This window comes from Salvelinus namaycush, chromosome 32 (genome assembly GCF_016432855.1).
Source record: "Salvelinus namaycush isolate Seneca chromosome 32, SaNama_1.0, whole genome shotgun sequence".
NCBI classification, from domain to species: domain Eukaryota; kingdom Metazoa; phylum Chordata; class Actinopteri; order Salmoniformes; family Salmonidae; genus Salvelinus; species Salvelinus namaycush.
In genome coordinates this window covers 1,164,225-1,219,015 of record NC_052338.1, presented here as the reverse complement: position 1 = coordinate 1,219,015, position 54,791 = coordinate 1,164,225, and the positions used below count along the sequence as shown (strand labels likewise).

At 42.0% G+C, this 54,791-nt stretch overlaps 1 protein-coding gene across 2 annotated transcripts; it reads right to left on the bottom strand.

The window, feature by feature from the left end:
• Positions 1-19,943: 19,943 nt before the first annotated feature.
• On the bottom strand, positions 19,944-38,079 carry lipea (lipase, hormone-sensitive a). 2 transcript variants are annotated; one of them, XM_038972195.1, is made up of 11 exons: positions 38,042-38,079; positions 28,630-28,879; positions 28,107-28,391; positions 27,767-27,857; positions 26,880-27,025; positions 26,493-26,678; positions 26,208-26,363; positions 25,857-26,001; positions 25,516-25,743; positions 24,946-25,334; positions 19,944-20,910 (listed from the first exon to the last, which is right to left on the bottom strand). In XM_038972195.1, the coding sequence occupies exons 2-11, from the start codon at positions 28,867-28,869 to the stop codon at positions 20,650-20,652; spliced, it is 2,127 nt and encodes a 708-aa protein (XP_038828123.1). In that variant the 5' UTR covers positions 28,870-28,879; positions 38,042-38,079; the 3' UTR covers positions 19,944-20,649. The 2 variants fall into 2 exon arrangements, with proteins under 2 accessions (XP_038828123.1, XP_038828122.1); XM_038972194.1 differs by lacking the exon at positions 38,042-38,079 and adding an exon at positions 29,285-29,325.
• Positions 38,080-54,791: the final 16,712 nt, after the last annotated feature.

The window sequence follows — 54,791 nt, the reverse complement described above, 5'->3', positions numbered from 1 at the left end:
CGACGCCAAACATGCCGATGCTGTAACTGACCAAAACTTTCAATTTTGGTCTTATCTGACCAGAGCACCTTCTCCCAGTCATAATTTATATGACGTTTGGCAAACTCCAAACGCTTGCGTCTATGTCTTGTGGTCAGAAAGGGCTTTCTTCTGGCAACCCTTCCAAAAAGCCTGTGGTTGTGGAGGTGGCGTCCGATGGTGCTTTTTGAAACCTGGTGACCCCAAGACGCCACCAAGGCCTGCAATTCTTTCACAGTGATTCTTGGGGATTTTGTTGCTTCTCTCACCATCCTCCCTATCCTGGGGGGCAAAATGCATTTGCGTCCTCTACCCGTGAGGTTTTCAAATGTTCCATATCTTTTGCATTTTTTAATAATTGCCCTGACAGTGCTCAGTGGTATATTCAATCGTTTGTGAATCTTCTTGTAGCCATTACCAGATTTATGAAGGTCTATGACCATCTGTCTCTTTTGAACTGCCAGTTCTTTTGTTTTCTTCATGGTGTTGGATGACAGTGGGACATTGCATGTGTGTTACCTCATTTTTTATACCCTAGTGAAACAGGAAGTGATGTAATGGCTCAATATAGTTCCTTAAGACTTAGATAAACTTAAATAAGTGGAATTTAATTTGTGGTTTAATTTTGGTAGATGTTATTTACAATAATCTTTAAGGGTGCCATTAATTGTGAAACCTTGATTTGGAGGACATTGATTTTTAATTAAATCAATAAATTATTTTGGTTGGTTCCATTGAAACATTAATAAAGTATTGTATTTCTCACATGTTGGTATTTTGAGTTCCTCTATATTTATATTGTTTATATTGTTTAAGCATTATTTATGCATTGCCAGTCAGGGGTGCCAGTAATTTTGGAGCCCACTGTATATATACCTTTTTAAAATATATTTCCTTTATTATTTCCCGCAAACCCTACCACCCCTCCCCTAATTGGAGTAAACTAATAAACAATAACACTTAGGCTTCTACTTCCAGCTTATACATAATATCTACATTTTTACGGACACAATATATTTTACATCCGGTGATTTTGCAGAAATACTCATTATAAACATTGATAAAAGATACAAGTGTTAGTCACAGAATTAAAGATAGACTTCTCCTTAATGCAACCGCTGTGTCAGATTTCAAAAAAACTTTACGGAAAAAGCATAATCTGATAGCGGCGCTCAGAGCCCAATCCAGCCAGAGAAATATCCGCCATTTTGGAGTCAACAGAAGTTAGAAATTACACTATAAATATTCACTTACCTTTGATGATCTTCATCAGAAGGCACTCCCAGGAATCCCAGTTCGACAATAAATGACTGATTTGTTCCATAAAGTTCCATAAAGTCCATCATTTATGTCCAAATAGCCACTTGTTGTTAGCGTGTTCAGCCCAGTAATCCATCTTCATGAGGCGCGAGCACTTCGTCTACTTGCACATCATCATCTGCACATCTATCACTCCAGTATTAATGCTAAATTGTAATTATTTTCACCTTTATGGCCTATTTATTGCCTACCTCCCTACACTTCTACATTTGCACACACTGTACATAGATTTTTCTATTTTTCTTTTCTATTGTGTTATTGACTGTACGTTTGTTTATGTGTAACTCTGTGTTGTTGTTTTTGTCACACTGCTTTGCTTTATCTTGGCCAAGTCGCAGTTGTAAATGAGAACTTGTTCTCAACTGGCCTACCTGGTTAAATATAGGTGAAATAAAAATAAAAACATATTTTTTTTTAAATTGCGGTCCGAGGGGAAGGAGGAGGGCTGCAGCTCCATGATGAGAGAACAATGCACGAGAAACGCCCGACAGGTTCCCGAATCTTCAGCGAAGCTTTTTAGGGGAGGTAAGCGGGGCTCTCAGGAAACCGGGATGGCCGGGGAGGCCGCCCTGCTAACAGACGGATTACTGAGGGGCTGGGAGGTTACCGTCGTGGTAGGCTGCCTGACAGACATTGCTCCAAAAAAGTGTTCAACACGTGGTCATGGCTTTCGGCCAACATCTGGAACCCTTCCATTAGACCATGAAGCAACTCTTCGTGCCGTCCAATGGTGGCTCCTTGGGAGGAGATGGCATTGCGGAGCTGGTCCGAGTCTGCTGGGTCCGCCATGGCCAGTTCGTACTGTCAAGGCTCAGGAGAAGACCCAGATGCAGACAGTTTCGAAGTAACAAACGTTTTTACAAAAACAGGGGGGCAGGCAAATGACAGGTCAAGGGCAGGCAGAGGTCAGTAATCCAGGGTGGTGTGACAAGGTACAGAACGGCAGGCAGGCTCAGGGTCTGGGCCAGGGCAGGCAGAATGGTCAAAAACAAAACTAACAGGCAACAGACAAACAGAGAACACAGGTATAAATACACTGGGGATAATGAGTAAGATGGGCGACACCTGGAGGGAGGTGGAGACAAGCACAAAGACAGGTGAAACAGATCAGGGTGTGACAGGGAGAAAGACATTTGCTGAAGGGAAATAAGCATCAACTTTTGATTTCCCTAAGGACACACACATGTTCACAAGATCTACATTATTTGCCAACATATTGCTAAGGTGTGTGCAATTAATGTTAAACATAGTGGATCCAGGCATGCGGTAGCATTGAGCAGCAGACAACACCCAACAATCATTGATCAGGGTCCCTCTAAAGTAGTGCCAGACATTGTTGAGAGACACCTGCCAGGTTACGGAGTGAGCCTTACACTCGTATCCTCCAACAATCTAATCATTACCCAGAGCCACTGCATAAAGGAGAGGAGAGGCAGAGAGGGGATATGGGGAAAGTGGGAGATGGAGCTAAAAAAGGAAAGAGAAGGTGTGGAGGTTGAAGGAATGAAAATGACGAAACATTTAGAAAAGAGCAGAGCAAAGAGCAGGGCACGCATATTGATCACATCTTTACTAATGTTGCAGAAATCTGCTCTAAAGCAGTATCCACACCCATAGTGTGGATCACTAAAGAAGTAGTGATCATAATATAATAGCTATATCTATAAAAAACAAAGTTCCAAAGACTGGACCTAAAATTGTGTATAACGATCATACAAGTGATTTTACAGTGATTCCTATGTCAAAGATGTGAAAAAAATGTGTTGGTCTGATGTGTGTAGTGAGGAACATCCGGATGCTGCCCTTGAAGCCTTTTTAAAAAACTGCTTCTCCCAGTTATTGTTAGGCATGCGCCCATCAAGAAACTGACTGTTAGAACTGCCAAATCCCCATGGATAGATGAAGAACAAAGGAGATGATTGTGGACTTCAGGAAACAGCAGAGGGAGCACCCCCCTATCCACATCGACGGGACAGTAGTGGAGAAGGTGGAAAGTTTTAAGTTCCTCGGTGTACACATCACGGACAAACTGAATTGGTCCACCCACACAGACAGCGTTGTGAAGAAGGCGCAGCAGCGCCTCTTCAACCTCAGGAGGCTGAAGAAATTCGGCTTGTCACCAAAAGCACTCACAAACTTCTACAGATGCACAATCGAGAGCATCCTGTCGGGCTGCATCACCGCCTGGTACGGCAACTGCTCCGCCCACAACCGTAAGGCTCTCCAGAGGGTAGTGAGGTCTGCACAACGCATCACCGGGGGCAAACTACCTGCCCTCCAGGACACCTAAACCACCCGATGTCACAGGAAGGCCATAAAGATAATCAAGGACAACAACCACCCGAGCCACTGCCTGTTCACCCCGCTATCATCCAGAAGGCGAGGTCAGTACAGGTGCATCAAAGCAGGGACCGAGAGACTGAAAAACAGCTTCTATCTCAAGGCCATCAGACTGTTAAACAGCCACCACTAACATTTAGTGGCCGCTGCCAACATACTGACTCAACTCTAGCCACTTTAATAATGGGAATTGATGGGAATTATGTAAAAATGTACCACTAGCCACTTTAAACATGCCACTTAATATAATGTTTACATACCCTACATTACTCATCTCATATGTATATGTATATACTGTACTATATATCATCTACTGCATCTTGCCATCTTTATATAATACATGTATCACTAGCCACTTTAAACTATGCCACTTTATGTTTACATACCCTACATTACCCATCTCATATGTATATACTGTACTCTATACCATCTACTGCATCTTGCCTATGCCGTTCTGTACCATCACTCATTCATATATCTTTATGTACATATTCTTTATCCCTTTACACTTGTGTGTATAAGGTAGTAGTTGTGGAATTGTTAGGTTAGATTACTTGTTGGTTATTACTGCATTGTCGGAACTAGAAGCACAAGCATTTCGCTACACTCGCATTAACATCTGCTAACCATGTGTATGTGACAAATAAAATTTGATTTGATTTAGAATTTAAAAACTGTATGGCTGAGAGGGATTAGGCAAAGGGAATAGCAAATAAGTCACAGCAGACTGGCAAACATACAGTGAATTGAGAAATCAACTAAACTAAACAAAAAGAAATAGAAACTATACCATGGAACAAATATAAATTATATAAAAAATTATAGCTATTGAGTACTTTAAATGAAATTCTACGCAAAAAAGCAAACTTGGCTCCATCCTTCAAGGCAGATGCCTTGTTCATAACAAAACCATTATATTTTCTCTTGACAAGATTAGCTAACTTAGGTATGACATGCAACCAACAAACGCTGTGCCTTCATCTTCATGCATAATGGACCAAATAATGAAAGACAAGCACTGTAGTTTTGAGTTCCACAAAGTGGGTGTGGAAGAGCTGAAGAAATTGGAGGGAGGCGGAGGTCATTACCCAAGAAGGCCGCTACCCAAGAATAGCAGAACACCCTTTAATGGTTAAAACAACTGGCCAATCAGACTGTTACAAGGTTGAGCAAACTTTGGGAAAAAATAGTGTTTGATCAAATACAAAGTTATTTTACAGAAAACAAATTAACAACAGACTTTCAGCATGCTTATAGGGAAGGTCACTCAATGCTCGGCACTAACACAAATGACTGGGCTGAAAGAAATTGATAGTAAGAAGATTGTGGGAGCTGTTTTGTTAGACTTCAAATAAAATTGTATTAGTCACATGTGCTGAATACAACAGCTGTAGACCTTACAGTGAAATGCTAACTTATGCTAACCAGCAATGCAGTAAAATTTAAAAAAAATACTGATAAGAATAAGAAATAAAAGTAACAAGTACAGTTGAAGTCGGAAGTTTACATACACCTTAGCCAAATACATTTAAACTCAATTTTGAACAATTCCTGACATTTAATCCAAATAAAAATTCCCTGTCGTAGGTCAGTTAGGAGCATCACTTTATTTTAAGAACGTGAAATGTCAGAATAATAGTAGAGAGAATGATTTACTTCAGCTTTTATTTCTTTCATCACATTCCCAGTGGGTCAGAAGTTTACATACACTCAAGTTGGGTGAATTGTGGCTCATTCCTCCTGACTGAGCTGGTGTAACTGAGTCAGGTTTGTAAGCCTCCTTGCTCACACACGCTTTTTCAGTTCTGCCCACAAATTTTCCATGGGATTGAGGTCAGGACTTTGTGATGGCCACTCCAATACCTTGACTTTGTTGTCCTTAAGCCATTTTGCCACAACTTTGGAAATATGCTTGAGGTCATTGTTCATTTGGAAGACCCATTTGCGACCAAGCTTTAACTTCCTGACTGATGTCTTGAGATGTTGCTTCAATATATCCATATAATTTTCTCTAATCATGATGCCATCTATTTTGTGAAGTGCACCAGTCCCTCCTGCAGCAAAGCCCCCCACAACATGATGCTGCCACCCCCGTGCTTCACGGTTGGGATGGTGTTCTTCGGCTTGCAAGCCTCCCCCTTTTTCCTCCAAACATAACGATGGTCATTGTGGCCAAAGAGTTATATTTTGGTTTCGTCAGACCAGAGGAAATTTCTCCAAAAAGTATGATCTTTGTCCCCATGTGCAGTTGCAAACCGTAGTCTGGCATGTTTATGGCGATTTTGGAGCAGTGGCTTCTTCCTTGCTGAGCGGCCTTTCAGGTTATGTCTATATAGGACTCGTTTTACTGTGGATATAGATACTTTTGTACCCGTTTCCTCCAACATCTACACAAGGTCCTTTGCTGTTGTCCTAGGATTTATTTTCACTTTTTGCACCAAAGTACGTTCATCTCCAGGAGACAGAACGCATCTCCTTCCTGAGCGGTATGATGGCTGATTTGTCCTATGGTGTTTATACTTGCGTACTATTGTTTGTACAGATGAACGTGGTACCTTCAGGCATTTGGAAATTGCTCCTAAGGGTGAACCAGACTTGTGGAGGTCTACAAACATTTTTTCTGAGGTCTTGGCTGATATATTTTTATTTTCCCATGATGTCAAGCAAAGAGGCACTGAGCTTGAAGGTAGGCCTTGAAATACATCCACAGGTACACCTCCAATTGACTCAAATTATGTCAATTAGCCTATCCGAAGCTTCTAAAGCCATGACATAATTTTCTGGAATTTTCCAAGCTGTTTAAAGGCACAGTCAACTTAATGTATGTAAACTTCTGACCCACTGGAATTGTGACACAGTGAATTATAAGTGAAGTAATCTGTCTGTAAACAATTGTTGGAAAAATGACTTGTGTCATGCACAAAGTAGATGTCCTAACCGACTTTCCAAAACTGTAGTTTGTTAACAAGAAATTTGTGGAGTGGTTAAAAAACAGGTTTTAATGACTCCAACCCAAGTGTATGTAAACTTCCGACTTCAACTGTAATTAAAGAGCAGCAGTAAAATAACAATAGCAAGACTATATACAGGGGGGTACCGCTACAGAGTCAATCTGCGAGGGCACCGGTTAGTTGAGGTACTATGTACATGTGGGTAGAGTTATTAAAGTAACCATGCATAGATGATAACAACAGAGAGTATCAGCGGTGTAAAATGCAAATAGTCTGGGTAGCCATTTGATTAGGTGTTCAGGAGTCTTATGGCTTGGAGGTAGAAGCTGTTAAGAAACCTCTTGGACCTAGACATGGCGCTCCAGTACCGCTTGCCATGCGGTAGCAGAGAGAACAGTCTATGACTAGGGTGGCTGGAATCTTTGACATTTTTTAGGGCCTTCCTCTGACACCGCCTGGTATAGAGGTCCTGGATGGCAGGGAGCTTGGCACCAGTGATGTACTGGGCCATTTGCACTACCCTCTGAGGCTGAGCAGTTGCCATACCAGGCAGTGATGCAACCAGTCAGGATGCTTTCGATTGTGCAGCTGTAGAACCTTTTGAGGATCTCAGGACCCATGCCAAATATTTTCATTTTTTTCCTAAAGTCCACAATCATCTCCTTTGTCTTGATCACGTTCAGGCCACTGTTGTGTCATTGGCAAACTTAATGATGGTGTTGGAGTCGTGCCTGGCCATGCAATCATGAGTGAACAGGGAGTATGGGAGGGGGCTGAGCACGCACCCCTGAGGGGCCCTGTGTTGAGGATCAGCATGGCGGATGTGTTGTTACCTACCCTTACCACCTGGGGGCGGCCCGTCAGGAAGTCCAGGTTCCAGTTGCAGAGGGAGGTGTTTAGTCCCAGTATCCTTAGCTTAGTAATGAGCTTTGTGGGCACTATGGTGTTGAACGCCGAGCTGTAGTCAATGAATAGCATTCTCACATAGGTGTTCCTTTTGTCCAGGTGGGAAAGGGCAGTGTGGAGTGCAATAGAGATTGCATCATCTGTGGATCTGTTTGGGCGGTATGCAAATTGGAGTGGGTCTAGGGCAGGGCTGCCCAACCCTCTTCCTGGAGATCTACTGTCCTGTAGGTTTTCAGTCCAACCCTAATTTAGCATATCTGATTCAGCTAGTTAATGTCTTGTTGAGCTGCTAATTAGTAGAATCAGGTGTGTTAAATTAGGGTTGGACTGAAAATGCACAGGACGGTAGATTACATTTTTTATTTATTTTAATTCACCTTTATTTAACCAGGTAGGCCAGTTGAGAACACGTTCTCATTTACAACTGCGACTTGGCCAAGATAAAGCAAAGCAGTGCGACAAAAACAACAACACAGAGTTACACAAACAAACGTACAGTCAATAACACAATATAAAAGAAAAATCGAAAAATCTATATACAGTGTGTGCAAATGTAGAAGAGTATGGAGGTAGACAATAAATAGGTCATAAAGGTGAAAATAATTACAATTTAGCATTAATACTGGAGTGATAGATGTGCAGATGATGATGTGCAAGTAGAGATACTGGGGTGCAAAAGAGCAAGAGGGTAAGTAATAATATGGGGATGAGGTAGTTGGGTGTGCTATTTACAGATTAGCTGTGTACAGGTACAGTGATCGGTAAGCTGCTCTGACAGCTGATGATTAAAGTTAGAGAGGGAGATAAGACTCCAGCTTCAGAGAATTTTGCAATTCGTTCCAGTCATTGCCAGCAGAGAACTAGAAGGAAAGGCTGCCAAAGCAAGTGGCTTTGGGGATGACCAGTGAAATATACCTGCTGGAGCGCATGCTACGGGTGGGTGTTATGGTGACCAGTGAGCTGAGATAAGGCGGGGCTTTATCTAGCAAAGACTTATAGATTACCTAGAACCAGTGGGTTTGGCGACGGATATGTAGTGAGGGCCAGCCCACGAGAGCATACAGGTCGCATTGGTGGGTAGTATATGGGGCTTTGGTGATAAAACTGATGGCACTGTGATAGACTACATCCAGTTTGCTGAGTAGAGTGTTGGGGGCTATTTTGTAAATGACATCGCTGAAGTCAAGGATCGGTAGGATAGTCATTTTTATGAGGGTATGTTTGGCGGAATGTGTGGAGGCTTTGTTGTGAAATTGGAAAACGATTCTAGATTTAATTTTAGATTGGAGATGCTTAATGTGAGTCTGGAGAGTTTACAGTCTAACCAGACACCTAGGTATTTGTAGTTGTCCACATATTCTAAGTCAGAACCGTCCAGAGTAGTGATTGATGCTAGTCGGGCGGGGGGGGGGTGCGGGCAGCAATCGGTTGAAGAGCATGCATTTAGTTTTACTAGCATTTAAAAGCAGTTGGAGGCCACGGAAGGAGTGTTGTACGGCATTGAAGCTCGTTTGGAGGTTTGTTAGCACAGTGTCCAAAGAAGGGCCAGATGTATACTGAATGGTGTTGTCTGCGTAGAGGTGGATCAGAGAATCACCAGCAGCAAGAGCAACATCATTGATATATACAGAGAAAAGAGTCGGCCCGAGAATTGAACCCTGTGGCACCCCCATAGAGACTCTATCTGAGAAGTAGTTGGTGAACCAGGTAAGGCAGGTAAGGCAGTCATTTGAGAAGCCAAGGCTATTGAGTCTGCCGATAAGAATGCGCTGTTTGACAGAGTTGAAAGTCTTGGCCAGGTCGATGAAGACGGCTGCACACTACTGCCTTTTATTGATGGCGGTTATGATATCGTTTAGGACCTTGAGGGTGGCTGAGGTGACCAGCTCGGAAACCAGATCTCCAGGAAGAGGTTTGGGCAGCCCTGGTCTAGGGTTTCTGGGATAGTGGTGTTGATGTGAGCCATAACCAGCTTTTCAAAGCACTTCATGGCTACAGAAGTGAGTGCTACCCGTTGGTAGTCATTTAGGCAGGTTAACTTAGTGTTCTTGGGCACAGGCATTATGGTGGTCTGCTTAAAACATTTTGGTATTGCAGACTCGGACAAGGAGAGGTTGAAAATGTCAGTGAAGACACTTGCCAGTTGGACAGCGCATGCTCGCAGTACACGTCCTGGTAATCCGTTTTGCCCTGCGACCTTGTGAATGTTGACCTGTTTAAAGCTCTTACTCACATCAGCTGCGGAGAACGTGATCACACAGTCTTCCGGAACAGCTGGTGTGCTCATGCAGGTTTCAGTGCTATTTGCCTTGAAGCGAGCATAGAAGTAGTTTAGCTCATCTGGTAGGCTCGTGTCACTGGGCAGCTCTCGGCTGTGCTTCCCTTTGTAGTCTGTAATGGTTTGCAAGCCCTGCCACATCCGACGAGTGTCAGAGCCGTTGTAGTACGATTCGATCTTAGTCCTGTATTGACACTTTGCCTGTTTGATGGTTCGTCAGAGGTTATAGCTAGATTTCTTATAAGCTTTTGATTTAGAGTCCCACTCCTTGAAAGCGGAAGCTCTGGCCTTTAGCGCAGTGTGTCTGTTGCCTGTAATCCATGGCTTCTGTTTGTGGTATGGGGACGATGTCATCGATGCACTTATTGATGAAGCCAATGACTGATGAGGTGTACTCCTCAATGCCATCGGAGGAATCCCGGAACATATTCCAGTCTGTCCTGTAGCTTAGCATCTGCTTCATCTGACCACTTTTTTATTGATCTAATTACTGGTGCTTCCTGCTTTAATTTTCACTTGTAAGCAGGAATCAGGAGGATAGAATTATGGTCAGTGCAGCTTTTGATATCATTGATCATAACCTATTGCTGAAAAAACGTAGGTGTTATGGATTTGCATCCTCTGCCTTTTAATGGATTGAGAGTTACCTATCTAAAATAACACAGAGGGTTTTCATTAATGGATTCCTCTTTCAATGTAATTCAGTTGAGTGTGGTGTACCGCAGGGCATCCGACTAGGGCCATTATTGTTTTCTGTTTTTACAAATGATCTTCCACTGACCTTGAATAAACCTTGTGTGTCTATGTACATTGGCAACTCAACAGTATACATGTCGGCTGCAACAGTAAAATAAATAATTGAGAAACTTAACATAGAGCTCCAGTCAGTTTTAGAATGCGTAACTAGCAATAGGCTGGTGATAAATATCTCAAAATCTAAAAGCGTAATTTGGGGGACAAATCACTCGCTCAACACTAAACCTCATTTAGATCTATTATTGAATAATGTTGCGATTTAGCAAGTGGAGGAGACTAAGCTGCTGGGTGTAACCCCATATAGCAAGCTGACATGGTCAAAAATATAGACTCAATGGTTGCTAAAATGGGAAGAGGTCTGTCCATGATAGGGCGTTGCTCTGCCTTCTTGACATCTCAGTCGACCAGACAAGTCCTACAGGCCCTAGTTTTGTTGCACCTGGACTACTGCCCAGAAGTGTGGTCATGTGTGGCAAAGAAGGACATACAGTAGGTAAATTGTAGTCGGTCCAGAACAAAGCAACTCGTATCGCACTTAGATGTACACAGAGGGAAAGTGTCAGTAACATGCATATCAGTCTCTCCTGGCTCAAAGTTGAGGAGCGATTGACTGCATCACTATTGGTCTTTGTGCGAGGTATTGATTTGTTGAAGGTACCGAACTGTCTATTCAAGCAGTTGGCACACAGTTCAGACACTCATCGGTACAACACAAGACATGCAACCAGAGGTCTCTTCACAGTTCCCAGGTCCAGAACAGAGGCTGGGAAACGCACAGTATTAAATAGAGCCATGACTACATGAAACTCTCTGCCACCCCAGGTGTCTCAAGCTAGCAATAAAATCAGTTTAATAAAACAGATAAAAGAACACCTTATTGGACAAAGGGAACTGTGAAGAGACACAGCCATTTTTATAATATAATATATTGTATTTTAAATTGCACTGTTCTATGTATTAGACTTATTGTGATATTGTGTGTATGTACTGATATGTAGGCTATGTGGGATGTTTGAAATGTATGTATTTCAGTCTAATAATGTTCTGTACTATGTATTATGTCATGTTTCATGTGGACCCCAGGAAAAGTAGTTGATGCTTTTGCAGCAGCTAATGGGGATCTTAATAAATACCAAAAGGCGATGAAACAATGAAGAGGACAAGAAGAGAGACTAATAAAGAATTGGTTCAGCTAAAACTCAACGCTAGTCCCCAACAGTAACAGAAAAACAGGAAGCCTCATGGTTTCTTTGGGCCGAACTTCTGCTTAATGGGAGGCTGGACCACACTTTTTAATGTGGGGACGAAAACCCTATCCAGAAATCCACCCGTGGCCTTTACCCTCTATGCACATGGGAAGATCTGAGTGGACTGAATAGGTCCTCTCATAGGCTAGGTGGAATATTTTGCTTAATTATTTACACCTATTCAATTCTTTCCGATCTTCACAAATGCATAGGCGGTAGGGGCTACAGATACATGTTGGGTTGAGTTTAACTCTCCTTATATGTCTATCACACCTACTTGACATTGGGTGAACCAATTGCAGCCACTGAGAGCAGTGTAAATATGCCAGGAAAGTGTCAAATTTGCCAGATAACAAGTGAGAAGTGAAGCAAGTGATATCAAGTGAAAAAATCTTTGGAGGGAGTTGAAAGTCCGTGTTGCCCAGCAACAGCCCCAAAACATCACTGCTCTAGAGGAGATCTGCATGGAGGAATGGGCCAAAATACCAGCAACAGTGTGTGAAAACCTTGTGAAGACTTACAGAAAACGTTTGACCTCTGTCATTGCCAACAAAGGGTATATAACAAAGTATTGAGATAAGTATTTGGTCAATAACAAAAGTTTATTTTCCACCATAATTTCCAAATAAATTCATAAAAAAATCCTACAATGTGATTTTCTGGATTTTCTTCCCTCATTTTGTCTGTCATAGTTGAAGTGTACCTATGATGAAAATTACAGGCCTCTCTCATCTTTTTAAGTGGGAGAACTTGCGCAATTGGTGGCTGACTAAATACTTTTTTGCCCCACTGTACATATGAGATGAGTAATGTAGGGTATGTAAACATTATATTAAGTAGCATTGTTTAAAGTGGCAAGTGATACATTTTTACATATATTTCCATCAATTCCCATTATTAAAGTGGCTGGAGTTGAGTCAGTATGTTGGCAGCGGCCACTAAATGTTAGTGGTGGCTGTTTAACAGTCTGATGGCCTTGAGATAGAAGCTGTTTTTCAGTCTCTCGGTCCCTGCTTTGATGCACCTGTACTGACCTCGCCTTCTGGATGATAGCGGGGTGAACAGGCAGTGGCTCGGGTGGTTGTTGTCCTTGATGATCTTTATGGCCTTCCTGTGACATCAGGTGGTGTAGGTGTCCTGGAGGGCAGGTAGTTTGCCCCCGGTGATGCGTTGTGCAGACCTCACTACCCTCTGGAGAGCCTTACGGTTGTGGGCGGAGCAGTTACCGTACCAGGCGGTGATACAGCCCGACAGGATGCTCTCGATTGTGCATCTGTAGAAGTTTGTGAGTGCTTTTGGTGACAAGCCGAATTTCTTCAGCCTCCTGAGGTTGAAGAGGCGCTGCTGCGCCTTCTTCACAACGCTGTCTGTGTGGGTGGACCAATTCAGTTTGTCCGTGATGTGTACACCGAGGAACTTAAAACTTACTACCCTCTCCACTACTGTCCCGTCAATGTGGATAGGGGGGTGCTCCCTCTGCTGTTTCCTGAAGTCCACAATCATCTCCTTTGTTTTGTTGACGTTGAGTGTGAGGTTATTTTCCTGACACCACACTCCGAGGGCCCTCACCTCCACCCTGTAGGCTGTCTCGTCGTTGTTGGTAATCAAGCCTACCACTGTAGTGTCGTCCGCAAACTTGATGATTGAGTTGGAGGCGTGCATGGCCACGCAGTCGTGGGTGAACAGGGAGTACAGGAGAGGGCTCAGAACGCACCCTTGTTGGGCCCTAGTGTTGAGGATCAGCGGGGTGGAGATGTTGTTACCTACCCTCACCACCTGGGGGCGGCCCGTCAGGAAGTCCAGTACCCAGTTGCACAGGGCGGGGTCGAGACCCAGGGTCTCGAGCTTGATGACGAGTTTGGAGGGTACTATGGTGTTAAATGCTGAGCTGTAGTCGATGAACAGCCTTCTCACATAGGTATTCCTCTTGTCCAGATGGGTTAGGGCAGTGTGCAGTGTGGTTGCGATTGCGTCGTCTCTGGACCTATTGGGTCGGTAAGCAAATTGGAGTGGGTCTAGGGTGTCAGGTAGGGTGGAGATGATATGGTCCTTGACAAGTCTCTCAAAGCACTTCATGATGACGGAAGTGAGTGCTACGGGGCGGTAGTCATTTAGCTCAGTTACCTTAACTTTCTTGGGAACAGGAACAATGGTGGCCCTCTTGAAGCATGTGGGAACAGCAGACTGGGATAAGGTTTGATTGAATATGTCCGTAAACACACCAGCCAGCTGGTCTGCGCATGCTCTGAGGACGCGGCTGGGAATGCCGTCTAGGCCTGCAGCCTAGCGAGCCTTGCGAGCCTTGCGAGGGTTAACACGTTTAAATGTTTTACTCACCTCGGCCTGCAGGAAGCCCGCAGGTTTTGGTAGCGGGCCGTGTCAGTGGCACTGTATTGTCCTCAAAGCAAAAAAGTTATTTAGTCTGTCTGGGAGCAAGACATCTCAGCTAAGAACATTAACAGAGCTCTGGTGTCGACGTCGCATGCTTTTAGAGTTTCAGAACACAGTAAGAGGTCGTCTACATACTGAATTAACTTACTTCCTTTGGGGGGTATTGAACCCTGTACATTTTGCACCAAAGCGGCTGGAAATACAGCCAGAGAATCAGAATAACCTTGAGGCATCACAGACCAAAACCATTTCCGATTTAAAAACGTAAAAGCAAACCAGTACTGTGACCCGCCATACACGTGGTCTGCGGTTGTGAGGACGGTTGGACGTACTGCCAAATTCTCTAAAACAATGTTGGAGGCAGCTTATGGTAGAGAAATTAAAATAAAATTATCCGGCAACAGCTTTGGTGAACATTCCTGTTGTCAGTATGCCAATTGCACACTCCCTCAAAACTTGATATATCTGCACATTTTAGAGTGGCCATTTATTGTCCCCTGTGTAATTCTAATGCTGTTTATTCATCTTCTTGATATGCCACACCTGTCAGGTGGATTGATTATCTTGGCAAAGGAGAAATGCTCACTAAGATGGATGTAAACAAATTTGTGCACAAAATTTGAGAGCAATATGCTTTTTTGTGCATATGGAACATTTCAGGGATCTTTCATTTGAGCTCATGAAACATGGGACCAACACTTTACATGTTGCGTTTATATTTTTGTTCAGTGTATATTTGCCCCAAAATATATTGGAGATTGGAAAGGATGCAGATAATGACATTGATGGAAGCCACAATCTATCTGCAATAGTGAAGCTGATCTACACCCTAAAAAATAAATAATGGCAACACTGCCATGTTGATCTGAGCCCTGCTGTTGGAAAATCTCATTAGTGTCCGACTTTCGGCTGTCACAGTTGCACCTCCCCTGACTTCACTCCTAGACTGTCGTCTATTCGGTTGCTTTAGCCTTACCATTCAAACGCGCCCTCTCTCTCTCTGCTGTGTCCACTGAGCCGATGGGCCCGCCCTGCAACCTCATTGGATCTCATTGGATAACGCTGGGCATCACAGGATGCTGCCGAATGGAGGACAGCTCATAATAATGGCTGGAATGGAGTGAATGGAATGGTCTCATACACATGGAAAACGTGTTTGCGTTCAATACAATTCCATTCCAGCCATTCCTGTGAGCCCGTCCTCCCCAATTAAGGTGACACCAGCCACCTATGCTGGGCAGGACACTAGCTGTCACTCAAATGCGAGGGGCTGAAGCTCATTGGTTAGAACTCAAATGACTAGGGAGCTCACCCCCGTTGGGGGAAATGTAGGGAACATGGCATGGCACAGCTTCAAGAAAACAGTCACTTTCAAACTAGGGATTTTGTGGCTAATTGAGGTAAAACAGTAATTCTGCTCATAGATTATGCATGTGTGAACTACACATTGACACTTCCAGCACAAAGCTGGAGGTTTAATAAATACTTTCTTAGTCACCAAAGTAACAGAGCATGTCTTTAAATGAATTATTATTACAATCCAGATCAAAATTCATAACATTCATTAAATGGTTAGCTGTGTCAATGTTGACAGTAGCTAGGTTTCCTTCCATCCACAAAGAAAATATACATTTTCCCACCAGTGGTGCATTTCCAACAAACAGACCTGTTGCGGATAACAATCAGTGCATGGTGATATAGTGCACACAAAATGTACTTTTTTGCTCAAGTTTTCATGTACCAAATAAAAATCTAAAGTTCAATGTGTTTCCATCGCATTTAACTCTACCGATAGTTGTCACTTGTCACAAACACTGTTGCGTTAAATAGCAAATGTGCCCACTCTGGTCTTGGCACGTGTACTCTAGCCAACAGCTGGCAGATACTGTAGGCTAGTCTACATGATGAGATTATTATTATGGATAAGAGTGATAATATTTGTATTTGTCAAACGGCAGTCAAGCACTGATCATCATGTCACCAGAATAAGACCCTCGATATTTATTGGAAAGGAGCATCAAGATCACTGTGCATTTTCACCACTCTGTGAAGTTCATCATTTATTTAATCTTTAGCCTAATAAACTGTATGGTTTCCCGAGTCGCAGTGGGAGCACCACACACCATATCATCGCGTGATTCAGTTTACTTCGATATGGTTATTATATACATTTTTGCGCATAAAAAAAAAGTGTTTTCACTGCCATTTCTCTCATAATTCATTTCACAGACAAAAATAACCCATTTTGAACGAACCAATTATCTGTCGGCATTTTATAAAACCTCCAGAAATGGGTCTAAAAACATTTTGGTTAAAAAAAAAGTTGAAAATAAATTTTAACATTGGACCATGCATATAGCCTATGCACAGTCTATATTATCAGATGTGCTATCGGCAATAAGAATTATCACCTGTAGACCAACTGATGAAGCATAGTGGCTATAAAATGTACATAGGCCGAAGCATGGGGTTTGTCCATCTGCATTTACCCCATTGGACACTACTATGAACCTGGTAGCAATGTAAAACTGGGATCCCCTCTTTCTTTTAACAAAGGCCAAAACAGCTTTCAAAAGTTTTCCTGCGATTGCATTAAACATTGTTGTGCATTTGACTTCTTGTCAGAATACATCTGTCCCTCCTATGGCTCTAGCAATTTCAATGAGCCTCGAGAATGAACACACAACAAGCTAAGTAAATCGGTCAACTATTCTACTATGGGTTTGTTTGATTTTGTTTCATTAATAACATTACAAAAATAGTAGCACTTAAAAGTTACATCCAGAGTGATAAAATATAGGCTTTGAATACATTTTTCCAGCAGCTACAGATTTGAGCACTGATGTGGTGTGCATGATAGACTACTTCATTCCCTTTATCTGAACTTCGGAGTGTCATCAATAATCATGCATGTCAGTTCAGTGCACACAGAGTCACAGAGAAAATAAAATATTTGAGAATACATTTATTTGAGAATATATTTCGTAGAACAGACATGCTTCTGTCCGTATTAGGCATTTCCAAGTCAAAAAAGATGACTGGTGTTCCAAAGTTTGTCAGTCATGAAAGGTAATAGATACTACTTACAGAACACAAAAATTATTAAGTACATTTGACATCTAGCCTTAAATACAACATGATATTTTTCCAAAACAGTAACCCAAACAAAAACATGTCCATGTTCAATCAAGTAATTTCCACACTCATACGCTGCTGGTCAACATCACCTTGTCAATACAGTACTGTAGTTCTATCTTGTAAATACATAACAAACAAGCTTACATAATTCACCACACACACACACTTGAAGTACCTACAGTGCCTTCGGAAAGTATTCAGACCCATTGAACCTTTACACATTTTGTTACATTACAACTTTATTCTAGAATGGATTAAATAAAACAAGTTCCTCAGCAATCTACACAATACCCCATAATGACAAAATGAAAACCGATTTTTCGAAATCTTTCAAATGTATACATATATATATATATATTTTTTTTTTACATAAATACCTTATTTACATAAGTATTCAGACCCTTTGCTACGAGACTTGAAATTGAGCTCAGGTGCATCCTGTTTCCATTGATCATTCTTGAGATTGTTAGGTACTAAATAATGACTGGTAACAGGTGTAGGAACTGTGCCTACCTTATTTCTGGTGCAGGCTCCTGTTTCACTGATTCGGACTCTGTAGTTCGCAGCGCCAACTGTTAGGTTCTAAATAAAGAGTAAAAACTCACGAACGATTAGTAAAGCTCAAACCAAGTTTTTTCACCCACTGGGTCACACAACTGCATAAGACCAAGACATATTCACACAAGCACTGGTATTTAACCCTTCCTTCTATGTTGAGTCTCCTCCTTACATCTATGAACAGCCAATACACCTCTGTTGCTTTATTCCCCCCTTTTCCTCCCCAATTTCGTGGTATCAAATTGGTAGTTACAGTCCTGTCCCATCGCTGCAACTCCTGTATGGACTTGGGAGAGGCGAAGGTCGAGAGCCGTGCATCCTCCGAAACACAACCCAGCCAAGCCGCACTGCTTCTTGACACAACGCCCGCTTAACCCGGAAGCCAGCCGCACTATATGAAAATAGTGTCGGAGGAAACACGTACACCTGGCGACTGTCTCAGCGTTCATTGCGCCCGGCCCGCCACAGGAGTCGCTAGTGCGTGATGGGACAGGAACATCTCTGCCGGCCAAAACCTCCCCAAATCCGGACGGCGCTGGGACAATTGTGCGCCGCCCCATGGGTCTCCCAGTCTCGGCCGGCTGCGACAGAGCCTGGACTCGAACTAGGATCTGTAGTGCCACAGTTAGAGATCCTGTCTTAGACCACTGCGCCACTCGGGAGGCCCTTGCAAGACAGAATTTTAGTGATATCTGTTCTTCCTCACTTCATCTGACCTCTGCCCAAATTTCTCACTCCTCCCCAACTCACAGCTGTCCTGTTGACTTGTACCAGACTGTGCAGACTGTGGCCCTTCTCCTTCCATAGGATCCCTGATGTCTAACAACATATTCTGACAGAATGTAAACGTTCTACATTCCCCTCTCCCTCAGTGACATTAATAAGGATATTTCATATTTTCATGTTTAGAAGTCAGAACCCATCAATATGTTTCTACAACTTGATTGGAGTCCACTCGGGGTAAATACAATTGAAATCGACATGATTTGGAAAGGCACACACCTGTATACATAAGGTCACACAGATGACAGTGCATGTCAGAGCAAAAACCAAGCCATGAGGTTGAAGGAATGGTACGTGGAGCTCCGAGACATGATTGTGTCCAGGCACAGATCTGGGGAAGGGTACCAAAACATTTCTGCAGCATTGAAGGTCCCCAAGAACACAGTCGCCTCCATTATTCTTAAATGGAAGAAGTTTGGAACCACCAAGATTCTTCCTAGAGCTGGCCGCCCAGAAAAACTGAGCAAACGGGGAAGAATGCCCCCGAACCATCTCTGCAGCACTCCACCAAATCAGGCCTTTATGGTACAGTGGCCAAACAGAAGCCACTCCTTAATAAAAGGCACATGACAGCCTGCTTGGAGTTTGCCAAAAGGCACCTAAAGACTCTCAGACCATGAGAAACAAGATTCTCCGGTCTGATGAAACCAAGATTGAACTCTTTGGCCTGAATGCCAAGCATCACGTTCTTGAGGAAACCTGGCACCATCCCTACGGTAAAGCATGGTGGTGGCAGCTTCATGCTGTGGGGATGTTTTCCCAGTGGCAGGGACTGGGAGACTAGTCACGATCGAGCAAATTACAGAGATCCTTGATGAAAACCTGCTCCAGAGCACTCAGAACCTCAGACTGGGGCGAAGGTTCACCTTCCAACAGGACAACGACCCTAAGCACACAGCCAAGGCAACGCACAAGTGGCTTTGGGACAAGACTCTGAATGTCCTTGAGTGGCCCAGCCAGAGCCCGGACTTGAATCCTATCGAACATCTCTGGAGAGACCTGAAAATAGCTGTGCAGCAATGCTCCCCATCCAACCTGACAGAGCTTGAGAGGACCTGCAGAGAACAATGGGAGAAATTCCCCAAATACAGGTGTGCCAAGCTTGTAGCGTAATTCCCCAAAAGACTCAAGGCTGTAATTGCTGCTAAATGTGCTTCAACAAAGTACTGAGTAAAAGGTCTGAATACTTATGGAAATTTGCTATGTTTTTATTTTTAATAAATTAGCAAACATTTCTAAAAACCTGTTTTTCTTTGTCATTATGGAGCATTGTCTGTAGATTGATGGGGGGAAAAACTATTTAATACATTTTAGAATAATGCTGTAACCTAATAAAATGTTGAAAACGTCAAGGGGTCGTAATAATTTCGGAAGGCACCGTATGTATGCATTAGGTCCTATTAGTTGTTCAACCCGATGATACACCAAGGTAAAATAAAGGGATTTGTTTGTACAGTACAGTTTGAGGTAAAGGCACTACTTCTGATTACACAAATCTGTCTATTCAGAGATTATTACTTATTATTATTACTTATTCTAAGCAGCCGGTTGCCATTTTGTTTCTGCTTTAGCCAAATCAATGACAAAGGGGTTGGTTAAAGCATAAAAACAGAGTAGCAACCAGGCAAGGCATTTCTTTCAATGCAGGTTAAATTAGTTTTATTAACATACCCTGTGTTATGTTTCTGCAATGTTAAAAAGGACACTGCATTTCATACTTCCCCCCCAGTGTGCTTTGAATGATCGTATTGTGCTGTCAGTCAACTAGAGGACTGCCTTTCCCCCCCAGACTACCATTGAGCAAATAATCTGGAAAGCCCCTCCTCCCTTTTTCTTCCATCCTTAGTGTATCCCCCCCTTCACCATTTTATAAATTGTACATGCATGACTCCTCAGTTCCATACAAGCTCTAATCTAACAACTACACTTTCCCCTCCATTTTATTAGGCAGCTGGTCAGCCACTCAATTTGATGGGCCATGATTGGTCCTTTCCAACTTTGGTTGCTTGTCAGTACAGGGAGGCGGGGTTTGCTGCTGGAAGACCTCTCTGATTCGCTCTACGCAGATGTCTGAGGCCACCTGTATCTCCTTAGCGAGCCCCGATAGGCTGAGGAAGCCATGTGGGAGGTCCTCCACCACCCTCAGGGTCACTGGTTGGCCCATATCCCGCAGTTTCTTGGCGAACATCACAGAGTCATCCAACAAGGCATCCAGTGCAGAGGCCTGTGGGGACAGACAGGGGGAGTAAGAATTACAGGGCCAATCTGGAGATTCTTCCTCCATTTTTGGACTGTTTAATTAATGATATGTAGGCCCCTTTTCAGTACACGACACACTGACGTCAGGCACGGAATGCACATGATTTTTGAAGGCAGAATGACCCCCATCGCCATCTGCGCAACATAGTTGCATTTCTGTTGTTATTACGTCTAAACAAAAACACTTTTTGGGGTACGCTTACAATGTTGTTTTGATCATTGCTTGAACAGTCGCTAAGATTATATTTGGTTGTGATCTTTGCAAAATACTTATTTTGGATGTAGCAGTTGATAGCTAGAATGCCAACGCTCATTGACGTAAGAGCTCTAGCCAAAAGTGTTTAGGTATAATGCAGTGAGTTGATTTGCAATGACGACACAACTAGTATATTAAGCAGGACATTCATACATCCTTAAAATCCAAATGATAATCCAAAAGTAGTGTGAAATGCACTCATAAGCAACATGTAAACGGAGGCTTGTTTTGCTGGTGGCTAATGAGAACTCCCCCGTGTTCTGCAACCAATATGGCATGCATTGTCCTCCTGCAGCAATGTTTGCAAACACAGAAAGGGGTGTATAGAATCCTGCCGCGGCGGTGTCATAATACTCATAAAACCTAGCGGTCAAACAGGGAAATGGTTCCAATCATTTTCCCACCATTCATTTTTCCCATAGGGGATTTTAGAATCACTTAAAAATAACGTCTGTTTCATATAGACTTACCCTGGCGTGACGTTTTGATAACCATGTAAATCTCTCTCGGACAAGGTGACTTTTATATAAATGCCTCTATTTAATCTTAGATTCCAAAATTGTAATTAGCATCAAAGTAGACATCATGCAAAACTACAAATCCCTGCACGTCATCTCTAGCTGACACCTTTGCTAACATGTTTTGTGTCAATTTAAAACTTGCACAAGACAGTTCACAGAATTGTCCATTTAAAGAAATGTAGCCAACTTATTGTACTACATTTAGCGTCCAGATCATCATCTGGGGCTCCCGAGTGGAGCAGCGGTCTAAGGCACTGCATCTCAGTGCTAGAGGCGTCACTACAGACCCTGGTTCGATTCCAGGCTGTATCACAACCGGCTGTGATTGGGAATCCCATAGGGCGGCGCACAATTGGCCCAGCGTTGTCCAGGTTAGGCTGTCATTGTAAATAAGAATTTGTTCTTAACCGACTTGCCTACTTAAATTAAGGTTAAAAATGTAAAAGGTCAATATATATATTTTTAAATAGTAGTTCTTTATGCTAGCCACATTAGCATTTCATTTTGGTGGGGGGGGGTTATCAAAACGTCACGCCAGAGTAACCCTACATGAAACACAGCCTTTATTTTAAGTGTTTCTAAAATGGGAAAAATTATTGGAACCATTTCACTATTTGATCACTAGGTTTTATGGGCATTATGACTCATACTGTGGTACTTTATAGCCCTTAAAGTGGAAAGACCATCAATTGTGGAGTGTTAGAGAGACCAGTGAACAAGGTCAAAATAGACCCACTGCAGATTTTTACGAGTACTACTTCAGTGCGGCGGCAGAAGCGGCACCCACGACAGCACACGTGCGACACCTACACTGCTCAAATCATAGACAAATTCTAATTTTGCAGCCTAATAATGCTGTTGGCAGAAGACTGCCTCAGTAGTAATGGTAGGCTATAGACTGTTGTGGGCACTTGGTAATTGGCTGCTCTTCAGAAGCTAACTAAAAATACGTTTAAACGTACAATCAGGGATGTAATCATTAGTCCAAACAATTCAAATGAGAGTTTCTATTGGATAAATTCAGGTAAGTCCCTCCCCATTTTGTTCCGTTTAAGAAACGTTTTGCAACAGATCGGCAGAATAAACACACCCCAGGGCCAATGTTCCCTCATTGTTTTCATCACTGAGCAAATTTCAGGTCTGCTGAGTGAAAACTTGAACGTTGTGAAAAATCTGTGCAACTTCCAGCACACGTTAAGTGTGCACACTGTTTACCGTGAACACCAGCTTTAAGTTATAGTTTTAACAATGGCCTACCATTAAAAAAAAAATAAAAAAAAATCCAATAACATTTTAACATGGAAATAGCTAATAAAATAGCTATACTATAATACCGCCTTCAATAGCAGCCAATGCGTGGTGTTCAATGCAGACAAAGAAGTGACTGACAATGCAGTTGTATTGTGTTGTTTGATACAAAAATTATTATTATCATCCCCATACCATTATTATTACAGAGAATCAGTCAGAAATGTATGCTACCCTCTGCCTATTGGCTTCTTAGCTTAATCAAACCTGTCCCAAAATACAACATTGCCCCTTCAAAAAGATCTAATGTAGGACAACACGTTTTGTGCTCTTGTAGGAAGCAATCACTGCCCAATTGTTGACCAGACATTTGCTATAATTGGGCTGATAACTCACTAACTAGCAAAGAATATGAACAAATGTGCACACACGCATCTACTCTTGACCACTCGTGCCCGTCATTGCAATGGAGTCGTCCTCCGATGCGCTCTGCCTAAAACAAAATCAGACTACTGGTAAATCTGGCATAGTTAGATTTGTTTCGGTATGTTACATTGAAAGGGACTAATATTATGCTGATTTGATCATAATTCCCACAGTAGAGGGAAACGTTGATAGTGTAAACTAACGGGGAAAAGTTTATTGTGCGCAGCTTAGAGGGAACATTGCCCAGGGCTCTCCCTAGGATTTTCTGATAAAGTGGTGTTGATTGTAGGTGGCATTTTGCTTCTTTTTTTTTTTTAACCTGTAACTGCCATTTCCTGAAACCTAGAGTCTTAAATTATATCAAACAATGTAGCCAAGTAAGCCAACACAGAAGTCTTGTGTTTGATCCTAAATAAAAATGTAGATTGTCTCAATGATACTAATCATTTAGGGGTAATGATTATTCTAATAAATAGGTGTCTTGATGTGAATAGTCTCGTGAAAATGTAAACTGGCTTTTCAATTTTGTTTGGGGAGAAAATTCTGAATAATTCAATTACTGGATCCAATGTAGTAGTCTATATTTGGAATATGAAACAACTGAACTAGGCCTATAGGAACTTGTTTCAGATCTCCATCTCTGACCTAATCCATCAAGTTAGGTCTGACTACTAGGCTAGCATTCATTCAACGTGCCTTGTTGTCATTGGTGAACTGACTATTATTATCATTAGCAGCCTAGTGTTTGTTGACATATCAAGAAGTAGGATCAAGAACTGATGAATTACCGTAGGCCTACTAATCTATAACAGTCTTTCTGTGAAGGAGGGTATTAGCGGAACAGCTCTCTCTGCCATGTCTGTTTACATTCACGCAGTGATGCGCACTGTACTGCAACACCGCACGTTTCCTTGCACGTCGACGTGCTCGCGCCTACTACCATTGCGGAGATCTAAGCATGTGTGGGCAAGAAAGTGTTCTCGCTTAATTCTAGTTCACTAAACGCAGTAGCTAACTACATTCGTCAAGGAGCTAACTACGAAATGCGTGGTTGTGTGCTTAACTAACGCATAACATTTTGGAAAATGTATTTGACAAACAGTTTGTTCTCCATTTTCCTTATCCTTTTTCCCCTCACACATCAGTGTCATCAAAGGATGAAGTGGAGAGCTGCCATCCAGCTCGAGGGAAGAAGACAGTACTACGACTACAGGGGGGGTAGGCTGGAGAGAAGAGCTAAAGATTCTCCCTCATCGCCCAAGTTCTCTGATTGGCTCAGCTCCAACTTCAGACGGTTGAAACCACAATGTTCCAACTAGAAGCCTATTTCTGCGTATTTTCGGCTAGTTTTTCATACCAGCGTACTTTGACCTCAAATTGCGTGCATGGTACACAAAATGTGTACAGGTTGGCAGGTCTGCTACTCTTTTGCTTTCTTGGCTTTTCCATCCTCTACACCAATTTTTCCAAATGCATTGATGCCACCACAACCACCCCTTCACACACACACCTTTTCCCATCCATTCCCTCACTCATCCCCCCCTCTCACCACTAAGTGTACAGGCGGTAGTCCTCTCAGTAGGTAATCAGGGGCTAGAAGCGGTGACACAAACGGGTTCTTGACGATGGGACAGCTAGTCGCCTGGATCACAGCGAGGCGCTCAGAGCGCAGGGGCTCAAAACCTTCTGGGTAATCCCTAGGACCTGAGGAGGAGTTGGATGAGAAGGAACGGGGTGACGTTGATCTGTAGTGGGCCTCGTTGTCGAGGGACTTCCGGTGTGACGATGACAGTGACCCTAGGACCTCTGCAGGAAGGAAGGACTGGATCCAATTGGATGCCCCGTGTGTGAGGTCACTGATCAGCAAGGCTGTGTCTCTACCTAGAGCACTCAATGTGCTGGTCCCCTCTGTGGGCTGTACCGCCTGAGAGTCTACACCTGGAGAGAGTGGAAAAGAGGAAGATGAGGTAATTGGGGAAAAAAAGGCAAAACAATGGAGTTATTTAAGACCTACACACAAAAGCATCACTCTTAATGCTGAGACACTCTTTGCCCCTCTAACTAATTTCCATAAGCTTTGACTAATACCCTCATCCATTTCACACCCTTCCTTCCTTACCTGCGTAGGCGTTGAGGCACTTGGAGAGCACTCCTAATGGCAGTAGTGGGTCAATGAGGGTGAGCAGACGGGAGGGCGAGGCGTCAATGGTGAGCAGGGTAGCTGGGTAGGCAGCCATAATACCATCTGGGACACGCACACCGCAGGCTATGGCCCTCATAGACACTGTGATGCAGAGGTTCCCCCCAGCACTGTCCCCAGCCAGACACACGCGCTCAGCCGTGGAGCCTGGGGCAGAGAGACAGAGCAATCAGTACCAGCTGGTCTAATACAGGAGGTTATTATAATTCTGAAATCATTTCTTTGGTTCTAAACTCTAACACATTAGTAACAACACAGACCCAGAAGATGGCAGTTCTTGAGGGCCCAACAGTAGGCATAGAAGCACTCCTCAAGGGCTCTGGGAAATGGGGCCTCAGGGGCAAGGGAGTAGTCCACAGACAGGATGGGGACATTTAGATCCTTGGACCAGCTCTTCAGATAGTTCTGGGAAATAAAAGGAGGATGGAGGACAAATGGAGTGATGAGAAAATGGAGAAGTGACAGGAAAATTAAACATAACTGTTAAAAGAGAGGAAAGTAGACTTCACGGTAAGTGCTGAGTCCCACTTAACTTGATTACTGAGAGACTAAGGTGAGTGATTAGCTTAAGTAATTGCAGGCATCGCATGACAATCCCTGGCCTACCATACCTCATGGGATTTCGAGGTCTGGGCCACGAAGCCTCCTCCATGGAAGTGGATCAGCAGCCAGGGGGAGGGAGGGTGCTTCTGAGCACCAAACGGTACCAAAGACACAGAGATGGGGGTAGCTTCTGTACGAGAGAAAGCCAGCAGCTCTTCACTGTCCTGAAGGAAGAGAGAGAAAGAGATGTTTGCGTCATAACGTAACCCTTTTTACACTAACATGACTAAACTGTGCAGAACTTTGATAAAAACATCACATAGTAACCACTGAGGTTACAGCTGAGAGCTCACCTGTCCTTCTCGAAGTTGATAGGAGATGAGCCGCATGTTAACAGGTCCAGGGCCCCAGTGGGCCACCGGAGGGGACACGGGGGCAAAGAGACGTGGGTCTGAGGCCAGGGGGAGGAGCAGTGGTTCAGGAGGTATGGTCAGGGTGAGGTTCAGCTGCACTAGGTTAGAGGCTATACTGGCCAAGCCCTGTGGGAGAAAGGGATCAAATGATGAAGAGGATTTTGTAAAATGGTCTTAAAAGCAATCAAACCAACAGAAAGTTTGGAAGAGCGAGAAAAGAGTGAGTAAGTAGGGGAAACAGAGAGAGGCCTAGAGAGACTGCAAGATTCAAGACGTCCTTATTTGCATACAACATCATATTACTAGTCGACTCCCTTCTGCCCTCACCGATAGAAGCTCGGATTCTGTGAGGTTCCAGAAAGACTTCCAGAACTTCATGTCCAGATTCTGGGTGATCCGCTCAAACTCTGCTCCCCTCAGCTCTGGATCAATGACATACTTCCCGGAGGTAAGGAAGGAGAAAGCTGCCATGCCTGAGGGAAATGGAGAGTGAATGCAAAGTATGTAGGGCAGTGCATACTATGCAATTAACTTTTAAAAATGTCAAAGGACAACCACAAATCTTACACGAGGCCGTAAGAGGTAGATAGTCACTCAGGTTTATTGTGTACTAGTACGAAAGTTCAAATCAGGAAGGCGGGTCTGAATGTTTGTTTAACTTCATCCAGAACATAAATTCACTTTTGTTTCCTATTCTACGGGCATAGTGGGAATGTATACAAACGTATCATCATCAGATTAGCATCTTGTTTCTTCTCCTCTTTCCTATTAGCCATGTGTGGGAGGTCATTCACCCATTTACCTTGTAGCTTATAAGCACGGCACAATAATGCATATGCCTCACGCTTGCTGTTTAACCTATGGGCTGGGCTCACTTTTGCAATCATCACCTTCCTCTCTCTCTCTCAGCCAATAGGCGTAAATCTTGGGTTGCATTTATGTGACAAACTTAGCCACTTTCTCATACTTACTGTGTTATAGAAAAAAAGGGGTTTGATGCCAGCAGTCGTGCATAGGACTACCTTACCATCACATCATCTGGCTCCGAGGACCTTCCCTCAGAGACGAGACCATTCCTCAAACTACTTAATAAAATGTCATTGCATTCAGTCTGTGTTGTTTATTCAGTTACGCCTGTACTCCATTAAATTAATATATATTTTTTTACGAGTTCTTCAAGCCTAAAGAATTCACAGACATTTACAGAGACTGACCTAACCCAGACTGCTGTTTTCCGTAGCTCTCTCCGAATGAGACCATGCTTATGACAACTGTCTGCAGGAACGGACGAAGGGTAGGCGAGAACTGGGGAGACGGGAGGGAAAATATGGATTTCAGTATCATTAGTCTCACGTAGCCATACCTCCAAAAACGTCGTCAGGGAAGCCTGGTTCTCGCCGAGGCTACAGTATATCCACCCTCAGTATATTCCCAAGTCATAAAAAGCTTAGTCCAGCATTCTCAATGACCAATTGCTAAATGATATCTTATCAACATTATATTGAATTCAATGTGCCACTCCTCCCACAAAGTCATCAAGTGGTGATGACTGACCTGAAAGCCCAGGCAGCGGCCGTAGAAGCAGGCCTTGTGCATGGATGTGTACTCCCTCACAAACCTCCTGCTAAGCTCTCCATCCTGCAGGGAGTACAGCTGCCCATGACCGTTGTCGTGGAGCAGACGCTGAGCGAGGTAGAGGAGGGCCCGCAGCTGACACAGGGCACTGGAGTAGGCTTCCATCTCGGAGGCATTGTGGTTGGCCCTGAAGAAGGCCCCGTGGCAGTTAGAGGCAATGTAGCGGCCCTTGTGGATGATGTGCAAAAGGCAAGACTGCAGCACCTGAGAGATGAGATGGGATGCTTTATTGTCAGCTGGTATTGTGAATAAAATGAATATATTTCTAGTTTTGCATTATATTAATAATCCAAGATTGTCCCTCTGTTGCTAGCTTGCGCAGTCTTTTGACTGTGCGATTGTCTCAGTCTCTTGACAATCACACTGCGTGATACTTCTTCTAGACTACTGACATCATTCTGGGCAGTGAGGTTAGTAGAAAAGTTGTGTTATTATAGCTTACCTTTACCAGTGTGCGATACCCATTCCCAGGGGTATCTGCGTCAAAGTCATAGTGGTGGTAGACTGCAGTAAAACCAGCAACCACAGGTTCGAGGGCACGGCCATGGTCCTGAATCTTTGTCATGCAAGTCACCAAGCGTCCGGAAGCGTTACCGTACAGCAAGTCGGTAGGCCCAGACAGAGCTGTGATGTTTTCCTCACACACTGCCTCCAAGGCTGTGAACACAGCTCTCCAGGCCATACCTGAAACACTAGAGAGAAGATGCATATAAACCAAACATTTTATTTCTGGATAACCACATCATACGAGCTTTGACAGATTAAATGCAGGAGATTGAAAAGGAGAATTTTGCTTTTATACAACCCCCCAAAAACACACACAGTACCAGTCAAAAGTTTGGACACACCTACTCATTCCAGGGTTGTCCTTTATTTTAACCATTTTCTACATTCTAGAATAATAGCGAAGACATCAAAACTATGAAATAACACATATGGAATCATGTAAACAAATAGAAAATGAATCAAGTAAAAGTGAATCACCGAGTAAAATACTACTCGAGTAAAATTACTTAAGAATTCAAAGTAAAAGTATAAAACATTTAAAAAAATTATATTAAGCAAACCAGACGGCATCATTTTCTTTTTTCCCCCACCTTTTATTTAGGGATAGCCAGGGGCACACTCCGACATCATTTACAAACAAAGCATGTGTTTAGTGAGTCCACCAGATCAGAGGCTGTAGGGATGACCAGGGATGTACTTTAGACCATTTTCTTGTCCTGCTAAGCATTCAAAATGTAATGAGTACTTTTGGGTGTCAGGGAAAATGTATGGAGTAAAAATTACATACATTTTAGGAATACAGTAAAGTAAAAGCTGTCAAAAATATAAATAGTAAAGTACAGATACACACACTTGTTTTGCAATTTGAGAAACTTACCCCAACCATCCTCATCCTCATTGTGCAGAATGAGGGTTAATGTTGTTTTGCAATTTCACTTGGGGTAAGTTTCTCAAAAACAAGTGAAATTGCAAAACAAGTGTCTGGACCCTATTTACACATACATAAAAAAAGAGATGTGGTTGTAAAAAAAAACGTATCTTTTAATGATGGGTTTGGTTGTGTGTGCCAAAGGTCAAAGATTAAAACATGCAACTATCCCGACTCTTCCTACAGACAGACTTTATCTAACTTTGCAAATGAATGAGATTACATAGCCTGTTGACAGCATTTATCAAAATGAACACAACCTTGTCATAAATCCTAAAGGGTATAGGCCTAGTCAAGACAAGAGTACTAAGAATCATGAATCAACAGAATAAACCAACCTTGGACTGATACATTCTCTATGTCCTTAGCTTGATTGACAGCTGTGCAAATTCTTTGATACTTTTATTTCAGCACAGTTCTTATGGAATTACTTTTGTGCCTTTTTATATCAAGCAATCCTTTTGAATTCTGTCATAGCTGAATCAGAATTAGTTGGGTAACATAGATAAATTAGATGTTTTATTGTTACATCATAATATGCTTATGTGAGATACTTGTCATTAGAATGTCTTCTTTTGGGCTATACTGTTGGCAGTTGCATTTTTCCTTTCTCCTCTAGGGAAAAATCACTTGGGGCCCAGAGAGGGGAGAGGTCAGGCTTGTCTTTTACATGTCTGGTAATATGCAGAATATCAGAAAGGGAGAAGTCAGAATTGAACATTGTCTTCATATGTGAATGTATCTGTTAAACCATGTGAAGGGCTCCACAATGTCTGTACGCCAGTCACTCCTTCATTTTCCCATTGGGGGAGGAGTATGGCAGTGTCTGGAACCATTGTATTACCCCTCTGATGTTGCACTAATCTTGAGATGGGAGTGACTTCTAGGTCATATACTCTCAGTGAGCTTGTCCAGGAGGGGAGAGAAGAGGGTGTGTATTTGAGATGGGAGTATCTAAAGTTGACAATAGATTTTTGCCATTGGAAGAGGTAATGTTTTGGTACTATGAAGTACCAAGAACGAGATTAGAACCTCGTCTTAGAGACCAAACTGAACGATAATTTTTAGCTATTGCTATCTGGCTATGGGATACTCCTCTCAAGTAAAAGGCCCTTTGTGAAGTTTCTGAGATCTGTGGTTCGTCATGTGAGTTGAGAGGGGTGTATCTTGGCTATAAAATATACTAGAATTCTTTTGTAAGAACTCAGAGAATTAATTTATCCGAGAGTCAAAGTGCTATGGTGAAGCTCATATGAATTAAAGATGAAGTTTAAGTTATAACTGACTGGTGTGTGGTTTGCTCTCTCATCAATTAGTAATACAGGAAATTACCACGACTATTCGAGAACAACATTTTTATTATGGCAAATAAAAATGGTGATATTGAAAGCCAAACATGAACCCAAAAGTTGAGTGCAAAATAAATAATATTGCAAGGAAATCATTTTTAATGGCAAGAACAAATGAATTGTAAATAAATGCAAAGAAATTCTTTCCAGTGAAACATTTTCAATCATAATGCGATTGCGATGAAACGGTTCCCTCTTTGGCAGTGGTGTAAAGTACTTAAGTAAAAAAAATACTTGAAAGTACTACTTAAATAGTTTTGTGGGGGATTATTTATATTTTTGACAACTTTACTATATTCCCAAGGAAAAAAAAGAAAATGATGCCGTCTGGTTTCCTTAATATAAAAAATTTAAATTTGTATTTTACTTTTAATACTTAAGCATATTTAAAACAAAACACTGACTTTTACTCAAGTAGTATTTTACTGGGTGACTCAATTTTACTTGAGTAATTTTCTATTAAGGCATCTTTACTTTTACTCAAGTATGACAATTAGTTACTTTTTACACCACTGATCTATGGTTAAGTTACTCTGCCCTTCGCTTTCGCTGCCCTTTTTTGCGTTTGTATAGTTTTGGCACATTAATTCCATGTAGGTGGGGTTTAGAGGGAGGCGTAAATGTTGCTTCTCTGTTGGTCAAACGGTTTTGGAGTAACAGTACATCCTCATTTTTAATATCCCAGTTAGAAGCTTACATGATGGCCAGTACAGCCATGTTTGATAGATAGCTAGCAATGCTGAGAGGAAACAGTGTTTTTTGCTAACTAGCCAGCTAGTGTAAAAAAGCTTGACTTTTCCCCCCCTGTCTAACTTTTCCATTTTGAACAAAAAGGACTCAGTAGCTAACGTTAGCCAGCTAGCCCAGCGGGACTAACTAACCTAGCTAGCTAACATTACAACAAGGAGGTTATCGGGGAAAAACCCTTAGGTAAATGTCTTGTAATTTCACATTTAAAAGATGCATTGAAACAATTAGCTAGTTAGATAACTAACATGGCAATACAGTGCATTTGGAAAGAATTTAGACCCCTTGACTTTTCCCACATTTTGTTACATTACAGCCTTATTCTACAATGGATTCAATTATTTTCCCCCCTCATAAATCAATCTACACACAATAACCCATAATGACAAAGCAAAAACAAGTTTTTAGAAATGTTGCCAAATGTATAAACATGAAATATGATGACATTTACATAGTTGAAGTCAGAAGTTAACATAAACCTTAGCCAAATATTTAAACTCAGTTTCACAATTCCTGACATTTAATCCTCGTAAAAATTCCCTGTCTTAGGTCAGTCAGGATCACCACTTTATTTTAAGAATGTGAAATGTCTGAATAATAGTAGAGAGAATTATTTATTTCATCACATTCCCAGTGGGTCAAATGTTTATACACTCAATTAGTATTTGGTAGCATTACCTTTAAATTCTTTAACTTGGGTCAAATGTTTCAGGTAGCCTTCCACAAGCTTCCCACAACAAGTTGGGGTGAATTTTGGCCCATTCCACCTGACAGAGCTGGTGTAAATGAGTCAGGTTTGCCTCCTTGCGCGCACACACTTTTTCAGTTCTGCCCACACATTTTCTATAGGATTGAGGTGAGGCTTTGTGATGGCCACTCCAATACCTTGACTTTGTTGTCCTTAAGCCATTTTGCCACAACTTTGGAAGTATGCTTGAGGTCATTGTCCATTTGGAAGACCCATTTGCGACCAAGCTTTAACTTCCTGACTGATGTCTTGAGATGTTGCTTCTATGCCATCTATTTTGTGAAGTGCACCAGTCCCTCCTGCAGCAAAGCACCCCCACAACATGATGCTGCCACCCTCGTGCTTCACGGTTGGGATGGTGTTCTTCAGCTTGCAAACATCCCCCTTTTCCCTCCAAACATAATGGAAATATGGACTAAGTTCTATTTTTGTTTCATCAGACCAGAGGACATTTCTCCAAAAAGTACAATCTTTGTCCCCATGTGCAGTTGCAAACCGTAGTCTGGCTTTTTTATGGCGGTTTTGGAGCGGTGGCTTCTTCCTTGCTGAGCGGCCTTTCAGGTTATGTCGATATAGGACTCGTTTTACTGTGGATATAGATACGTTTGTCCCTGTTCCCGCCAGCATCTTCACAAGGTCCTTTGCTGTTGTTCTGGGATTGATTTGCACTTTTGGCACCAAAGTATGTTCATCTCTAGGAGACAGAACGCGTCTCCTTCCTGAGCGGTATGACGGCTGCGTAGTCCCATGGTGTTTATACTTGTGTACTATTGTTTGTACAGATGAATGTGGTACCTTCAGGCGTTCTTTTTTCTGAGATCTATCAGATTTTTTGGCTGATTTCCTTTGATTTTCCCATGATGTCAAGCAAAGAGGCACTGAGTTTGAAGGTAGGCCTACATCCACAGGAATTTTCCAAGCTGTTTAAAAGGCACAGTCATCTTACTGTATTGTAAACTTCTGACCCACTGGAATTGTGATACAGTGAATAAGTGAAAAAAACTGTACGTAAACAATTGTTGGGAAAATTACTTGTCATGCACAAAGTAGATGTGCTAACCGACTTAAAAAACATAAAGATTGTTATCAAGACATTTTTGGAGTGGTTGAAAAACTAGTTTTAATGACTCCAACCTAAGTGTACGTAAACTTCCGACTCCAACTGATTAGCTATATATATATATTAACTCAGCAAAAAACTAAACATCCCCTCACACTCAACTGTGTTTAGTTTCAGCAAACATGTGTAAATATCTGTATGAACATAACAAGATTCAACAACAGACAAACTGAACAAGTTCCACAGACATGTGACTAACAGAAATGGAAATGTGTCCCTGAACAAAGGGGCGGGGGGGGGGATCAAAATCAAAAGTAACAGTCAATGCAGCTGGTGGCCACACCAGATACTAAGTACTGCAGTGCATCTCCTCCTCATGGACTGCACCAGATTTGCCAGTTCTTGCTGTGAGATGTTACCCCACTCTTCCACCAAGGAACCTGCAAGTTCCCGGACATTTCTGGGGAGGATGGCCCTAGCCCTCACCCTCCGATCCCACAGGTGCCAGACGTGCTCAATGGTATTGAGATCCGGGCTCTTCGCTGGCCATCGCAGAACACTGACATTCCTGTCTTGCAGGAAATCACACACAGAACAAGCAGTATAGCTGGTGGCATTGTCATGCTGGAGGGTCATGTCAGGATGAGCCTGCAGGAAGGGTACCACATGAGGGAGGAGGTCTTCCTGTAACGCACAGCATTGAGATTGCCTGCAATGACAACAAGCTCAGTCCGATGATGCTGTGACACACCGCCCCAGACCATGATGGACTCTTCACCTCCAAATCGATTTCGCTCCAGAGTACAGGCCTCTGTAACGCTCATTCCTTTGATGATAAACGCAAATCCGACCATCACCCCTGTTGAGACAAAACCGCGACTCGTCAGTGAAGAGCACTTTTTGCCAGTCCTGTCTGGTTCAGCGACGGTGGGTTTCTGCCCATAGGCGACGTTGTTGCCGGTGATGTCTGTTGAGGACCTGCCTTACAACAGGCCTACACGCCCTCAGTCCAGCCTCTCTCAGCCTATTGCGGATAGTCTGACCACTGATGGAGGGATTGTGCGTTCCTGGTGTAACTCGGGCAGTTGTTGTTACCATCCTGTACCTGCCCGCAGGTGTGATGTTCGGATGTACCGATCCTGTGCAGGTGTTGTTACACGTGGTCTGCCACTGCGACACATCTGCAGTCCTCATGCCTCCTTGCAGCATGCCTAAGGCACGTTCACGCAGATGAGCAGGGACCCTGGGCATCTTTCTTTTGGTGTTTTTCAGAGTCAGTAGAAACACTCTAGTGTTCTAAGTTTTCATAACTGTGACCTTAATTGCCTACCATCTGGAAGCTGTTAGTGTCTTAACGACCATTCCACAGGTGCATGTTCATTAATTGTTTGTTTCTTTGAACAAGCATGGGAAACAGTGTTTAAACCCTTTACAATGAAGATATGTGAAGTTATTTGGATTTTTACAAATTATCTTTGAAAGACAGGGTCCTGAAAAAGGGACGTTTCTTTTTTTGCTGAGTTCATTTATATATGGTCTATGTAACCTGTATTTATCTTTTAATATAGTCATCTCGGTTTTCATTTGAAGCATCTTCATATCTTTCGCTTGCTATGCAAAGAAATGGGCTCCTTTGTATTTGTAGTCACAGAAACAGATAAACATCTTGGCCCCAGTTATTCGGTGTATAAAGTGACGTATACTGTGTCGCCACCATGCTCGATGTTATTTACAAGGACCGCTACCTCGATGCAGACAAGAAAGAGGGTTTAGGTGAAATGTTACATACACAGCTGGACAAGATGGAAACGGACACAGTGATAGTGCGCACTGAGGAAGAGAGGCCACGGACAGACAGAGCTGAAACTTCACTGCTTGACATGCATGATGAAATCCTGGTTGATAATGAAACAACTGAACAACGAAACAGCACATCAAGTAAGTGAAAGAAATAGGTTTTGATTATGTTTTACTGGTAAAATGGGGACATACGTAAATGCCAACAAACTTTTTGGTCAGTGTGGTGTGTGTAACCTTTATTTAACTAGGCAAGTCAGTTAACTTCTTATTGCTGGGATCCTGTTAACGGGATCGATATGACAACAGCCAGTGAAAGTGCACGGCGCCAAATTCAAAACAGAAATCTCATAATTAAAATACCTCAGACATACAAGTATTTTACACCATTTTAAAGATACACTTCTTGTTAATCCCACCACAGTGTCCGATTTCAAAAAGGCTTTACGAAGAAAGCACAACATATCATTATGCTAGGTCAGCACCTATTCACAGAAAAACAGCAATTTTTCCAGCCAAAGAGAGGAGTCACAAAAAGCAGAAATAGATAAAGTTAATCACTAACCTTTGATGATCTTCATCAGATGACACTCATAGGACTTCATGTTACACAATACATGTATGTTTTGTTCGATAAAGTTCATATTTTTATCCCAAAATCTGAGTTTACATTGGCGCGTTTTGTTCAGTAAAGTTTTGCCTTCAAAACATACGGTGATTTTGCAGAGAGCCACATCAATTTACAGAAATACTCATAAAAAAATTGATAAAAGATACAAGTATTATACATAGAACTTTAGATAAACCTCTCCTTAATGCAACCGCTGTGTCAGACTTCAAAAAAACTTTACGGAAAAAGCACACCATGCTATAATCTGAGTACAGCACTCAGAGCCCAAACAAGCCATAAAGATATCCGCCATGTTGTGGAGTCAACAGATGTCAGAATAGCATTATAAATATTCACTTACCTTTGATGATCTTCATCAGAATGCACTCCCAGGAATCCCAGTTCCACAATAAATGTTTGATTTGTTCCATAAAGTCCATCATTTATGTCCAAATACCTCCTTTTTGTTCGCGCATTCAGTACACAATCCAAACTCACCACGCGCGGGAAAGTCCATGCGAAAGTTCAGACGAAAAGTCATATTACAGTTCGTAGAAACATGTCAAACGAAGTATAGAATCAATCTTTAGGATGTTTTTAACATAAATCTTCAATAATGTTCCAGCCGGAGAATTCCTTTGTCTGTAGAAATGCGATGGAATGCAGGTCTAACTCTCGCGCGTGGTCAGCTCTTGGCACTCTGCCAGACCCCTGACTCAAAGAGCCCTCATTCCCCCTCCTTCACAGTAGAAGCATCAAACAAGGTTCTAAAGACTGTTGACATCTAGTGGAAGCCTTAGGAAGTGCAATATGACAAATATCCCACTGTATATTCGATAGGCAATGAGTTGAAAAACTACAAACCTCAGATTTCCCACTTCCTGGTTGGATTTCTTCTCAGGTTTTTGCCTGCCATATAAGTTCTGTTATACTCACAGACATCATTCAAACAGTTTTAGAAACTTCAGAGTGTTTTCTATCCAAATCTACTAATAATATGCATATATTAGCAACTGGGCCTGAGTAGCAGGCAGTTTACTCTGGGCACCTTATTCATCCAAGCTACTTAGTACTGCCCCCAGCCATAAGAAGTTAAAAACAAATTCTTATTTACAATGACTAGAATGCTTAAAAGGCCACAAAAATGTTATATCGGTTATCAGTATCGTTTTTTGGGCAAGGAAAATATTGGGTATCAGAAAAATGTCATATCAGTGCATCACTAATATTTAGCAATGAATCCGCTCTAAGACTTCCAATGGCTGTATCGAACAAGGACAACCATATCTACACGCAAACACGTGTAGTGCGATCAGTATCACATAGAACCTTCTCGACATGCCACAAAGAAGGACTACATTTCTTTTCAGATTTCATCCCCCCACCCCCCATGATGAAAACAAGCCCAGATTTCCCCAGGTTAAAATACCATTTAAATATCAAGCGTTTTCAGGAGCAACTTCAGTAATGGGAAACGGCTCGGGGATCTAATGATGCTCCTACTAAGTTTCTAACGATGAATGTAGCCTTAGGATGCTTTTGGGAAACCGGGCTCTGTTCAATTTCCATAAAGGCCTTTTTAAATTCCTTTCAGTTTTTATTAAAGTCACTGTCATCTAGTTACTCAAGACCCAGCTCTCAAAACAGCAACAGCCCTTTGAACCTAACCAGCTGATTGATGACGTCACCAGACATTTGCGTTATAGCAACTAACCCAGTCCACTAACTTCACTCTCAAAATATCAGGTTTCACTGGAACACGAGACTCATATGCACGACATCAGCTTTCCCAGCGGTAACCACTGGACTCTACATTACACCTACACTTTTTTTTTCTTTTTTTTAACTGCATCAATGTTGACAATGGCAGTAAATCCATAGTTAAAATTCGTACTTTCAAAAACCACATAGAACTTAGCAGCCAAAATGCTAGCTACTGCTGCAGCTAAAGTTATCTATGGCAGAAATTGTGACTGACAGACAACAAGCAAGCGACTTCAAACGGACACCCGAAATTAACGTACGATTTATGTTTACGAGATACGTGTGAATGTACAGTTATCAAACATGCAACACATAGTGTATTTTACAGACTAGTACAAACTTACCAACACGCATCCTCTCTTCTACTGACAGTTTCGCCCACAGACCCTGACTAGTAATTATTACTAGTATTCTGCCAGCAGCACAAATGATGACGTCACGTTTGAATTGTCATGTTAAACCTTCAAAATAAAAGCCCGTATTTAAAAATGTGGATAACTCATTCAAAATATATTGAATTTACCCACTTTTATTGTGCCAACAATAAAAGGCAATAAGTAATTTATGACCAATAATGAACAAATACAATATTGACACTGGAATGTTGAGAATAGTGGGCTGTAGAGAGATACCTTTTTTTTTACCTGTCTCAGTTAAAGTGGGGTGATCAGTGCTGCCACCATAATATCCTGCTATTTGTTTTTCTGAGTGACATTGTAGTCGTTCGTTTACCTGCTGCTGGCGGCAATGAATTCTACAGGATTAATATGCGTAATATGCGTGATTTTCTGGTGATCACAACAGAACTACTTATTTTGCTCAAATAGAGAAAAAATAAAAAAGTGTTTTCTTTGAAAAGATGGGCCTGGCTGAGAATAGAACATTCAGTGTGGCGCTGTTTAGTGCATTTTTTTTATATTGTCCTTTAAGTGTGTGCTTTCAGGCAACTACTCGACTACCACATACCTACAAAAAAAATATATGTGTATGTTATCTCGTGTGTGTGTGTGTAACCGATGTGAAATGGCTAGCTAGTTAGCGGTGGTGCGCGCTAATAGCGTTTCAATCGGTGACGCCACTCACTCCGAGACCTTGAAGTCGTTGTTCCCCTTGCCCTGCAAGGGCTTCGGCTTTTGTGGCGCGATGGGTAACGATGCTTCGAGGGTGGCTATGTGTGCAGAGGGTCCCTGGTTCGAGCCCAGGTAGGGGCGAGGAGAGGGACGGAAGCTATACTGTTACATGTGCGTGTGCTTGTGTGTGTCTCTTCACAGTCCCTGCTGTTCCATAAGGTATATTTTGTATCTTTTTTTAACAGATTTTACTGCTTGCATGAGTTACTTAATATGGAGTAGAATTCCATGTAGTCAAATCAAACTTTATTTGTCACATGCACCGAATACAACAAGTGTAGACCTTACCGTGAAATGCTTACTTAGGAACCCTTAACCAACAGTGCAGTTTAAGAGCTAAGAAAATATTGACCAAAAAAACTAAAGTAAAAAATAATTAAAACATAACAATAACGAGGCTGTATACAGGGGTATCAGTACCGAGTCAGTGTGCAGGGGTACAGGTAATTTGTACATGTAGGTAGGGGTGAAGTGACTATGCATAGATAATAACAACGAGTAGCAGCAGTGTACAAAACAAATGGGGGGTCAATGTAATAGTCCGTTGGCCATTTGATGAATTGTTCAGCAGTCTTATGGCTTGGGGGTAGAAGCTGTTTAGGAGCTTTTTGGACCTTGTCACGTTCCTGACCTGTTTTCTGTTGTTTTGTATGTGTTTAGTTGGTCAGGGCGTGAGTTGGGGTGGGTATTCTATGTTGTGTGTCTAGTTCGTCTGTTTCTGTGTTCAGCCTAATATGGTTCTCAATCAGAGACAGCTGTCAATCGTTGTCCCTGATTGAGAATCATATATAGGTGGCTTGTTTTGTGTTGGGGATTGTGGGTGGTTGTTTCCTGTCTCTGTGTTTGTGTTCTGCACCAGCTAGGACTGTGACGGTATGTTCTTTTGTTATTTTGTATAGTGTATTGTTTTGTGTTGATTAAATTCATTATGGAAAATTACCACGCTGCGTATTGGTCCTCTGATCCTTCTCGCCTCTCCTCGTCTGAGGAGGAGGACGACTTAGACTGCCGTTACAGACCTAGACTTGGTGCACTGGTACCGCTTGCCGTGCGGAAGCAGAGAAAAGTCTATGACTTGGGTGACTGGAGTCTCTGACAATTTTATGGGCTTTCCTCTGACACCACCTATTATATAGGTCCTGGATTGCAGGACACTTGGCCCCAGTGATGTACTGGCCCGTACCCTCAATAGCGCCTTACGGTCAGATGCCGAGCAGTTGCCTTACCAGGTGGTGATGCAACCGGTCATAATGCTATTATTGCTCCTTTAATGAGGACATCATTACAAAAGGGTTTTCTAATGATCAATTAGCCTTTTAAAATTATAAACTTGGATTAGCTAACACAATGTGCCATTGGAATACAGGAGTGATGGTTGCTGATAATGGGCCTCTGTACACCTAATGTAGATATTACATAAAAAATCTGCCGTTTCCAGCTACAATAGTCATTTACAACATCAACAATGTCTACACTGTATTTCTTTCTAAGTGACCCAAAACTTTTGAACGGTAGTGTATATATGTTTATATATTATTTTTTTCTTCACGATTTTGGAAATTCTCCCGTGACCCGATTTTCATATCAGGCGACCCCACATGGGTTAGGCCATCAATGGCTTTTCTGTGAAGAAGTCTTATGGTTGGTTACAAACGGGGCTTGAATTGGTCCAGATTATATAAAGCGATCTAGGCTATAACAATGATTAACTCCACGATTATTTCTGCATAGTCTACTAGCCCATCGAAGGTCTTGCTCAGCCTCAACATGGATTCTTGGTAGGCCTATAGGCTTATGATGTGAAGCATGTGTCGTTATCCCACGGAAAATATGGTTGTTTTAAATGCTCCGCAAGTTAGAATATTGGTGGTTGGTTATGCCTACAGTAAAATAAGATATCATGGGTATAGAAGGGTATGGGTCTATTCATAGACCAAACAGCTTAACATATAAACACTTTTTTTTCTCAGGAGATTCACAGTGAATCAGGCTATTCATTTCAGTGCAGTTGCGTTCTTACACATGATCTCAAACGGAACCGAAAACATACCAGTCTAATTTCAATCACCGATCATGACAAGGCCTGAACACTAGCCCACTATCGCCTACAGATTTGATACACATGAAGGCCTATATCTAATCTGGATTTTACAAAGAATAGCCTGACTAGGAATCTTTGAGTTCTCCCCGCACCATATGTGTTCCCAATTAGGCTACATTTAGTCATATTAAAAAGGTTTGACAGTTTTACTACCCATTTGCATAGACTAATCAATGTGATTAACGATATTTAATATCTGCTTTTTATGAATACATCAGTATACATCAGTAAAAAAAAAAAAAAATCCGATGCACCGCATCGGGCCTTTGATTTTTCATTTGTTTCCATAAATGACTATTGTAGTGGAAAAATAAGAAGGTGATATACTCACTACTAATGACTGGCTGGCGTGCGAGGCCCAGCATAATGACTCAATCACGATGTATGACATTGTTTGGATGGCAGACCATCTGTGGGCTATCACAAGGTTCAAACATACCTTATCTGTGGCAATCTCTAGGAAGAGACGTTCCAATGGAAGTCCTGGGGTCACTGACGAGAGGTGTGAAGACCGATGAATCAACAAAGTTCATGTTACTGTGTGAATTAAATGGTCATGTTTGGATTGTTTCAAGAGTTAAGGAGCTATGCATTTTGATATGTTATTGTACTGTAAGTGCTATGGATTTGTTACAGGGAAACTATTATTCAGTTCATCGGATGATGGATTATTCAGAGGGAGTGTCCGCTCCCAGACAAGTGTCTGCTCCTATCATTTACATTTAGTTGATTATATTAGAATCTGGGTATGTTTTCCTGTCTTTTGTTTTAAATAGTAGTTTCTACTTGAAAAGACAGTGAATTTGTTCATAATTTGAGAACTTGCTACCAAGCTCCTGTGTTCCGTGTGGCTCAGTTGGTAAAGCACGGTGCTAGAGTTGTGTGTTCGATTCCCACAGGGGATCAGTACGAAAATGTATGCACTCACTACTGTAGGCTAAGTCGCTCTGTATAAGAGCGTCTGCTAAAGTGTAAATGTATCAGACACGCATAGTATTTTGTCTTAGAGATTATATTGAACTGAAGACACGGTGTAACCAGGTTAAGTATTAACCTATTGGTGACAGTCATTTACTCTGTTATTCTGTAATGTATCATTTAGTTCCTGTACACTGTAATTGTGTCAATTATTTTATGACTAAAATATCATATTAGTTGAATTGAGTAACTGCATTCCTCATTTTACAGAGTAATTATTTGATTGATTAAATACGCTTATAATTGAGTAGGTCTATTGGTAGTTATTTACCCTATACACAACATTCTTGGGTACCATCTCTGATCTGTTTGCCTCAATAAATGAATGCTATAACATTGGTTGCCAGGATTAGTTATTTGTATCTAATCTGTTAATAATTGCATAACAGTGCAAATTAGACACGTCATTATAGTCATACTGAGTCAGTGATGCAATGATTCGCTATGTTTTTAGATCCTCTATAGAGAAGTGTGTTGGAGAGCACAGGGCCTGTTGCATTTATTCACATAAGTCAGATTTATAAATGTAGTTTATTATTATATTCAACATCATTTTTACATAATGGTTGGATAATTACCATCAAACTACATCCTCAGTCGATGGGGACTTCCACCAATCTACACTACTGCTTTACATCTGAACACGTTTTTAGGGTTACGCCTAGGCCTATTCAGTGTCAATTTTAGCATGTAAATGTTGGTGGGTCCAAAAAACAAAAATATATGTTTTAGATGCATGCCAGCAAAGCCACAACACTAAACATTAATTGGACTATAACGGTGACAAACTGTGCCCACAAACTGTTAGAGCCTACATAAAGCTGTCCCAACAGCAGAGTCCCAGCAGCAGTCCCAACACCTTACCACTGTTACACCTTGTGCTGTGCTCACTTGAACAGGAAGGTGGTGCTGCTGTTCTTCCTGGGAAAATGTTGTCATCAAAGTCTGTCATTCTCTGGATTTATGGTGCTTTCAAGACAACTGGGAACTTTGAAGAAAACAGGGTCGAATCATGACGTTAGTGATCTTCAGGTTGGAGCTCAAGAAAGAGGCTGGAGTTCCCGACTAGGAAATTCCGAGTTGGATGACCGTTCAAAACGTATTTTCCCAGTCGGAGCTCGTTTTTTCCCCGAGCTTCCAGTTGTCTTGAACTCACTGAATTCTGAGTTTTCCCAGTTTCCAGTTATTTTGAATGCGGCCAAAGTCCTGTTGGATTGACAGAATGGCCAATGTTGAATGTTTATCCTTTTAAGCTTGGAAAAGAGACCCTTGAACCCATACTTGGACTACACATCCACTCCACTGGATAGCAGGCTAGTGATTGCTTTGCAATGCTTGCAGTTAGCCATTGATTCCTTCCAAACCACTCATTGTTAAATTTGCGATTTCCAACTTCTTGTGTAATGTTTATGTCCAATGGCTGAGGAGCACCGATACATTTTATCTATAATTTCTCTTCATAATTTCACTTCATATGACAAGAATTGAAAAGGATTTGCCAGTAGATTGTCGACTTGATTAATGATGATGACTGCTAGCTTGCTAGCTAAGATTTTGAAAGTTTGATGTTGACATGATCAGTCAAAGCAAAGCTACTGTAGATATAACGTGATTTGACTTTTTAACTGTGGACAATGACCTGGAGCCTTCTTGGATGGGCACTTCCAATGTAACTCTATGGCAGCACCCAAGGATCTTGAATTTTTTAGCTCTCCCTGTAGATTTTGCAGTGACGTAGTGTCCCCTTAAGTGACAGAACACTGAGCCAATCACGGCGCAACTAGAGAACATTACTAACCCCTATGCTCCATAGTTTCCGCCGGCTGCCCCACCACCACAGAAAGCACTGAGCAAGGAGCTGCCTTACTCAAGAAATCAAGAGACCATGTTTGTATGCGGCTTTATTAACTCAAAGATTATTATATATTTTTTTTACATTGTTTGCAAACTGATCTGTGACACGTATTAATGCCGAAATAACATGCAAAACAGGCACACAAAAAAATATATAAATATTTTAAATTATATATATTTTTAGGCTAAACTGGTGAAGCTTAAAACCGGTTGCCACTGGGCCTATTCTATGTAAAGATTAGGCTATGTGTATTGAGTGTAATAAAGATGTCTAGACAAGGAGGGAATGGGTGTGTGGCGAAGCTGCATTAAAGGTATGTTTCTGTCTCCTGACAAATTGTATGCATTTATTGTCATTGTATGAATTGTTTGTCATTGTGTGACTTCTTTAGGTTACCCTTTGTTTGTTAATGTTGATAAATTCCCCTTTACTAGATGGCCAAAAGTATTCGGCTATTTCAGCCACACCCGTTGCTGATAGGTGTCAGGCACGCAGCCATGCAATCTCAAGTTTAATACTATAGCTCTTGACACATTGATGAAAATAGTCATGGCCTCTAAACCTTCAAGCTGCATACTGGACTCTATTCCAACTCAACTACTGAAAGTCCTGCTTCCTGTGCTTGGCCCTCCTATGTTGAACATAATAAACGGCTCCCTATCCACCGGATGTGTACCAAACTCACTAAAAGTGGCAGTAATAAAGCCTCTCTTGAAAAAGCCAAAGGACCCAGAAAATATTAAAAACTATCGGCCTATATAGAATCTCCCATTCCTCTCAAACATTTTAGAAAAAGCTGACTCACTGCCTTCCTGTAGACAAACAATGTATACGAAACACTTCAGTCTGGTTTTAGACCCTATCATAGCGCTGAGACTGTACTCGTGAAGGTGGTACATTACCTTTTAATGGCGTCAGACCGAGGCTCTGCATCTGTCCTCGTGCTCCTAGACCTTAGTGCTGCTTTTGGCATGATCTATCACCACATTCTTTTGGAGAGATTGGAAACCCAAATTGGTCAACACGGACAAGTTCTGGCCTGGTTTAGATCTTATCTGTCGGGAAAGACATCAGTTTGTCTCTGTGGATGTTTTGTCCTCTGACAAATCAACTGTAAATTTCGGTGTTCCTCAATGTTCCATTTTAGGACCACTATTGTATATGTTTTACCTCTTGGTGATGTCATTCGGAAACATAATGTTAACTTTCACTGCTATGCGGACGATAAACAGCTGTACATTTCAATGAAACATGGTGATGCGCCAAACTTGCCCTCCCTGGAAGCCTGTGTTTCAGACATAAGGAAGTGGATGGCGGCAAATGTTTTACTTTTACACTCGGTCAAAACAGAGATGCTAGTTCTAAGTACCAAGAAACAAAGAGATCTTCTGTTGGATCTGACAATTCATCTTGATGGTTGTACAGTCGTCTCTAATAAAACTGTGAAGGACCTCTGCATTACTCTGAACCCTGATCTCTCTTTTGACGAACATATCAAGACTATTTCAAGGACAGATTTTTTTCCATCTACGTAACGTTGCAAAAATCAGAAACTTTCTGTCCAAAAATTATGCAGAAAAGTTAATCCATGCTATTGTCACTTCTAGATTAGACTACTGCAATGCTCTACTTTCCGGCTACTCGGATAAAGCACTAAATACATTTCAGTTAGTGCTAAACACGGCTGCTAGAATCTTGACTAGAACCCAAAAATGTGATCATATTACTCCAGTGCTAGCCTCTCTAGACTGGCTTCCTGTTAAGGGTAGGACTGATTTCAAGTTTTTACTGCTAACCTACAAAGCATTACATGGGCTTGCTCCTACCTATCTCTCTGATTTGGTCCTGCCGTATGTACCTACACATTCGCTACCGTCACAAGATGCAGGCCTCCTTATTGGCCCCAGAATTTCTAAGCAAACAGCTGGAGGCAGGGCTTTCTCCTATAGAGCTCCATTTTTATTGAATGGTCTGCCTACCCATGTGAGAGACGCAGAATCGGTCTCAACCTTCAAGTCTTTATTGAAGACTTATCTCTTCAGTGGGTCCTATGATTGAGTGTAGTCTGGCCCAGTGGTGTGAAGGTGAACGGAAAGGCACTGGAGCGACGAACCGCCCTTGCTGTCTCTGCCTGGCCGGTTACCCTCTGTAACGCTCGTCTTCGGGTGAAAGAGAGGAGGACCAAGGCGCAGCGTGGTAAGTGTTCATGATGATGAATTTTAATGCTAATCCAACAAACAGAACACTACAAAATACAAAACAACAAACGAAGTGAACAAACGAACGAAACAGTACCGTGTGGCGAACAAACACTGACACGGCAACAAACACCCACAACTCAAAAGTGAAACTCAGGCTACCTAAGTATGATTCTCAATCAGGGACAACGATTGACAGCTGCCACTGATTGAGAATCATACCAGGCCGAACTCAAAACCCCAACATAGAAAAAGACACATAGACTACCCACCCCAACTCACGCCCTGACCATACTAAATAAAGACAAAAATAAAGAAAATAAAGGTCAGAACGTGACACCCTCTCTCCACTGGGATTCTCTGCCTCTAACCCTATTACAGGGGCTGAGTCACTGGCTTACTGGTGCTCTTCCATGCCTTCCCTAGGAGGGGTGCGTCACTTGAGTGGGTTGAGTCACTGACGTGATCTTCCTGTCCGGGTTGGCGCCCCCATCGGGTTTGTGTCGTGGGGGAGATCTTTGTGGGCTATACTCGGCCTTGTCTCAGGGTAGTAAGTTGGTTGAAGATATCCCTCTAGTGGTGTGGGGGCTGTGCTTTGGCAAAGTGGGTGGGCTTATATCCTGCCTGGTTGGCCCTGTCCGCGGGTATAATCGGACTGGGCCATAGTGTCTCCCGACCCTTCCTGTCTCAGCCTCCAGTATTTATGCTGCAATAGTTTGTGTCGGGGGGGCTAAGGTCAGTCTATTATATCTGGAGCATTTATCCTGTCTTATCTGGTGTCCTGTGTGAATTTAAGTATGCTCCCTCTAATTCTCTCTCTCTCTCCCTCTAATTCTGTCTCTCTCCCTCTCCTCCCAGAGGACCTGAGCCATGGGACCATGCCTCAGGTCTACCTGGCCTGATGACTTCTTGCTGTCTCCAGTCCACCTGGTCGTGCTGCTGCTCCAGTTTCAACTGTTCTGCCTGCAGCTATGGAACCCTGACCTGTTCACCGGACGTGCTACTTTGTCCCGGACCTGCTGTTTTCAACTCTCTCTCTCTACCGCACCTGCTGTCTCTAACTCTGAATGCTCTGCTATGAAAAGCCAACTGACATTTACTCCTGAGGTGCTGACCTGTTGCACTACAACCACTGTGATTATTATTATTTGACAATGCTGGTCATCAATGAAAGTTTGAACATCTTGGCCATGTACTGTTATAATCTCCACCTGGCACAGCCAGAAGAGGACTGGCCACCCATCAGAGCCGGGTCCCTCTAGGTTTCTTCCTAGGTTCCTGCTTTTCTAGGGAGTTTTTCCTAGCCGCCGTGCTTCTACATCTGCATTGCTTGCTGTTTGGGGTTTTAGGCTGGGTTTCTGAATTGCACTTTGTGACATCGGCTGATGTAAAAAGGACTTTATCAATAAATGTGATTGATTGATTGAATCTCCATAGACAAACATTGGCAGTAGAATGCCCCGTACTGAAGAACTCAGTGACTTTCAATGTGGCACCGTTATAGTATGCCATCTTTCCAACAAGTCAGTTCGTCAAATTTCTGCCTTGCTAGGGCTGCCCCGGTCAACTGTAAGTGCTGTTATTGTGAAGTGGAAACATCTAGGAGCAACAACGGCTCAGCTGTGAAGTGGGAGGCCACACAATCTCACAGAACAGGACCGCTGAGTGCTGAAGAGCGTAACGCAAAAAATTGTCTGTCCTCACTTGCAATACTCACTATCGAGTTTCAAACTGCCTCTGGAAGCAACGTCAGCACAATAATTGTTTGTCAGGAGCTTAATGAAATGGGTTTACATGGCCGAGCAGCCACACACAAGCCTAAGATGAGCAATGCCAAGTGTCGGCTGGAGTGGTGTAAAGCTCGCCACCATTGGACTATGGATGCGTTCTCTGGAGTGATGAATCACGCTTCACCATCTGGCAGTCCGACGGATTAATCTGAGTTTGGCGGATGCCAGGAGAACGCTACCTGCCCGAATGCATAGTGCCAACTGTAAAGTTTGGTGTACGTGGAATAATGGTCTGGGGCTGTTTTTCATAGTTCGGGATGGCCCCTGAGTTCCAGTGAAGGGAAATCTTAATGCTACAGCATACAATTACATTCTAGACAATTCTGTGCTTCCAACTTTGTGGCAACAGTTTGGGGAAGACCCTTTCCTATTTCAGCATCAAAGTGCCAACGTGCACAAAGTGAGGTCCATACGGAAATGGTTTGTTGAGATCGGTGTGGAAGAATTTGACTGGCCTGCACAGAGGCCTGACCTTAACCCCATCGAACACCTTTGGGATAAATTGGATCGCCAACTGCGAGCCAGGCCTAATCGCTCAACATCAGTGCCCGACCTCAATAATACACTTGTGACTGAGTGGAAGCAAGTCCCTGCAGAAATGTTCCAACATCTAGAGCAGGGGTGGGCAATTCCAGTCCGTGAGGGCCTGATTGGTGTCACAGACTCCAATAATCACCTAATCATGATCTTCAGTTTAGAATGCAATTTGATTAATCAGCTGTGCTTGCTAGGGATGGAGAAAAAGTGTGACACCAATCAGGCTCTCAAGGACTGGAGTTACCCACCCCTGATCTAGAGGAAAGCCTTCCCAGAAGAGTGGAGGCTTCCCAAAGGGAGGACCAACTCCATATTAATGCCCATGATTTTGGAATGATTTGTTCGACGAAGAAGTATCCACATACTTTTGGCCATGTAGTGTACATCACCACCAGTAAATGTTCACTGTTAATTCCCATCTTTTATAATCTACAATGTTGATTTTACAGTAATTTCTCTTAATGCAATTCAAACTGATACACTTGATCCAGGAGTTTTGCTTTATTTCATAACATTTACATTTTTGTCAATTACTTCATTGTTTTGTCATTTCTTTGTCTTTTGTTTGCATGTGAGCATGTTTTTTTTGTCAGTCCTGTCAATGTTGAGTGATCACACATGCCTCAGCACACATAGAAGTAGGCTACTTTGCCTGTGTGCTAAAAGTGGGGAGGTTTCACAGTATTTCTGATTATCTTAGCTCACCACCACCAATTAATATATATATATTTTTTAAAGAAAACAACGGAACCACCACTGCAATATAGGCCTACATTCTTAATAAAAGGTGCTATCTAGAACCTAAAAGGATTCTTCCGCTGTCCCTATAGAACCCTTTGAAGAACCCTTTTTGGTTCCAGGTAGAACCCCTTCGGTGCCTAGGTAGAACCATTTTGGGTTCCATTCCACAGAGGGTTCTACATGGAACCCAAAAGAGTTATTTCTGTAACCAAAAAAAGTTATACCTAATAACCAAAAAGGGATCTCCTTTGGTGACAGCCAAAGAACCTTGTTGGAACCCCTTTTTCTAAGAGTGTACTCAACAAGTTTAACCTGTTTAGTTTACACCATTTTCATTCTGTACTCAAACATCTGCCTGGTGTTCAAGATAACACGCAATATAGCACTACCAACTTTGAAGGTTTTCATCAACCTCTGCTCAGACTTAAATAGCAGTGTTCCAAGAACCTCCACCAGGGGTGACTGTAGCGCCTTCAAAGGGACAAAAAGGAGACACAAGAGGGCACCCCACACTCATTTTAGATCCCAATGAGTCTTTATTTTCATACAAACACACTATCACTTCACTATCTGCTTTGCCATCTTTCATTTATGGCATTTCAACATTGACACAGAGGGGCACATCACACTCATGTCTTTTCTTGGAACTCACACACACACACACACACACACACACACACACACACACACACACACACACACACACACACACACACACACACACACACACACACACACACACACACACTACTGTAGCATTTTGTTTATATTTCTCACATTTTCGGCGTCCGGCTGAGGCTTTGGATGGATCATTTTGCACTGAGATGGGCACAGGGGTATGTGCAGTCCTTTTCTGTGCAGCGGCAAATTAGTTGAACAGGAGAAGAGGATGTGGTTGCTTGTGGAGGGAGAGTGGTGGGGGTGGTGGGTTGAACAGCTGCAGTGAAGCTGATTGGTTGCTCTGCTCATCACATCTTCTTGACTAAAAGAAAGACAGATTTAGACATTTGTTTGACATTGCCATAGTTCAACAGCTGAAAAGCTTCATTAACATGCTCCCAGATATAGCAAAACATTCCGTTTTCATAAAATGAAATATACTTCCCATCGCCATTTACAATTTTGTTCTTTAATCAAAAAAATTATAATATAGCACATTCAATTATGTTATTTTTGTAGACTATAGGCTACTCCTGTATCTACCTTGTACAATACCGTAATCATTGAACAAAGTAGTGTACCCATCAACATTTACAATTTAATTGATCAATTAGATAAATAATACTTCCACATACGGTTACATTTTTGTAAAATAGGCTACTCCTATATCCACACTGTAATAGGATACCATTATGATTTCATTGGTCTTGTAAGGCATGATTTTAGGCCTTCAATCGAAGTTGTATGTTGTACCTCGTTTCCCTCCTTCAGGGAAAAGTAGTTAGGCATCCCCCATTCAACTCAGGTGTGAATGTGTAGGCCTACTGACAGTGGAAAAATAAATCCAATAGCTCCAGCACACAATGGCATGTAGGGGTAGTGTATTACAATGTAAAATATGTAGACTACAGATGCTATAGCACCCCGTTTGTATATTTTCATTTACAATAGAATTTATCCATGAAATAAATACTAGAACATCAAATGACGTTATTATTGTACACTAGCCTACTCCCCTATCGACACAGTAAATAATATTGCCTACGTGCCTTCGACAATACATTTATCAATTCTGCAAAAAGTTATTATTTTCAAATAAACCAAATGTGCCTTATCTACATAGTAGGCCTAAATATTTCCTAACAATATCACATTTTAAATATACTTACTTCTCAATCGGATCAAGGACATATGGGTAATTCTTTTCATCGTCTTTAAGGAAACTATTTGGGCCAGACACTCGAAAATCGCATAGTTTTTCCTGACCTCTCAAGTATCTGCCCCTTTTTTTCAATTTTTGCCTAAAATGACATACCCAAATCTAACTGCCTGAAGCAAGGATACATATTCTTGATACCATTTGAAAGGAAACACTTTGAAGTATGAGGAAATGTGACATGAATGTAGGAGAATATAACACATTAGATCTGGTAAAAGATAATACTAAGTAAAAAAACGTGTTTTTTTTGTATTTTTTTGTACTATCATTGAAATGCAAGAAGAAGAAAAAATTCCATAATGTGTTATTCCAGCCCAGGCACAATTTAGATTTTGGCAACTAGATGGCAGCAGTGTATGTGCAAAGTTTTAGACTGATCCAATGAACCATTGCATTTCTCTTCAAAATTTTGTATCAAGACTGCCCAAATGTGCATAGTTGGTTTATTAAAAACTTTTCATAACTGTGCACTCTCCTCAAACAATAGCATGGTATTCTTTCACTGTAAAAGCTACTGTAAATTGGACAGTGCTGTTAGATGAACAATTAATTAAAGCTTTCTGCCAATATCAAATATGTCTGTGGCCTCCCGGGTGGCGCAGGGGTCTGTTCCACCAGAGACTCTGGGTTCAAGTCCAGGCTCTGTCGCAGCCGGCCGTGACCGGGAGGCACATGGGGCACCGCACAATTGGCCTAGCGTCGTCCGGATTAGGGAGGGTTTGGCCGGCAGAGATATCCTTGTCTCACTAGTGACTCCTGTGGCAGGCCGGGCACAGTGCACGCTGACCAGGTTGCTGACCAGGTGTTTCCTCCGACACATTGGTGCGGCTGGCTTCCGGGTTGGATGCGCGCTGTGTTAAGAAGCAGTGCGGCTTGGCTGGGTTGTGTTTTGGAGGACGCACGCCTCTCCCGAGTCCGTGCGGGAGTTGTAGCGATGAGACAAGACAGCTATTGGATACCACGAAAAAGGGGGTAAAAATTTTAAAAATATGTCTATGTCCTAGAAAATGTTCTTGTTACTTACAACCTCATGCTAATCACATTAGCCTACATTAGCTCAACCATCCCACGGGAGGGACACAGATCCCTTAGAGGTTAGTTAACCTGTTTGGGCTGCAGGGGCAGTATTGAGTAGCCGGATAAAAGGTGCCCATTTCAAACGGCCTCGTACTCAATTCTTGCTCGTACAATATGCATATTATTATTACTATTGGATAGAAAACACTCTCTAGTTTCTAAAACCGTTTGAATTATATCTGTGAGTAAAACAGAACTCATTTTGCAGCAAACTTCCTGACAGGAAGTGGAAAATCTGAAATCGATGCTCTGTTCTAGGGCCTGCCTATAAATGTCCTTGATATATATCAGTATACATGCACTTCATACGTCTTCCACTAGATGTCGACAGGCAGTGAGAGAAGAAATGGAGTGTATAACTTGATCTGGGGTCGAATAAAAGCTCTTTGCATGACGTGTCACCAGTTTCCTGTTTTCTGGAGAGCGCGTGAAGGGACCTGGTTTTGCCTTCTGTACAGCTGTCGTTATAGACGACTAATATCTCCGGCTTTGATTTTATTTGATACATGTGACAATATCATCGTAAAGTATGTTTTTTCAATATAGTTTTATTAGATTATTGAAATTTATTCGGGACGTTAGGCGTGTTGCGTTGTGTGCCTTTGTTCAGGAAGGAGAGCTTCGCGCTACTTTGCTAGCTTTCCGTGCTAATTGACTGGAGAAGAGGACATTCTAAATCCAAACAACGATTGTTCCCGACAAAGGACCCCTTGTACAACATTCTGATGAAAGATCATCAAAAGTAGGACCCATTTTATGATGCTATTTCATATATCTGTCGAACATGTGAAATAGTCGTTTGCGCCCAGATTTTGGGTACTCTCTCGCTATACCTAAGCTGGATGTCGTAATGAAGTTATTTTTAGAATTCTAACACGGCGATTGCATTAAGAACTAGTGTATCTATCATTTCCTATACAACATGTATTTTTTAGTAACGTTTATGTATAGTTATTTGGTCAGAATAGTTGAGTGCCATAAAAATATCCGCACATTCTGGGAAAAAGTTGCTACGTTAGCACAATGTATAACCACTGATTTCAGCTCTAAATATGCACATTTTTGAACAAAACATAAGTGTATGTATAACCTGATGTTATAGGACTGTAATCTGATGAAGCTTATCAAGGTTAGTCAAAAATTATATATCTTTTGCTGGTTTATTCGCTATCGCTAACGTGCCTATTGCTATCGCTAACGTGCCTTGATGAATGAATGTGGTAGTGTGGTAGGCTATTGTAGTAAGCTAATATAATGCTATATTGTGTTTTCGCTGTAAAACACTTAAAAAATCGGAAATATTGGCTGGATTCACAAGATGTTTGTCTTTAATTTGCTATACACCATCGATTTTTCAGAAATGTTTTATGATGAGTATTTAGGTATTTGACGTTGGTGTCTGTAATTACTCTGGCTCCTTCGGTCCTATTTCTGACGGTAGCTGTGATGGTAGCTGCAATGTAAAACTGATTTATACCTCAAATATGCACATTTTTCGAACAAAACATAGATTTATTGTATAACATGTTATAAGACTGTCATCTGATGAAGTTGTTTCTTGGTTAGTTTGGTTGGTTCTTGGTTAGTTAGGTTGGCTTTGTGCATGCTACCTGTGCTGTGAAAAATGTCTGTCATGTTTTGTATTTGGTGGTGAGCTAACATAAATATATGTGGTGTTTTCGCTGTAAAACATTTTAAAAATCGGACATGTTGGCTGGATTCACAAGATGTTTATCTTTCATATGCTGTATTGGACTTGTTAATGTGTGAAAGTTAAGTATTTCTAAAAAATATATTTTGAATTTCGCGCCCTGCACTTGAAGTGGCTGTTGTCATATTGTGCCCGGCTTCGGGCTTGCAGCCCAAAGAAGTTAAAACTCGTTTTTCAACCACTGCACACATTTCTTGTTAACAAACTATAGTTTGGCAAGTCGGTTAGGACATCTACTTTGTGCACGACACAAGTAATTTTTCCAACAATTGTTTACGGACAGATTATTTCACTTTTAACTCACTGTATCACAATTCCATTGGGTCAGAAGTTTACATACAGTAAGTTGACTGTGCCTTTAAACAGCTTGGAAAATTACAGAAAATTATGTCATGGTTTTAGAAGCTTCTGATAGGCTAATTGACATAATTTGAGTCAATTGGAGGTGTATCTGGATGTATTTTAAGGCCTACCTTCAAACTCAGTGCCTCTTTGCTTGACACCATGGGAAAATCTAAAGAAATCAGCCAAGACCTCAGAATAAAAATTGTAGACCTCCGAGAGTCTGGTTCATCCTTGGGAGCAATTTCCAAATGCCTGAAGGTACCACGTTCATCTGCACAAACAATGGTACTAATTGAGTATATGTAAACTTCTGACCTACTGGACAATGACCCCAAGCATACTTCCAAAGTTGTGGCAAAATGGCTTAAAAGTAATATATTTCTTGCCTATACTTCTGGCCCTGGATCTCCTGAAAACCAAAATATTTGACAGTAACACACAGGATATTACAATGAGAACAGAGGGAAACACAGCAGCCATTTAGGCTACATTTTTGAAAAACATTTCTAGGATAAGTGTAACAGAGATGAGTTAAAGTGCTCTAGTGATGAAGTAGCACTGCCTTCGACTTAAAACCACCCCTTGGCCAAAGAGTAATTTCTTTTTTTGTCTAATGGTTAAGACGTGTGGTTCCGGAGCAGGAAACTGGGGTTCACATCCTACCAGTAATGTGAGCATGTAAACAAATGGCTACTAAAGCTACTTTTCAATGCCCATATCAGGAGCAAATTCAGACTAAATACAGTTGTAAC

Excerpts from the sequence above, each read along its gene's own strand:
- lipea (XM_038972195.1), bottom strand. The coding sequence starts at position 28,869 with ATGGCCTGGAGAGCTGTGTTCACAGCCTTGGAGGCAGTGTGTGAGGAA. Across the intron at positions 27,026-27,766 it reads AAAACAGCAGTCTGGGTTAG|GCATGGCAGCTTTCTCCTTC; the intron begins GTCAGTCTCTGT and ends CATTTCCCTCAG. Across the intron at positions 25,335-25,515 it reads GTGCCTCAACGCCTACGCAG|GTGTAGACTCTCAGGCGGTA; the intron begins GTAAGGAAGGAA and ends CACTCTCTCCAG.